We start from the raw sequence: 72,089 nt of genomic DNA on the forward strand, positions 1-72,089 counted from the left end.
TCGATATGCCAAAACCAGTAATGAGTCTTACAATAGAGACGTTACTGGTGCCCGCTCCAGCAAATCGATGAGCAATGGGATGACAGTGACAGTGACAATGATTATTATTATTACTTATTGAATAACCATGAGATAAAGTTACAAGCTTTCATGTTTGAGTTTCAGTCATAAAACGATCAAACACCCATCCCTCCTCCAGTGCACATTCTCCACCACCAATGTCCCCAGTATCCAACCCCCCACCTCCAACCCTCTCCCTGCCTCCATGGCAGACAATTTCCCCCATACTCTCTCTACTTTTGGGCATTATGGTTTCAATACAGATACTGAGAGGTCCCTTCTCTGCTTTCAGCACTCATCTCCCATCTCGAGTGATCCCTCCAACCATCATTGACTTAGTGATCCCTTCTCCATCCCAGCCGCCTTCTCCCCCAGCTCATGAGATAGGAAAAGCTTTTGTTTTCAGCAACGAAAAACGCCGCTGCTGTATGATTGAAATGAATGTTTCTGTAACCTACCCCCAGGTACAAGAACATGACTGAGCACTCGGGAGCTGCTCTGAGAGCCCCACCCGCTCAGAACACTCTGACCCTCTCTCTCCCCGTATCCACATCCTGATCTTCACAGTGGTCAAGTCCTTGTGTTTTAATAACCCAATTACCCTGGGTAGTTTCTCTAGACAATCTAATTTAGCTCATATTTCTCCCATGTCTCTCAGGTCTGTCGCTATTAGGATCGATATACACTCGGTTGATCTTCCCTAATTAGTGGTATTGATCCTGATGGCTCTTCCAAACAGTGTCTAATCCTTAATTATCCAGCTTTCCTGGTTCCTCCACCCGACACACATGAATTTTCAAAAGCTTCATTTTGATGTGTCCAAGAGCTAAGAAAGCAGTTCAGATGAGCTTGATACTATAAGAGAACAAAAACGTCTATGATCAACCTACATTGTTTAAAATATACAGGGTCCAGAGGGATAGCATGGCCATCATGGCGCTTGCCTTACATGTAGCTGACCTGGATTCAATACTTGGCACCCCACATTGTCCCTCAAGCCTTGTCAGGAGTGATCCCTGAGAGCAGAATCAGAAGTTAGCCCTGATCTCTGCTGGATGCAGCCCAAGGGAACCCTCCCCGCAATTCCATACAAATCACTGGTGTAATATAACATACAAATCCTTGGGACATAAAGAACATTTGGTAATATCAAAGCTCACTACTGCTCTTGTCAAAATTAACATAGTCCCCAATCCTGAGAGGCAATAGAATATTCAATTTACTAATATCTCACATAGCTTTCCTCTTTCAAAAAAATTTTTTTTGGTTACACCCGACTGTAAAAAACTAAAGATCGCCGAGGGGGCGAGTGCACTAGCGGGCTCTCCGGGCGGCTCTGTCTCACCGCCCGCGTCCGGTGCCCCAGAACCGCTGTGTGTACCGTCAGTCGAGGGCAGGCAACGGAAGGAAGAAGGAAGAAGGCCAAACTGGTTGCTCGATCCGTTTATTTCATTCTCTCCCTCCGCTTCTCTCCCGCTCTCCTGGGTCTCTCCCCGTGGATCTGCCCCGTGGATCTGGTCCCGTGGATCTGGCCCCCCAACCCACTCTCACAGCCTAGTTAAATCTCCACAGCATCAGGGGGTTGGGGCATACACGTAGGTGTGGTCGCCATCAATAGGGTAAGGTTCCTTTCCCTTAGGGGATGCTTCTCCTAGGACTTAATTCTCTTTCAGCAAGAGGATCCACCCAAGGGCAGAGTCCCATGAATGTGTTTCTCTTCTCCTCAGCCAGCAAACATATAAGAATTCATAATATTAATTATTTTGTATGGACACAATAAGAGATGCATTAAAGCTTATAGAATTGCTCTCCTGGGGCCATCTCAATCTCAGACTACAGTGCTCAGGCCAGATCAGTCTTTCCTATCCCTGGCAGGGTCCCAGTCTCATAATTACTATTGGATCATGACAGCATTTGTCTATGATCAAGCTCTTAACTTATAGTTAAGAATTAGGCACTTTGGCCAGGCCCATCTCGATGCCAGGGTAGCACATAACTCACCGCTTGCCCTGGATCCTTCCTGTCCCACGTCGGGGACCCTACTTTGGGGTGCTAGGAACTGAGGGCAACTGAGGCTTAAGTGGAGAAAGCAGAGGCCCGGGAGGGAATATTCGAGGCCAATTAATTCCCAAGTTATAAAAACATAATATTGTCTTCTTGTGTCTATACAAAACAGTCATAGCTTTAAAGTAAATTATTCAAAAGGCACAAGAAGAAGAGAAAGGCAATATTAACTTATATAATATAAATTCAGTATCCTAGAAAGGTCTGACCTTGCAAATTAGCAGTCAGATTAAGGGAAAGCCGCGGATTAACTGTTTTGGGGAAGAGAGCATGGAGAAGTGATTATAGCTAAACAAAGGGATGGGAGAGATTCGGGAACACCTTGATGGGTGAGACTGGGGTAAGCCTAAACTCTGGGTAAAACCGGGACAAGCTACTTGTGGCAAGGAGGGAAAGGACAAAGTAATGTCATCCTACACCCGACGATGCACAGAAATTACTCTTGCTGGTGCTCAGGGGACGATATGGGATGCTGGAAATCAAACCCGCTTGACCGCGCGCAAGGAAAATGCCCTACCGCTGTTCTATCACTCCAGCCCCAGCTTTCCGCTTTCTCCTTTCATATTTGAATGAAGTTTATGCTCTTTGAGATCTGTTTTCTACTCTGGCTGTTAACATGTTGAGGTCTCAGGGAATACTTAATAGTATCCAACAATATTAGGGCATATTTTTGCTTCCTGAGGGAAGACCTCACGGCTCTCACGCTCTCCTGTCATCCAGTTGTGCTGCTGTTCCCAGTTGATGATCCTCCACTTCACCGACCATTTAGTGTCTCGTTTAGCCACTTACTGAGTGTCAGAAATAGTGGGTTAACCACCAGCTCCACATACGACTGCCAAAATCATGTTCACCATTGACTGCCAGCCGAACTGAGATTTCACTCAAGTCTCTAATGTGGATGAGGAATCACAAGCAAATGTAGGGCTGGTGGGCGGTCAGCCAGGATTTGTTAAGTGTAGTTTGGTGGAGCATCACTAGAGGGTCTTGTGGGTAGATTCTGCCAGACTAAGCAAAATGCTCAGCATGGACTCTATGTACAGTGAGATGATTCCTTAGTGGCAGGAAGCATTTATGCATGTCTAAAGGTTGCTTTGTTGAAGTGATTTCTACCTTGGGGACTGGTGCTCCCAGAGGTGATTAAGAAATCTATGGCTATGGGCAGAGGCTTTATCCAAGCAGCAATTTTATACAAAGATCCCTTAAGATGTTGTCTCATGTTTTCTTTTTCTTTCCATTCATAAATTATTGATGGAATTTAATGTTAGAAATGAACTTTTTATGCATTATATTGAACATTGCAAATGTAATAGTAAACTATATATATAAATTAATACATTTAATTGAATTTAGTTAGTTATACAGGAGAGGCAGCAAATACTGAGAAAACCTGCAATTATCTAGTTTCTATGTGCACAGGAAGGAAGCTGTTTGTTGATAAATATAAAATTAGTAATTCTAATTAGTAGTGAATATACATAAAACAGATATGATGGAACATGAAATATATATTAAATTTTACAAGCATTTTCTCTACAAGGTGGCTTTATCAATGCATCCTATTCAAAGACTATTGCCTTTCCAAGGTAATCAAATATACTTTAAAATTGATCCTTTGATTACCTTTGATCCTACCAAAATCTAGAAACTTAGCTCAGTTCCAACCTTGCATATTTATACTCTTCCTTCCTCCGTGGCCCCAGGAAACCATGATCTTGGCTTGTGTGTCCTTGACATACTTGATTTGAGATAAAATTTATGTGTTAATATATTCACATACATAGGAATACATAGATAATATATTTATGGCCTCCCAAAGGATAGCATATTTTATATGTCCTTTTGGGAATTTTCTATTTTCATTTGCCTTGAGTCTCTAAGATCCAGTATTTTTCCTTCCATTGCTACACAACATTCCATGTTGTGAATACAGTGCAATCATTTCCTCTTTACTCACTGAGGGACATAAAATTTACTTATTTATTTATTGTTAAAATAAAATTGATCATGCTGATTTGGTACATTCAATATCCCAACACCAATCCCACCACCATTGAACATTTTTGATAATTACATATTTTTACTCACAGGAAGATGACATATAAACTCAAAAATTTTTATTTGAAGCCCCACAATTTAGCTACTGATAAGCTTTCATGCACCATCCCCACATCACACCCTTCACCAGAGTTTCCACTTGCTCCATTATCTCAGCATCCCGCCCTCCCCCTGCTCCCTTAAGATTTTATTTGTTGATCTGCATGCAAGCATCTCTTCTTTTTTTGAGAGAGGGGCCATACATGGTTATGTTCAGGCTTATGCCTGGCTCTGCACACAGGGATCACTCCTGACAGGCTCGGGGGTCTTTAGGGGGTGCGGGTATTCAACCTGGGTTGGCTGCATGCAAGTTCTCGCTGCACTATTGCTCTGACCCAAGCATATCCTCTGGGCATATGTTTAAGAGGTACTGATGGGCCATGGATACATATTGCATTTCACAAGCATTTTTCACTCCATTAATTTTTTAAAAATAGTTCTATTTAGAGGAATTTACTTAAAAGAAGTATGAGGGGAGAGAGCAAGAGAAGCCACAGGTGGGGCCGAGGACACTGTACAGGGATTTGGGCACCTACCTTGTGCACGGCTGGTCCAGGTTCAGTCCCTGTGAGTATGTTGCTGATCACACAGTCCCAGGAGTAAGTTCTGAGCACTGCAGGGTGTGGCTCAAAATGCCAAAAATGGGAAAGAAAAGAACCCCGGATTGTCCAGAGGGGCAAAAAGCAGGGGGACACATCTCAGGTCCCGATGTGGGCGGAAACCCTGTCCCACGGGGCTCGTTTTAACCAGCTGTGGAGCTAGGGAGCACCATGCTGAGTCAGGGTCTGGAGGCTTCAAGGGCGGGTGGGCTTGCCTGTGGTGAGCCCCCCAGCCTTCTCACCCGTGCCACACACACACACACACACACACACACACACACATGCACACGGAGATGAAGCCTCGGACAAGAAGCTCATTCACCATCTGCACTCCTGTGCCCACGGCAGCACTAGTCCCCACAGCCAGAATCTGGAAACAACCCGAGTGCCCGAGAACAGACAACTGGATAGAGAACCTGTGGCACATCTACACAATGGAATACTATGCAGCTATCAGGAAAAACGAACTCATGAAATTTGCCTATAAATGAATGGACACGGAGAGTGTCATGCTGAGTGAAATGAATGAGTCGGAAGGAGAGGGATGACTATAAGAATGACGGCATTCATTTGTGGTGTATAAAAAAAAGTAGTATGAGATTTATTGCGTGAATATTCCTTCAGTCGGGGGTGCTCAGATAAGAGACGCGAGAGAAATGGAATTGGCTGGAGAGGCTCCTTGCTCGCTCTGCAGAGAAGCATAGAGAAGCGCCCCGGGCCCCTTTTACTTACCATCCTACATGCACACATGTTACGCACTCAGCACACAGAAATCATTAACGGGGAAAAGCGGTTACAGGAGGGACATCAAGACATCAAGGAATATTTTGCCCGGTTGAGCCTGTCATCCCAATGGTCAGCAACCCAGGGATCCAGGTGCCATGGGTTACAGCCCCCGCCTGGGGCCTTAGGGGGTGTGAGGGAATGTCTGCATTCCTAGCCAGCTGGGTTAGGGTCTGTGAGGAAGGGAAGATGCTTCTAGGTGACACTGGGAGCTAAAAGGCAGCCAAAGGAAGAGGTGTTTAACCCTTTCCACACCAGTCGGGACACACGAGTCATAGCTCGCCCGTTTCACGGGTCCCTATGTCTGCCCGTGTGCGGGTCAGTCTCCACGGGCTCATCCTGACGGTCTGGTTGGCGCCACAATCCCCGTGACTTCAGCTCCGCCTGCAACTCTTCTGTGCGAGGGCAGGGGATGCGCGCGGGGACCGCCTGGGCCGCGGTGGGGCCGATTCCCGTCCCTCGCCCAGAGGCATCCAGGGTCCCTGGGAAACTGAGGCGCTGGGGCCAGCTGCCGTGTCCCGAGGACTCACGGGGCTTCAGGCACAGCCCGGTGGCTGGTGGAACGCGAGAGTCCGTGCCACGTGCGTGCCGGTGGCAAACGCTTCCCGTCCTGACCCACGCGGAGCGTTTCCCTGCGAGGCTGACGTGGGCGGGGCAGAGCGGTGACACTGTCTTTAGAATATTCCCGGGTATCTTGAGTGGGATAAACGGGTAGAACCTCCGCGGCTGCATCAGAGCAGCAGGGAGGGGAGGGGCAGAGCGGAAGCCCCGGACCCACGGGCACAACCGTGTTGCCTCCCCAATGAACTTTTTTTTAAACTTTTTTTATTGAATCACAGTGAGATAGACTTTCACTAAGCTGCTCATGATTAGGTTTCAGGCACACAGACACAGTGTTCCAGCACCCACCCCTCCGCCAGTGTAGCTTCCCGGCACCGGCGCCCCAGGTCCCTCCCTCCACCCCTGCTGCCTCTGGGACAGGCACTGTTCTCCTCTCTGTCTCTGTCTCTGTCTCTCTCCCCCTTTCTCCCTCTCTCTCTCCCTCTCCCCTTCCAAGTACTGTGTCTGCAGTATTGCTACTGAAAGGCCATCAGGAACATCCCTTACCTGCTTCTAACCCTCGGCCTTGCCCGGCGTGGTCACTCCCGGCTATTGCGTCACAGCGTCTTTCTCCATCTCACCCACCCCCGCCCCACACACACTTGTGGGTAGTTCCAACCACTGACCCGTCCTCCTAACCCCTGAGTTCCCTGGCCTTGGATACTAATCTCTGTCGGTGCCCACCAGAGTGCTAGGATAAGTCCTCGGGGCTGACCCGTAAACGGGCAGAACCTTGGACACCAGTTTCAGAGTGGGCAAGAGACGGCTTGTGTGTCTGCACGGTCTGGAAAGGGTTAACGTCTTTCTCTTTAACTGCCGTTCAGGCGGGCAGATCCAGGCGTGTGCGCGTTTCCCTCACCCCCTCCTCCTGCCGGATGGCCCAGGAGGTCTTTCCCCCCTAAATTGGCTTAGAAGGAAAATGAGCTCCAGGGCCCTTGCGGGCAGCTGCCCTGCGGAGCGGCGGTCAGGCGCGCCCTCTGCTGGGCACTCGGGGTAACGCGTGACTCTGCGGGATGGATGAATGGGGGAAAAAAAAAACACCAAAAAACAAACCCAAAACAGTCCACGGAGATGATCATCTACGAACCGTAAGAGGGAACTTGGATCCGGGCCCAAGAACCTCAGGCCCAAGGCAGTGACCGCCAGAGTGACCGGGCCACAGGCTCTGGGAGGGAGGGCGCTGCGTGCTTTTCCGACGGAAGATCTGAAAATGGGATCCTGCCACTCACAGAGCCAGCCCGGGGTCCAGGTGGGGGAAGATGTGTCGTGCAGAAGTGGGTGCAGGGTGTCCTGCAGGCAGACCGCCGTGGCCGGTGCAGAGATGCAGCCTGTGCAGAGATTTCGTGGCCGCGGGGGCCGTGGCAGCGCCGGCGGCGAGGTCAGTTCTCAACACCGCCACCTGGTGGCGCTGAGCGGACACGGCAGCAGTGGACCCCAGCCGCGCTCGCTCCTGTGATCTGGAATTTGGAAATTGTTTGGGGGCAGGGGAGACCCCGTGGAGACCCCGGGCACTGGGTTACTACCGCACCTGGGCGCGATGAATAAGGCGAAAATAATGACCACGTCCTCTGGGCCCGTGCGGTCTGGTCTACCAGCGGGATGACAATGACAGCCAGGATACAGCGAAGTGATTCTTCCGATATTTCAGAGGATCATAAACTGGGACCATGGTGTGGCTCCCCCTGAATCAAGAGATGCTCATTGAATAGATGAATCAAATTCTATTGCACCAGTTCAGTATTACTTCCCGTGCTTCTCTAGATAGAGTCTCCTCCTCCCCACGCAACTCATGACTCTGCTGAGCCTTTCTTTGCAAACAGCAGTCTCTTCACTGCACATTTTTTTTTTTTTTGCATCACACCCGGCGATGCACAGGGGTCACTCCTGGTTCATGCATTCAGAAATTACTCCTTGCAGTGCTCGGGGGACCATATGGGAAGCCGGGAATTGAACCCGGATCGGCTGCATGCAAGGCAAATGCCCTTCCCGCTGTGCTACCGCTCCAGCCCCCTTCACTGCACTCTTGACGTCTTTGTTTCTCAGCGTGCAGATCAGAGGGGTCAGGCTGGGAGAGATGATGGTGTAGAACAGTCAGGAACTTGCCCTCATCGGGGGCTGTGCTGTTACTCTGTGATTTCATGTACAAGGAAATGGCTCTTCATAAAAGAGAGTCACCACGGTGAGGTGGGAGCCGCAGGCGTAACTAACACACATTTAACATTATTTTTTTGGTTTTATCCTATTGCCTCTGTTGTCTGAAATTTATGCATTGTAGGATGTTCACTTGTATTTTTAGTGATATGATAGAAAAAACTTACCAGAAAACAAGACTATAGGAAATCATATATTTTGGATGAGGAATGAGGCCCCAACTTCACACTCTCCTGTGGTTCAGTTTCCCTTTGTGCTGTTGTGATGATTCTTGCTTCTTTGCTTTTTCAGAGAAGCTCTTCATAGGCAATGGTCCTCGTTAACTAATGGCGTAGTCACTAGTTCCTTCCACTCACACCACGGTCACAATTATATCTGGGGGCACTAGACTTAATAGAAGTCTTTATTAAAAACACAGGAACAAACTAAGTGGGAGACTGGCAAAAGATTGATAAATTTATATCAATGTTTTTTTGATGTGCTGCCTCTTTATTTTGAACATTGCCAGCGATCCAACCCACAGCCTCATATGTTCTTGGCAAGTGCTCTTATTCTAAGCTATACTCCTAGGCAAGGATGCTCTCTTAATGTGCTCTTAGAGACACATTTGCAGGTAGATTTCAGCCTCCCTAAGAGAGGAGACAACTATGGTCATTTGTACATAATGCAAGAATCGTTCTTTGCGACATGGAAATATTTATGTGCAATACTAAATATTGTACATGTGTGAAGTGATTAAGACCTTGGAGACTGGTGCTCACAAAGGAATTTCTTCATTAGGAAGTCCATGTCTGACAGCAGAGACTTGATTCTAAAAGCAGTTTTATGGAGTGTTCCCTTTTGTGCAAGGTTTTATTTTTGTAATTTCCTTGTACATCTAACATGGAAAATTTTGTCAAATGATTTTATGTTTTACTATGCAGCTTGAAGTTGAAAATATACATAATATGTGCACATTTAATTGAAATTCTTTTATTCAATAAATTCATTTTCAATAATTAGGATAAATAAGAAAATTATCTAGAATTTTTGTCCAAAGGAAAAAGCATATTTGATGAAATGTTATGGAATAATAATTACTTTTTGTTAAAGAAAATATCCAAACATACATTTCATGTTTTCCCCCACTTTACTAGGTTTGTCATGGGAAGAGTTGAGGTGTGTATCCCAGATTTTCCCCTGTTTTTTAGTGAACTTTGTTGAGATAATTAACATGTATTGTATAAATTTAACCTTTTTTGTATATGATCCCTTGATTTTTTTCAGATTTGTGCAGTTACCTAACCAACAATTCAATAAAGACAAGAATATTTTTCTTCCCCCCTAAAGGAATAACTACTTCAGGTTCACCCTAATATCTATGTTATACTAACAAAGATATTATTAGTTACTACTCAATAGATAATGTCTATGGATACTTTAGAGTGACTGATAAGTATTTTGGGCCTAAGCCATTTTGATTCATCAGACTGTATAAAGATATCATTTCTATATCAGCACGCTCATACACATGTAATTGCCTAAATACCATGCAGCTAAAGTTGTGTTGGTTTTGAACTTCACAAAGGGGATTTTACTGAATCCATGATTCTGGTCCGTTTCTTTTTTCACTTAACCTTTTACTGTTACGCTGATCCAATATATCTGTGTTCTATTATTTCTACTGCTATCTAAGATTTCACTGAGAAAATACAGTGATATTAGTCTATTGACAAGTTGATGGTAAATTTTAAAATTTACATCTTTGGACTTTTGGGAAGACTGAACTATGATGGGCAATGTTGTGTATGTCACTCAGGAGATTTTTGTGAGAGTGATTGCAGGGCTTTGGATTAGTAAACAGATCTTTGCTCCTGAAGACAGGTGCCATCTCCCTTGGTCTTCCACCTCCTCATTTTGATGGCTGTCAGCTGTGAGAGGCTCTGTCAGATGGTCAGGGTAGATGGATAGGGCGTATATTCAGAGAAATGCAGTTAGTTGATTTTGTTTTGTTCCATTATGTAGATTATAATGACATGAAACTCGGTGGTGAGCCTACCGCAGATGTACGTCAAAGATATAGCCCTTTCACAACACTGTTGTCTCTTCCTCCTTGACCCACCCAAACATGGTTCCATGTAGTTATCATTAGTCTATTAGCTTCTATGTTGCAGGACAACTTTTATGTTTCTACCTTGTGATGTTTCCAGAAAGGGTAGTTGTTTATTCTAGCAAGAGTGTGAAGACTCGGAATCCACTTTGCTTTTTGGGTCACACCTGTCGATGCACAGGGGTTACTCCTGGCTCTTCGCTCAAGAATTACTCCTGGCGGTGCTCAGGGGACCCTATGGGATGCTGGGAATTGAACCTGGGTTGGCCGCATACAAGGCAAACGCCCTACCTGGTGTGCTGTTGCTCCAGCCCAGACGAAATCCATTTTGAATTTTTTCTTTTAAATTTATTTTATTGAATCACCATGTGGAAAGTTTCAAAGTTATCAGGTCAGGCTTATGTCTCAGATATACAATACTCAAACACCCATCCCTTCACCCGTGCCCATATTCCACCACCAAAGATCCCAGTCTACCTCCCAACCCCAACCCCCGCCCCCCAACCCCGATCCCCGCCTGCATAATTGATAAATTTCACTTTATTTTCTCTTTACCTTTATTACATTCCATAATTCAACACAAAACTCACTATTGTTGAAGTTTTCGCCCAAGAAAGACAGCCCTACTGCCAATGAAGCATTTGATAATTAGTTTTCTATTGCTGAGACTGGAGAGATATGAAGTCCCACTGTTTCAAGTACATAGAATTTTTTTCCTCTTCTTCCTGAGCCACCAAGTTCATGCCTGCTTAATAAATAGTCCTCATATTATGGCTGACACCACGCCGCCCGACGAGAAAAAAGGATATTTCCCGTCCTCGGCCGGCATGGGGCTATGGCTTAGTTCACAGTCTAGAGACATGGCTGCAAGTAGTTTCTGGAACCAAAAGTAGAGTAGTTCCTCCGGATTCTGGTTGATCTGCAGCAATGTGATCTGGTTGATTCGCCGGGTCGAATCTCAGCGGAGCATGCTCTGGGATTAGCCCGAGACTGCCCAAGTGTCCGGCTGTTCCAAGTACATAATTTTTTTCCCCCCTCCCATTCCCGCGCCTCTAAGTTCTTGCCTGCTTAATAGACCTTATAATACAGTGGATGCCACACCGTGTTTCTCTCAGAAAAGGGAAAAGAACTGAGAAAGGAGGATATTTACTCAACTCGGCCGGCGTGGGGCTAAGGCTTAGTTCATAGTCTAGAGAAATGGCTGCTACTTTGATTACCTTCATTATTTCAACAAAAATCTCAGTATCATTGTTTGGAGTTTCCCCCCACAGTCAGACCTGCTAAAAAGGAACCGTTTCACATTGCTGACAATTAAGAGATATTAGGTCGCATGGCCACTGTTGCGGCTGTGCGGTTTTGGTTTTTTTGTATGAAGTCCAGGGAAAATTCTGCCAGTAATTGCATCCCTGCAAGCTTTTACTTCCCTTTTGTGGTGCTCATATGATGGAGAAGCCTGGAGAGAAAAACCCTGCCCGGCGGGCTGCGCATGGGCCGGGGGCTCCCATCACAGCCTGGAGGCCTCTCTGGGAGCTGCTCGTGTCCAAATTAGTTCAATTTCCTCCAGGGTCGAGCTCGTGAAGCCACAGAAAGGACTGTACCCGTGTGGCGCTGTGCTTAAATATCGGCAAAGGGTGGGACCGGCAAACCCGCTCCCTGGGATCTCCTGGGCGTCCCGCGGGTACCTGCATTCTGTGTTCTAAAAACCGGCTGTCGCCTTGCTGCGCCCAATAAGGAAGAGTTGAGAGAGAAAAAACCCTGCCCCGCTGGCAGAGCATGGGCCAGGGGCTCCCATCACGGCCTGGAGGCCTCTCCGGGAGCTGCTGATGTCCAGATTAGTTCAATTGCCTCTCGGGTCGAGCTCGTGAAGCCACAGAAAGCCCATTTTGAATTTCGATATAGTTTTCATAGTAGGAATGTCAAAATGAAGTCACTGAATTTCTGTTAGTACTGTAATAGGGTTTGTGAAAAAAATTAGAAAATAATAACCATAAAGAAAAATAAATGGGTCATTTTTGGGGCGAAGAAATGAACAGAAACTTTCCCAAGGAAGAGATATGAATGGCCAAAGGCACATGAAAAAGTGCTCTACAGCACTAATCATCAGGGAGATGCAGATCAAAACAACCATGAGATACCACCTCACACCACAGAGACTAGCACACATCCAAAAGAACAAAAGCAACCGCTGTTGGAGAGGATGTGGGGAGAAAGGGACCCTTCTACACTGCTGGTGGGAATGCCGACTGGTTCAGCCCTTTTGGAAAACAATATGGACTCTTCTCAAAAAATTAGATATTGAGCTCCCATTTGACCTGGCAATACCACTGCTGGGAATATATCCCAGAGAAGCAAAAAAGTATAGTCGAAATGACATCTGCACTTATATGTTCATCGCAGTACTGTTTACAATAGCCAGAATCTGGAAAAAACCCGAGTGCCCTAGAACAGATAACTGGTTGAAGAAACTTTGGTACATCTATACAATGGAATACTATGCAGCTGTTAGAAAAAAGGAGGTCATGAATTTTGCATATAAGTGGCTCGGCATGGAAAGTATCATGCTAAGTGAAATGAGTCAGAAAGAGAGAGACAGACAAAGAAAGATTGCACTCATCTGTGGAATATAGAATAACAGAATAGGAGACTAACACCCAAGAATAGAAGAATAGTAGAAATAAGTACCAGGAGGTTGACTCCATGGTTTGGAGGCTGGCCTCACATTCTGGGGAGAGGGCAACTCAGAGAAGGGGTCACCAAGTATAATGCGGTCGGAGGCCATGCGGGGGAAGGGTGATGTGGGCTGAATGTAGAGTAGAGACTGAACACAGTGGCCACTCAACACCTCTGTTGTGAACCACAACACCTACATAGAGAGAGAGAGAACAAAGTGAAACACCCTGCCACAGTGGCAGGGTGGGGTGAGGGGAGATGGGATTGGGGAGGGTAGGGGGGATGCTGGGTTTACCGGTGGTGGAGAATGGGCACTGGTGAAGGGATGGGTTCTCGAACTTTGTATGAGGGAAACATGAGCACAAAAATGTATAAATCTGTAACTGTACCCTCACAGTGATTCACTAATTAATAAATAAATTTAAGAAAAAAAATAAAAAAGCTTCAACTGAAAAAAAAGAAAAATGAATAGGTCATTTTTATACTCCAAGTTCACAAAATATTTCTCACCACTAAGAAACAATAGCAGGAAGAACAGAACGAGCATTAGATATTTCTTTGTAAATTGGTTCATGATGTCAGCTAGAAACATTTCTACTCTCTAAGATATTTAAGAGTTCTCAGTGTGGGTAAGGGACTGTATCTACATTAATCATTTCTAGAAGTTCCTGTTGTTTTTTTACAAATCTTTATGTAACAGGAGATAACTAAGAGAATAAAGAACTAGTGAGTTCTATTTTCTCACGACCAACAATATATTGCTTTAGAAAATCTTAGTTTCGATGCTAGAGCATTTCAAGCATTAACATATTTCTGAGACAGGGTTCTAATAAACCGTTAAAACTCGTAATACCATGATGTTTTCATGTTACTTCTGATGAGTTAGGAAAAAAGTGTCACTACACTGCATACAGCATGAGAGCCATTGTCCCTCCAACACAATGTCTGGGTCCTCTCTGCTTTTTCTTCGTCATCGTTATCTCCTTTCCAGTGCACTTTAGTTCCATTTTATTTTTTTTCAGTTTTGGGCCACACCTGATGTTGCTCAGGGGTTATTCCTGGCTCTGCACACAGGAATCCCTCTTGGCATGCTTGGAGACCCTATTGGATGCTGGGGAGCAAACCTGGATTGGCCACACACAGGACAAGTGCCTTAAATGCTGTGCTACTCCTCTGACCTCTTCAGTGGTTTATATACAATTCACAGTTACATGGCAGATGTTTGTACTCAGGCTTACTGGAGGAACACCATCATGGTGCTATCTTAATTTTTGCAATAGTCCAAAAAGTTAGTGGCCATTCTATTCTGACTATTAGAAAACGAGAAAGTGTTTTTCTTTCTTTTTGGGCCATAACCAGCGATACGCAGAGCTCACTCCTGTCTCTACACTCAGGAAGTACCACTGGCGGTGCACAGAGGACCATATGCGATATGGGATACTGGGAATCAAACCCTTGTTAGCCGTGTGCAAGGCAAACTCCCTACCCGCTCTGCTATTGCTCCAGCTCCGAGAAAGTTTGTTTTTATTCATCCCTTTTCCAGTTACAAACACATTCTTGTACGTACTTCAAGGATTATAGTGAAGATTCTATAATATGTTAGACACGAGAGAAAAACTATACTGTCTTTCTCAAGCCCACAGTTCCAGGACTTTTGTTATCTTAGATGTAAAATATCGTGACGATGCTCCATTATTTTTTGTCAAATAAACATTTCTTACATGTATAAATTACTTAATGATTATCTATAGATTTCTTGAACTTATTATAGTATATTTCTTGAACTTATTATGTCTCACCACGGACATTGTTGGAATATATTCGTAGAAAATGATTGAAACAGAAAAATCTACATTGTTGAAAAGCTCACTAATGCCTTTTTTTCCAAACATAAGTACAAAGGAGGACATAAAGTGATAGATAACCAAAACATTGATGTGGACACATTTTGTATGGACTGATAGGATGAATCAATTAGCTACGTGAGAGCATCTCAGATGAAGAGCTAAAATTTCAACTGAGTTTAGAAGACAAGGGATTTACGACAAAAAAATTAAATTAAAAGATTTGTTCTAAGTCATTTTCACAATGAAAGTTGATACTCTTTTCCAGAGCTCACTAATTCACATATCTACCTGAAAATAACCTATATTTTAAGTTTATAGAAGCTTCTTTCTCTCTCTCCTTTCTCTTCCTTCCTTCCTTCCTTCCTTCCTTCCTTCCTTCCTTCCTTCCTTCCTTCCTTCCTTCCTTCCTTCCTTCCTTCCTTCCTTCCTTCCTTCCTTCCTTCCTTCCTTTTTTCTTTCTTTCCATCAAGTTCATTCTTTCTTTTCTTCCTTTAGTCTCTCCCACTCCTTCCTTCCCTTCCTTCCCTCCCTCCCTTCCTCCCTTCCTCCCTCCCTCCCTCCCTCCCTCCCTTCCTTCCTTCCTTCCTTCCTTCCTTCCTTCCTTCCTTCCTTCCTTCCTTCCTTCCTTCCTTCCTTCCTTCCTTCCTTCCTTCCTTCCTTCCTTCCTTCCTTCCTTCCTTCCTTCCCTCCACACTCAGTGGTACTCAGGGCTTACTTCTGGGATAACTGTGCTCAGAGATCATTATTGGTGAGGCTCAGGGGAACATATGGGGTGCTGTGGAGCATATGAGCTGCAAGGCAAATGCCCTACCTGCTGTACTACCTCTATTCCCCATTATATATTTTCTTGAGACTAGGTCATTCATTTGAGGTCAGGCCATTCATTTACATTTTTGTTTCCTGATGAAGTTCCCTTAGAGTGCTGCTTTGACTGTCCCATAAGCTGGAGTTTCCAATTTTCCTCCCCCCCATCCTAAGCAGATTCAGCTCTGCAGGCAAGCTATCAAGATTATAACATGTTTGCATTATAATCCAGAAAGACTATTGCTGCTTCTCTTAGGTGCTGGAGTCTGCCTCTATGTACCTTGGTAAATCAACTGGACCTGAAGGATTACTTAAAAATAAAACTTCTAAAATAAAAAATCATGTGCCATAACAATATATTACATTCCAACTCTTTTGTTCCACCTGCCCACATACCAAATTCTGCAGGATGGATATATTGTTCCTAATGTCCTCCCTTCTGAAATCCGATATGCCATTTTGTTGGTAAAGTTGAATACAGCACCCGGTCCAGACAAGATCAGACCCAAACACCTGAAGAATCTGCCGCCAATACTAGTCAATACACTGGCTCGGCTCTTCACACGCTACTGTCTGTATGCAAGTTTCTGTTCCAGTGGAAAGCCAGCAGGACTGTTCTGTTGTACAAGAAGGGAGACATCCACGACATCAGCAACTATCGCCCAATCTGCCTATGGTCTGTTGCCTACAAGTTTCTCACTCAAGTCATCCTGAGTAGAATAGCCAGAACACAAGATGAAGGACAACCATGCAAGCACGCCAGGTTCTGAAAAGGATTCATTCGATCAACCATATCCATACAGTGACCAAGACCAAGCTCATGAAAGTTTTGAGAGAGTTCAAAATGCTGCTCTGTCTTACGTTCAATGATTTAAAGAAGGCCTTTGATTCTGTTGAGACTGAAGAGGTCATCAAAGCCCTAACCAAACAGGGCATTCAAACCCAACACATCAAGCTCCTTCTCGAGCTGTATTACGAATCCACCACCAGCATCTCACCATTCTACAAGGAAGTGATCATTGGTGTAAAGAGAGGGGTTTGGCAGGGTGACACCATTTCACCAAAAGTCTTCAGTGCCACCCTCGAGAATGTCACGCGACAACTGGAATGGGAAGGAATGAGAGTGAAGATAGACAGTTGGCAACTGCACTATATCCGCTTCGCTGATGACATTGTTCTAATAACACCAAACATTAGCCAAGTGGCGCAAATGCTGGTTGACTTCAACCGCAAGTGTGAAAAGGTTGGACTGCAGCTGAATCTCACCAAAAACAATGTTCACAAAAAATGAACTAGTCCCTGACATTCTATTTGCTCCCAATAGAACGAAGATTTCTGAATGCAGCAGCTATGGGTGTATCTGGGTCGAGAACTCAACACGAGGAACGGCTTGGTGCCAGAATTGCGCAGGAGGAAGAGAGCAGCATGGAACGCCTTCAAGAACGTCGAAGAAGTGGTTAAGAGGACGAAGAAACTCCAGCTCTGGGAACACATTTTGACGCCACCATTCTTCCTGCATTAACATACGCCTCAGAGACCCGGACCCTATGAAAACAGTACAAGAGCGCTATTTGGGTCTCCCAAAGAGGAATCGAAAGAGCTATTCTTGGAGTATCACATTTCACTCAAGTGAGAGAAGGAATCTGGAGTTCAGACCTCCATCGATGATCAAGAATCAGGGATGCTGTCTCATTTGCCAAGGTGTCAAAAATCAGATGGGCTGGACACGTAATGCGATTCAGAGACAACTGCTGGACTACAGCTGTTACTGACTGGATTTCACGAGATGTCAAAAGATCCTGTGGCTGCCCTCCAATGAGATGGTCAGACTTCTTCATTAAAACCCTTAATGAATGGTTTGAAGCTCTCTCTGTTCCTGGAGTGAGCAGATACCATTGGGCTACACTAGCATGTGACAGGGACAAATGGAGACGTTACTGGTGCCTGCTTGAGCAAATAGAAGATCAACGGGATGACAAGTGATACAAGTGAATCTTTTGTTCCATTTTCACCATCTTTCTCCCAGTGGTATATATTTTTAAATTTTTATATAGTTGTTCACAACACCTCAAGCAGGCACCAGTAACATCTCCATTGTGAGACTTGTCATTACTGTTTTTGGCATACCAGTGCCAAATCGATAAACAATGGGACGACAGTGCTACAGTGCTATAGTGTTACAGTTCACAACACCAATCCCAGCACCATTACACCTTCCCACCATCGTATTTTGAATGTTTCCGCCCCAATGCCCAAATCTGCCTTCAAAGCTGGACATAAATAATTCATTTTGTATAGCTTATTATGAATAATCTGCTAAAAATGATCCAAAAACGTTTCCTTAGAGGAAAGAATGGGAAGATTGTTGTATTTCATCCTTGAACTATTAAACCCTTGTTTAAGAAATTGCTAATGTGTTGTTAAAGGTTGAGCCTAGTCTGCTAATACATATATATTAGGATGTATAAATATATATATACATGTGTATATATACATTTATATGTATATACACACATTCCCCCCCGCTTGAATCCTGAGATTTGTTGTTTTCAACTTTACACCCTATCAAATGTGGTGTGCTACTCTGGGTACATCATCAGTGATGTAAATACTGCTCCAGGAATTCTAAAATTTAAAATATGGTGATACAGCTGAGTGAATTTAATTTTTTTTAACTGGATGGTGACTTTGAGGTCTGGAGACATGTATGTGGCATGTTGCTCTCATGTTGCTGTCTTCTGAGAAATTTATTTGTGAGTCTATGTATCATGGTTGTTAATGAACTTATATGGCTCCAGAGGCAGTTTGTGGACGTGACTGTGAGAAAATTTATAACATCATTTTGTATTCCCTCTTTTGTAGCTTCTAATACATTCTTACGTGTACTTTTAAGGATGCACTGTCACTGTCACTGTCATCCCATTGCTCATCGATTTGCTCGAGCGGGCACCAGTAATGTCTCTCATTGAGAGACTTATTATTACTGTTTTTGGCATATCCAATATCCAATATACATGGGTAGCTTGCCAGGCTCTGCCGCGTGGGCTCAATACTCTCGGTAACTTGCCGGGCTATCCAAGAGGGGCGGAGGAATCGAACTCAGGTCAGCCTCATGAAAGGTGAATGCCCAACCGCTGTGCTATCGCTCCAGCCCCCACAAAAGAAAAATATTGTCTTTATGCTTTTACTATCATTTTGTCCCTTCATTTTCTAACAGATTCTTATTTTTTTATCAATGATTGACTAATGGCGACTGTAAAAATTACCTACACACAGAATATATTCCAAGTAAGATATACCATATGAATTTTAAATTTAAAACCACAAATGCAATGATCAGACCGAATAAATCATAACCCTACTGGTCTCTCATACCCAACTTTAGTAAATTGATGTAGATGGTGACTTTGTTCTGCCCCAGACATGGTGCAGCATGGGCAATATAAATATGAAAGGTATTTATTTATAGAGAGGATTTTAAATTTCTAAAATGGGCCCTAGGTGGGGAAATTCCAGAGGTTTATTATCCATCACAAGAGTATCCATAATTCTAATATTTTTATCATTAAAGCAAAATAAAAATATTTGCCTAGTGTACTTGAGATTGTTAAAATTTCATTTTGTGAAATAAGAGCATCCAAAGTTTTCCAATAAAATGTCACTTTTAGTCACCATTATTCAGTAGGAAAAGGACTTATAAACCAGTACCATGCAGAAATGCTTCCAGACTGTGAACTAAGCTATGGCCCCATGCCACCCCGGGGGGGAAAGGGCATTGTCCCTTTCGCCTTTCCCCCTCAGTGGCAGCATGGTGACCACCATCTTTCAGAGCCTATTGGACAGAGGTATGAGTTTGCAGTGACGGGGTGCAGGGGAAATCTCGGGATGTGGGGGCGGAACTGGAGCTGCTCCCGCCCAGACAAGACCCTGAGCAGTCCATGAATGTCTCTTCCGCACCATGATCCTAGAGGCACACAGCCAATTTCGGAACCCAGTGGCTTCTGGCAGAAATCACTTTGGACTTAATTACTAAAATACCAGAAATCCAAAACTGCGCTGCCGCAATAGCAGCTGCAGGACATTATACGCTCTTTATTATCAGCAATAGAAAATGAAATATCAAATGATGCCTTTTTGGCATGTTTGATTGTTGGGGGAAACTTCTAAATAATAATAAATTGGATTTCTGTTGAAACATTGAATGTAATCAAAGTAAAGAGAGAGTAAAGTGAAAATCATCTGCCACACAGGTAGGGTGGGGGTAGGATGAGGGTATACTGAGGTTCTTGGTGGTGGAACATGTGCACTGGTGAAGGGATGGGTGGTTGTTTATTCTATGACTGAGACTTAAACTTGAAAGGTTTGTAACTGTTCTCATGGTGATTCAATAAAAAAAACAGTGCCTGAAAATTATATTGATATAGGAATGACCTTTTCTAATGACTTTGTTTAATTATAGGTGAAACTGTTTTTCCTACTTTCTTAAGATTGTACCCAAGTCTTTCTTGGACAGACCCTATAATGGCATTTCAAATTTGGTAAAGTCATAAATGCTTACAAAACCATTGAGAAATTAGATATCAACCAACTTGAACTTATCTATCATAAATGAATAGCGAGGCAATTTCCTTTCAGAAATTGAAGAAAAAGAAACCCTCCCAATCAGTTTCTATGAGGTTCATATCTTTCTAATATCAAAAGCAAATGAAGACACCACAAAAAAAGAAAACTATAGGCCAATATCCCTGATGAACACGGATGCAAAGATTCTCAACAAAATATTAGCAAACAGAATATTAGCAACAACTCAATAAAAAGATCATATACCACGACCAAGTGGGATTCATCCCAGTGATGCAAGGATGGTTTAACATTTGGAAATTAATCAGCACAATCCATCATATCAACGAAAGAAAAGATAAGAACCATATGATCATATCAATAGATGCAGAGAAAGCATTTGACAAGATCCAGCACCCATTTATGATGAAAACTCTTGCCAAAATGGGTATAGAAGGGACTTTCCTCATATAGTCAAAGCCATCTACTACAAGCCTAGGGCAAGCATCATCCTCAAGGGGAAAAACTAAGTGCCTTCCCTCTAAGATCAGGGATGAGACAAGGATGCCCACTCTCTTCACTTCTGTTCAATATAGTACTGGAAGTACTTGCAATAGCGCTTAGGCAAGAAAAAGATATTAAGGGCATTCAAGTAGGAAAGGAAGAAATGAAGCTCTCACTATTTTCAGATGACATGATACTATACTCAGAGAACCCTAACATCTCTACCAAGAAACTCTTAGAAACAATAGACCTGTAAAGTAAAGTTGCAGGCTATACAATCAATACCCAAAAGTCCATGGCTTTCCTATACACAAGTAACGAGAGAGAAGAAAGTGACATGAAGAAAGCAATCCCGTTCACAATCGTGCCTCAGAAAATCAAGTACCTGGAATCAGGTTAACTAAGGAGGTAAAGGACTTGTAAAAGGAAAACTATAAAACACTACTTTATGACATAATAGAGGACACAAGGAAATGGAAAGATATCCCTTGCTCATGGATTGGGAGAATTAACACTGTCAAAATGGCAATACTCCCCAAAGCATTGTGCAAATTCAATGCAATCCCGATAAGGATACCCATGACATGCTTCAAAGAAATGGAGCAAACACTCCTGAAATTCATATGGAACAATAAGCACCCACGAATAGCTAAAGCAACTCTTAGGAAAAAAAATATGGGAGGACTCACCCTCCCCAACTTCAAACTCTACTACAAAGAGGCAATAGTTAAAACAGCATGGTACTGGAACAAAGGCAGAGCCACAGACCAATGGAACAGGGTTGAATATCCTGACACACACCCTCAAATATATGATCATCTAATCTTTGATAAGGGAGCAAAAAATGTGAATTGAAGCAAGGAAAGCCTCTTCAACAAATAGTGCTGGCAAAACTGGACAGCAACATGCAAAAAAATGGACTTCTATTTCTACTTAACACTATGTACAAAAGTCAGGTCAAAGTGGATTAAAGATCTCAATGTCAAACCAGAATCCATAAGGTACATGGAAGACAAGGTTGGCAAAACCCTCCACGACATTGAAGATAAAAGTATTTTCAAAGATGACACACCACTGGCCAAGAAAGTGAAAAGAGAGATAAACAAATGGGACTACATTAAACTAAGAAGCTTCTGCACCTCAAAAGAAACAGCGATCAAAATACAAAGACAGTGTACAGAATGGGAAAGGATATTCACGCAATACCCATTTGATAAGGAATTGATATCAAGAATATACAAGGCATTTGGTTGAACTCTTCAAGAAGAAAACTCCCAATTCGATCAAAAAATGGGGGATGGGAATGAACAGAAATTTTCTCAAAAAAGAAATCCAAATGGCTAAAAGACACATGAGAAAATGCTCTACAGCACTAATCATCAGAGGGATGAAGATTAAAACAACTATGAGATACCACCTTATACACAGAGACTGGCACACATCCAAAAGAACAAAAGCAACCGGTGTTGGCATGGATGTGGGGAGAAAGGGATTCTTGTTCACTGCTGGTGGGAATGCCGACTGGTTCGGCATTTTGGAAAACAATATGGACGATTCTCAAAAAATTAGAAATTGAGCTCCCATTTGACCCTGCAATACAACTGCTGGGAATATATCCTGGAGAGGCAAAAAGGTATAGTAGAAATGACATCTGCATTTGTATGTTCATTGCAGCCCTGTTTACAATAGTCAAAATCTGGAAACAACCCAAGTGCCCTAAAAGACATGACTGGTTAAAGAAACTTTGTACATCTACACAATGGAATACTATGCAGCTGTTAGAAAAGATGAGGTCATGAAATTTGCATAGAAGTGGATCAACATGGAAAGTATCATGTTAAGTGAAATGATTCAGAAAGAGAGAGACAGAGGCTTGAGTTATAGCACAGAGGGTAGGGCGTTTGCCTTGCACGCGGCTGACCCGGATTCGATTCCCAGCATCCCATATGGTCCCTTGACCACCGCCAGGAGTAATTCCTGAGTGCAGAGCCAGGAGTGACCCCTGTGTATCGCCGGGTGTGACCCAAAAAGCAAAAAAAAAAAAGAAAGAGAGAGAAGACAGACATAGAAAGATTGCACTCATCTATGGAATATAAAACAACAGAGTGGGAGACTAACTCCTAAGGGTTGTAGAGATAAGGATCAGGAGTTCTGCTCCATAGCTTGGAAACTGGCCTCACATGCTGGGGCAAAAGGCAGCTCAGATAGAGAAGGGAACACCAAGTAGAGGATGTTGGGAGGACCCATTCGAGTTGGAAGATGTGAACTAAAAGTAGACTATAGAATGAACATGAAGGCCACACAATGCCTATATTGCAAACTACAACACCCAAAAGGAGAGAGAACAAAAGGGAATGCCCTGCCGCAGAGGCAGGGTAGGGTGATGGGGGATGGGGTGGGGGTAAGAGGGATACGGGGATCATTGGTGGAGGTGAATGGGCACTGGTAGAGGGATGGGTAAACAATCACTGTATGAGTGAAATGCAAACACAAAAGTTCATAAGTTTGTAACTGTACATCACAGTGATTCTTTAATAAAAAATTATAAAAAGACAATTTTCTTTCATAAATAGTATGTCTCTATTCTATGTAATAGTGGTCCTCAAAGTTCAATCAGTCATCTTGAGTGCTTATCAAGTTCCCTATTTATTCAGGAAATCTCAGTTGGTATTCAGAAAGTTACATTTCCCCTCTCCCCCTTTTTATTTTTTTGGGGGCCTTCACCCAGGAGTGCTCAAGTCTTGCTTCTTACTCTCTGCTCGGGGATCACTCCTGGAGGAATGGTGCTCTCACAGCAAGTACCTTTCTGGCTGTCCTGTTTCTCTGGCCCTACCTCCATTACAGTTCTTATAACTTGCCAGGAAATGTTGATGCTACTGTACAGAAATATGTATAAATGTAATGGGGCTCTATAAGAATGACAGTTAAGCTAGTTTAACATAGGAATTCCAAACTCCAGGGCTAGGTTATCACTGAACACTATATCTGTTTGATCTTTTCTAGTGTGGAGACATTGCTCTGCGGGAGTGGTCCATGTACCTCTAGTTATTTCATTCTCTTCCGAAGTTCTTTCAAAGGTAGGTGCACTTCCCATTTGCTATCTTATAACAAGCAAGTGAGGAGGGGGAAGCTTTTCTGGTTGAACAGATGACCTGGAAATTGCACACATCACTTTCCTGGCCATGTGTTGGTAGAAGTTAGCCCTCACGTATGTGTGTTACTCAGTTAAATTAGAGGTGATGGTGGAAGGGAGTAGTAAGAGGTGAATGGAAGGGAGTGGCAACCGTGTGACATAAAGTCATTGTCCAGTCATTGTCCATCCAACATTAGAACACATGTCACTTAAAATCTATTCTCAATACTTTATTCACATATGTATGACTGGCTCACCACTGTGCTCATTACAATTCATCTCAAAGTAATTATTAATAACCGTGAAGCTTTCCCCACAAATAAGTTGCATTTCATTCATGCATTTGAATCGCCTCTTACCAAGTCTTCCTACAATACATATATTTAGAAAAATTATTGGTACATGGCAAAATCCCAGACAAAAATCTTTGAAAAATTGAACAATATCACTTTCTGTTGTTCAAGACCATTTTTTTTCTGTAGCTCACTACATGGATTTTTCATGTTTCTCATAACTTTGCTGACCAGATTTTGACACACAGGAGTTTCTTTTTTTTTTTTTAATTTTTATTAAATCACCATGTGGAAAGTTACAAAGTTCTCAGGTTTATATGTCAGTTATACAATATTCAAACACCCATCCCTTCACCAGTGCCCATATTCCACCACCAGAAACCCCAGTATACCCCCCGCCCCCACCCCCTACCCCCTACTGTATAACTAATGAATTTCACTTCATTTTTTCTTTACCTTGATTACATTCCATAATTCAACACAAAACTCACTATAGTTGACATAACTCTCTCTCTCTCTTTTTTTTTTCTTTTTCCTTTTCCCTTTTTTTTTTTCTTTTTCCCTCTCATCCCCCTTCCTGCGCCTCAAAGTATGGTGTACGCCACGCCACATCGGCCAGCGTGGGGCTTTTGCTTAGTTCACAGTCCAGAGGTGGCTGCTACATTAAAAACCTTCAATATTTTCAACAAAAACTTACTGTTATTATTTGGAGTTTCGCCCCCAAGTCAGACCTGTTCAAATGGAACCGATTCACATTGCTGACAATTATAAATGTTAAGTTGCGTGGTTTTGGATTTCTGTATAAAGTCCAGGGAAAATTCTGCCAGAAATTACATAGCCCAGCTCACAGTCCCAGTGCATTGCTGTAAGAAGTCTCTGAGTTCAAAGTCTTTAGGCGAGAGGGTCCAATTCGCGCTCAGCGGCTCCGGATTTATCTGGGCCGAGGGCGTGCCGGTTACGCCCCCTTACCCATGAATTCCTGGGAGCCCCCAAAGTAAAATCCGAATACCTGTGGGTCTGGAGTCACAGAAGATGGCGCCTGCCACATGGTGCCACCAGCCCGCCGCTTTCCATGCAGGAAGACAGGGTGGGGAGGAAAAAAAAATCCACCCCCAGCAGCACCGAGTTGTAGCCCAGTTTGGTGTCCCAGTGCATCGCTCTCGAGTGCTGCGCTGGATGCCCGAATGTGTTACATCTTTGGAATCAAAGTCTTTAGGCGCAGAGGGTCCCACAGGATTTTCTTGACTGCATTCTTTACATCTTTGTTTCTTAAGGAGTAGATGAGTGGGTTAAGGCTGGGTATAAGTATCACGTACACCAGAGCAATGAACTTTCCCTCATTTTTGGAGAAGCTGTTCTGTGGCCTCATGTACATAGACATGATAGCCCCATAAAAGAGGGTCACCACGGTGAGGTGGGAGCCACAGGTGCTGAGGAGCTTCTGCCATCTTGTTGCTGACTTGATCCTCATGACAGCCCGAGTGATTGCTCCATAGGAGATGAGAATTACTGTTAGAGGAACTAGAAGAAGTACCACTGAGAGAGAAAGGAAAAGTACCTCAAGTACCATTGAATAGGCGCAAGCAGTCTTGATGAGATCTAGGATCTCACAGAAAAAGTTATCCACCGTTTGGTGCCCACATCTAGGCAACATCAATATCAAAGTGAAAATAAGAGTGGTACAGCCAATACTAGTTAACCAGGCAGCCAGCACCATACTGTGGCAGAGCTGGGGGTGCATTATCACCGTGTAGTGCAGAGGCTGGCACACAGCAGCATAGCGGTCATAGGCCATCACAGCCAAGAGCAGACACTCTGTGGCACCCAGGTCTCCGGCGATGGCAACTTGGAACATACAACTAAGACGAGAAATGGATTTTTCTGGACCCCACATATGTACCAGCATCTGAGGGATAACACTGTTGGTGTAACAGAGATCCAAGAAGGACAGATTGGAGAGGAAGAAGTACATGGGTGTGTGGAGCTTGGGGTCCAGATTTGACACCAGGATGATCATCGTGTTTCCCACCAGAATCACAACATAGAAGATGAGGACAATCACCGAGATGATACGTTCCAGTTGGGGCCATTCAGAGAACCCCAGAAGGATGAAGTCCATGTTGAAACTTCCATTGTTCATTTCCATTGCTCCTTATGAGAGACTAAGTGAAGTTAAATTTACCATCAGTCCTAGATTGAAGCACAGATATTCAAAAATTGCTCCTACGCACCACCTGCTATCCCTTCTCTGATTCTTTCAACAGGAAATTTAACAAAATGCATTACTGGTGTTCAAGCCCCAAGGCCCTTCACATGTCTTTATAGCCAGAAAGGTGGTGAAAGTAAAATGTTAAATCTATTCATATTTAATTGTTTACTATTGAAAAAGGCTAATATGTTATTTCAACTTAATTTCAATATATTTGGAAAATCATTCATCCACAAACTTTTCAGTTTTTATAAAGACGTGCACAGTTAGGTATAAATACATGCTTTAAAATACGAATATTTGATTATGTCGGGGTCACCTCTCACACTGGCACATTTTTCTTAGAGTCACATTTTTGATCACACCTACATCTCTGGCCAGGAGGGATGTAATCTGAGACTTTGCTCTTTCTTATAACTATGTCAGACATAACTTACAAACCTTTCCACTATCAAAGGAGTAAGATAAAAGTAAAAAGTGAAGGTGATAACCACCATAAAATCTCAAGAAGCCAAGTCACTATACATATTCCCTGCCAAATTTCTACATGTTAACCCCTAATCATAATTATAATCACATTCATAATAGTAAGTACCAGGAGTACCAGACTTCACAGCATTCCTTTTATTCCCTGTTGTCCTCTGGTGTTGCTGCATCGACTTCTGTGTTACCTACTGTAATGCTCTTTTTGTATATATTTTTGATGCTGTGGAGAAACAATCTTTCTTAACATTTACCTTTATGTGTATGTACAGAAGCTGTATATATATTTTTCTTTGTTTGTGAGATAGGACCTCTCAGGTGCTGCCCAGGCACCATACTCAATATTCTCCTCCAGTGGGCAACGTTGGAGTGCTGGGCTTGTGGGGGAGGTGCTGCTTGAGGCCCTGCATTGCCAGGAACATCCCATGGCTATCAAGATCTGGTGATGCTTTATGGTCAGAGGACATGTGTCATCATGGTTGGGTGTATGAAAGCACAAGTCTTAACCCCCATAGTGTTATGAATCACCCCCATATGTTTATGTGATAAATTCTGGCTCCTGATATTCCATCGTATCCAAAGCCTTATTGATTTGTTTTTTACAGTTAAAAACTGAACTAAAGTGCTCTGCTGAGATGTGACCCAGGTGGCCACGCTTTTGTGCGGCCACTTTGCTGCTGATTGACCAAGATCTGGAGGCCAGCTATACTACTTTTTGTCCTAGCAAGTGCTTGCAGCCATGTCTCTAGACTGTGAACTAAGCCATTGCCCCATGCTGCCCCAAGATGCCATTTCTAACATAAATATCCCTGGACTTAATTACTAAAATACAGAAATTCTAAACCGCGCGGCTGCGGTAGCATATCTCCTCACTCTCAGCATGTCTCCTCACTCTCAGCATATCTCCTCACTCTCAGCATGTCTCCTCACTCTCAGCATATCTCCTCACTCTCAGCATATCTCCTCACTCTCAGCATATCTCCTCACTCTCAGCATGTCTCCTCACTCTCAGCATGTCTCCTCACGCTCAGCATATCTCTTCACGCTCAGCATATCTCCTCACTCTCAGCATATCTCCTCACTCTCAGCATATCTCCTCACTCTCAGCATATCTCTTCACTCTCAGCATATCTCCTCACTCTCAGCATGTCTCCTCACTCTCAGCATGTCTCCTCACTCTCAGCATGTCTCCTCACTCTCAGCATGTCTCCTCACTCTCAGCATATCTCCTCACTCTCAGCATATCTCCTCACTCTCAGCATATCTCCTCACTCTCAGCATATCTCCTCACTCTCAGCATATCTCTTCACTCTCAGCATATCTCCTCACTCTCAGCATATCTCCTCACTCTCAGCATATCTCCTCACTCTCAGCATATCTCCTCACTCTCAGCATGTCTCCTCACTCTCAGCATATCTCCTCACTCTCAGCATATCTCCTCACTCTCAGCATATCTCCTCACTCTCAGCATATCTCTTCACGCTCAGCAATGGAAAATTAATGATCAAATGCTTCCTTCTCAGTAGGGTCTTTTTTTTCGGGGGGGGGGGAAACTCCAACAACAATAGTGAGTTTTGTGTCGAAATATGGAATGTAATCAAGGTAAAGAGAATATGAAGTAAAATTTATCAGTTATGCAGGCAGGGGTGGGGAGTGGGGGGTTGGGAGGTATACTGGGGTTTTTGGTGGTGGAATATGGGCACCGGTGAAGGGGTGGGTGTTTGCGCATTGTATAACTGAGACATAAGCCTGAGAACTTTGTAACTTTCCACATGGTGATTCAATAAAAAAAAATTAAAACAACAACAACAAAAAAAACTGAACTAATTCCAAAACTATTCAGTGTCACATAGCAACCCTGTGTGTGACTGCTGGATATCACTGGATATTGAGCAAAATTAACAAGACAGGTAATCCAAAGAAAATATTTCATTCCATTGTCAGTATTGTTTATTTCCCATGGAATTTATTAGTTATGGGTGTTGATTATCCGGCTCCTTTGTGTTCTATAGTTAAATCCAATCAAATCTTTTCACTCTAGGGGAATACAAGTGTGAGATAAGACACCAATCTCACTATTTCTGAATACTGTACCCAAAATGAGATAACTAAAATGCTTGATGACTGAGTTAATTACTATATTTTTATGCATATTGTTGTGACTGCATACTTCGGGTACTTTAAATTTATAATATTTGTTTCTTTTGCATTAGATAGCACAGAGGGTAGGACATTTATCTTGCACGTGGCCGACCTGGGTTCTATTCCTCCGTCCCTCTCGGAGAGCCCGGCAAGCTACCGAGAGTATCCTGCCCTCATGGCAGAGCCTGGCGAGCTACACATGGCGTATTCGATATGCCAAAAACAGTAAGAACAAGTCTCACAATGGAGATATTACTGGTGCCTGCTTGAGCAAATAGATGAACAACGGGACGACAGTGCTACAGTGCTACACAGATTCAACTTAAGATTCTGGACTCAGTTGTTTTGGGTTAAATCCTAGTTTAAAAGTGGGAAGCAATATGTCTCTGGGACTTTAGTGAACATATTTTCAGGCCAATTTCTTTGTTTATTAAGTGAAGATATTAGTTCCTGAGCATCGCTGGGTGTGACCCAAAAAGCAAAAAAAAAATTCAAAAATTACTAAACGTATTTGGCACTTTAAACTGTGCTTAGTGATGGGTACTAAAACATATAGAATTTTAGGATTAAATTGGAATCAGATGTCACGAATCCAGTTTCTGCCCTTGTTTGGCCTCACAAAATCTCCAACATTTTAATTTTGTTTCTTCAGTAACTGGGGTTCCAGTTACATACAAAGAAATCTATTTTCCTTAATCAATGCCCCATACTGACTTTGTATGTTGAGTTTAAAGATACTTTTTTTGGCACCCAGATCTGACTATTTCATTGTTTGGAAAATAGCACACAATAGTCACTCCCATGTTACCTGAATTAAAAAATTGTTTTGTTATCAAACAGGAACACATAAAAATATGTAAGCCATAAAATGAAGGTGGTTATTTGTGTAACTTGAACTGAAGCCAAAAGTAGAATACTGCCGATCACTTTAGTAGCTTCTGTTGATCCTTCATCCCAATCACAGTCATTCCTGTGGTCCAAATCGTCTCAGTGCTGATGATGTTTATAGTAATTGCCTTTTAGAGTTTAATATGTCTTTTAACTCACTATTAATATTGCACTGTAGCACTGTCTTCCCGCTGTTCATTGATTTTCTCGAGCAGGCACCAGTAACGTCTCCATTGTGAGACTTGTTGTTACTGTTTTTGGCATATCGAATACGCCACAGGTAGCTTGTGAGCTCTGCCATTCGGGCGGGATACTCTTGGTAGCTTGCCGGGCTCTCAAGAGGGATGGAGGAATCGAACCTAGGTCGGTCAAGTGCAAAGCAAATGCCCTACCCGCTGTGCTATAGCTCCAGTCCCTTAAAGGCACATAAAAATTTAAAAATGTTTAAACCAAACTGAATCAATCTCTTTAAGTCAGAATTTCAGTGGGGAATGGGGTGAAACAAAATTTTGTTTTTTGCTCAGGGCTTACTCTTTATTCTGTGCTCAGGGATCACTCCCGCTGGGTGTAGGGGTTCATCATATGAGGTACTGGGGATGAACCAGGGTCGGCCCTGTGCAAAGGACCCCTCCAAACAAGATATTTTATGGATTGATCTTGGTTTTGGGGGCAGTGCCAGGGATGGAACAGAGGGAGGGGCTCACAGCTGCAAGGCCGGTGCTCTACTGCTAAATTTCATCCCCAGCCCTGAATTTTATTTTTTAAATTATTGCCATAAGTTTATTTTTCATGAGTAACTGTCAAACATACTAGCATCTTAAGTTCTGGGTTTAGGTGGTTCAATTTAAGTAAACAATTTAAGTATAATATTGACTATCAGTATTAGGAATGTTTATTAGATATTTGCTTAGATGCTCAGCATGTATGATCATTAGTATCCTGCTTTCCTGATTGCTAACGAATTAGACATCCGTGGAACTTCAGTGTCTCAGATTGGTGAGCTAAAAACACTGGTACTTCTGATGCACTAATTACAGAGTTCGGGGTGAAGATACGTCAGCAAGGCTGAACAGTATAAACATGACTGAGCCCTTTTCCTCTCTGGCACATAAACCCCCAGAGATTAGAATTGTTATTAAAGGGGCTGGAGCGACAGGACAATGGCCAGTGCATTTGTCATGTACGAAGATGACTGGGATTCCATCTCGGGCCTGCCACATGGTCCACTCAACACTGTCAGGAGTAATTCTTAAATGCAGGGTCAGGAGTAACCCCTGAGCATTGCAGAGTGTCACCCCAAAAGCCAAAAAAAGAAAAGAAGTGCTGTTAAATCAGGATGTATTCTTTATGTATGTAGTTTAATGTTGTAAGCTCAAATAGAGGATAATCATTTTTATGTGTATCCATACATATTTTGCATTTAATATTACGGTCAGAAGTTCTCTCCCCCCCCTTTCTCTCTTTATATTTTGTTGGTGAGAATTGAAGTAATTCTTATACAAGCCAACCAAATGCTGGACCTGGACCATATCCTCAACCTTTTGGATCTCAACATTTGAAAAATTTTCATTTTAATGTAAAGGTGAATATGTTTTTAAAAACAGAAAAAGCATATGTCAAAGAAACTGTTGTTTAAATATTGGTGAGCTGCTCTTCAAAATGAAATACAGTTTTCAATTTTTATGGTACAGATATTATTTCTAATAAAAGCATAGTTTATGCAGATTGCATTTTCAGTGACATTTCAGACAAATTGGATCAAATATAATGTATCATAAGTTGAATGTCTATGGTGAAAGTAAGAGAAAACTGGGAGCAAAATGTCACAGTGGTCTGACATTTTTGATGTTTCATACATCGCAAGGGAAGAAGTACATATTACTGTAGGCACCGTGAGTCAGTGGAGAAGATGCTTAAAAATAGTTCAGGCCCCGGACTCGAGGGCACAGCTTGGGGACTCTGAGAGCAGCATCAGTCGGAAAACATTTTGTGAACTTGAACAAGAGCACTGAGCTCTCTCAGATCACTTTTTCTCCTACTATCACCTGATCTTAGGGTGGTTATGAGGAAGATTAAAATGATAGGTGGAATATATTGTGTGCCTCTTGGTACATAGAGATTATTCAGCAACTGAAAACGCTACTAATTCCTCATGGTGACATTTAATTTAATTTTCAACCCTGAGACACTTACAGGTAACTAACACACATTTAACCCTTTCTTTTGGTGTTATCCTGTAACCTATGTTATCTGAAATTTGTGCATTGTAGGAGGTTACACTTGTAATTTTCATGATATGATAGAAAAAACTTACCAGTAAACAAAACTATAGGAAATCATCTTGTTTGGATGAGGGAAGAAGTCCCAACTGTCACGTTCTCCTGTGGTTCAGTGTCTCGTGGTCCTGTTGCTATGACTCTTGCTTCTCTGCTTTTTCGGATAAGCTCTTCAAAGGCAATGGTCCTCTCTAACTCTTGGTGTGGGCAGTAGTTCCTTCCACTCACACCACGGTCACATTCACATCTGGTTGCAAAGGGGCACTAGAATTTAATAGAATTCTCTATTAAAGACACGGGAACAAACTAAATGGGAGACTGGCAAAAGATCTGATAAATTTAGGTAAATGTATTTGTGATGTCCTGCCTATTTATTTTTAGCATTGCCAGTGATCAAACCTGCAGTCTCACACGTGCCTGGCAAGTGCTCTTCTGCTGAGCTATATATTCCTAGGCCAGGATGCTCTCTGTTTTTTTTTTTAGGATGCTCTCTTAATGTGCTCTTAGAGACACATTTGCAGGTAGATTTCTCTAACTAAGAGAGGAGACTACTATGTTCATTTGTACATAGTGCAAGACTCATTCTTTGTAATATGGACATATTAATGTACAATACTAAATACTGTACATGTTGAAAGTGATTAAGACCTTAGAGACTGGTGCTCACAAAGGAATTTCTTCATTAAGAAATACATGTCTAACAGTAGAGACTTAATTCTTAAGGCGATTCTATGGAATGTTCCCTTAGGTGCAATGTTTCATTTTCAAATTTTCTGCATATCTTCCATGGAAATTTTCTCAAATGATTTTATGTTTTATTATGCTGTTTGAAGTTGAAAACATATATAATATGAGCACATTTAATTGGAATATTGTTTAATTAATAAATTCATTATTGAGAATTTGGATAAATAAGAAAATTATCTAGATTTTGTGTCCGGGGATGGAGCAATAGTACAGTGGGTAGGGTGTTTGCCTTGCATGTGCCGACCCGGGTTCGATCCCAGCATCCCATATGATCTCCCGAGCACTGCCAGGCGCAATTCCTGAGTTCAAAGCCAGGAGGTAACCCATGTGCATTGCGGGGTGTGACCCAAAAAGCAAAAAAAAAAAAAAAAAAAAAAGAAAAAATATGTTGTTCCCACAGGAAAGACAATATTTGATAAAACGTTATGGAATAATAATAACTTTAGGTTCACCAATAGTATCTTTGTTATACTATATATCTACTCAATAGATAATGTTTATGGATACTTTAGAGCTTCTGATATGCATTTTATTTTTCACTTGTATCACTTGTCTTCCGTTGGTCTTCCATTTGCTTGAGCAGGCACTAGTAACGTCTCCATTTGTCCCTGTCTCATGTTGGTGTAGCCCAATGATATCTGCTCGCTCCAGGAACAGGAAGAGCCTCAAACCGTTCATGAAGGGTATTGACGAAGAAGTCTGACCATCTCGTTGGTGGGCTGCTACGTGGTATTTTGATGCCCCATGGAATCCAGTTGGTAACAGCTCTAGTCCAGCAGTCGACTCTGAATTGCATTGCATGTCTGGCCCATCTGATTTTTGATGTCTTGGCAAATGAGACAGCGTCCATGATTCTTGACCATCATCAGTGAAGCGGAGGTGGTGTAGTTGCCAACCATCTATCTTCACTCCCATTCTTTCCCATTCCAGTCGTCGTATGACGTTCTCGAGGGTGGCACTGAAGAGTTTCTGTGAAATGGTATCACCCTGCCAAACCCCTCTCTTAACGTCAATGATCACTTCCTTGTAGAATGGTGAGATCCTGGTGGTGAATCCATAATACAGCTCCAGAGGATCTTGATGTATTGAGTTTGAATGTCCTGTTTAGCTAGGGCTTCGATGATCACTTCAGTCTCAACAGAATCAAAGGCCTTCTTTAAGTCAATGAATGTTAGACAGAGCGGCATCTTATACTCTTGCAAAACTTCAATGAGTTTGGTCACTGTGTGGATATGGTCAATTGTGCTGAATCCTTTTCAGAACCTGGCTTGCTCGCATGGTTGTCCTTCGTCTAGTGTTCTGCCTATTCTATTCAGGATGACTCAAGTGAACAACTTGTAGACAACAGATAGCAGATTCAGCGATAGTTGCCGATGTTCTGTATGTCTCCCTTCTTGTACAATAGAACGGTCCTGCTAGTTTTCCACTGGGACAGAACCCTGCATTCAGACAGGTAGCGTGTGAAGAGTCAAGCCAGTGTATTGATGAGTACTGGAGGCAGATTCTTCAGGTGTTCGGGTCTGACCTTGTGTAGACTGGGTGCTGTATGCGTCTTTACCGATGAAATGGTGTGTCAGATTTTAGAAGGGAGGACGCTGGGAACGACATATCCATCTTGTGGAATTTGGTTTGTGGGCAGGTGGACATGGCTGTCAAAGAGATCTGAGTAGAAGTCGTGATAATCCTCTGCATTGTCTTTCTGGAAGATGTGATAGATCCATCAGGACATCGGAGGGCAGTCATCTTGGTCTTGTAGTTGGTGAAGGACAGGCGAGTGTTGTGAATACTTTCCCATCTTCTGCCACATCGGCCAACACTGCTGCTCTTCTCTCTTTGTGGTCTTCCTTTATCGCTTCTCTTTTGCGAGCTTGGATGTCAGCTTGTGGTTGCCTGAGGCTCGGGCCAAACCACATTGACTAATGAGCTCGAGAGTATCCAAAGACAGGAGTCTGTTTATAATTTTCTCACTCTCGGCATTCTTGTGCAGTCATGGAGGTGTTGAACTAGTTTATCGTATTCCTTGTCGATGTTGTCAAGGATGGCATCTTCCCACGTTGCCGCAATAGTGCCAAAGAGCTCCCAGTTGCCAGTTGGTGGTCATTCTGGGAGTTCCTTTCTAAAACTTAAACTTTGCAGATCTTTCTCCCTGTTCTGTGAATGAACATTTTACTTTTATTTTTTTTATTAATGAATCACCATGAGGGTACAACTACAATTTACATATATTCATGCTTGTGTTTCAATCATACAATGCTCGTGTACCCATCCCTATACCAGTACCTATTCTCCTTCACCGATGACGCCAGCATCCCTCACAGCCACATCTCCTCCCCACAATCACCTGCCTCTGTGGCAGAGCATTCTGTTTTGTTCTCTCTCTTCTTTTGGGTGTCGTGGTTTGCAATGGAGCATTGGGTGGCTGTCATGTTCAATCTATAGTTTGCTTTCAGTACGCCTCTCCCATCCTGAGCGGGTCCTTCAACCACACTTAAGTTGGTGTTCCCTTCTCTATCTCAGCTGCCTTTTCCCCTAGCATGTGAGGCTAGCTTCCAAGCAATAGAACCAACCTCCTGGTACTTATTTCTACTATTATTGGGTGTTAGTCTCCCAATCTGTTGTTTTATATTCTGCAGATAAGTGCAATTCTTCTATGTCTGTCTCTCTCTTTCTGACTCATTTCACTTAGCATGATACTTTCCATGTTGATCTACTTATATGCAAAGTTCATGACTCCATCTTTTCTAACAGCTGCCGTTGTATAGTAGTATTCCATTGTGGAGATGTACCAAAGTGTCTTTAACCAGTCATCTGTTCTCGGGCACCCAGGTTTTTTTCCATATTGTGGCTATCGTAAACAGTGCTGTGATGAACATACATGTGCAGATGTCATTTCAACTATATCTTTTTGCCTCTCTGGGATATATTCCCAGAAGTGGTATTGCTGGGTCAAATTGGAGCTCGATTTCTAAATTTTTGAGGAACGACCATATTGTTTTCCAGAAGGGTTGAACTAGTCGGCATTCCCACCAGCAGTGTTGGAGGGTCCCTTTCTCCCCACATCCACACCAACAGCGGTTGCTTCTGTTCTTTTGGATGTGTGCCAGTCTCTGTGGTGTTAGGTGGTATCTCATAGTTGTTTTGATCTGCATTTCCCGGATGATTAGTGATAAAGAGCATTTTTTCATGTACCTTTTGGCCATTCATATTTCTTCCTTGAGAAAGATTCTGTTTGTTTCTTTGCCCCATTTTCTGATGGGGTTGGATGCTTTGTTTTTGTAGAGTTCAACCAGTGCCTTATATATCCTTGATATCAACCCCTTATCGGTTGGGTATTAGGTGAATATCCTTTTCCATTCTATAAATTGTCTTTGTATTCTGGTGACTGTATCTTTTGTGCTGCAGAAGCTTCTTAGTTTAATATAGTACCATTTGTTTGTCTCTGTTTCCCCTGGGTTGATGAGTTGTGTGTCATCTTTGAAGATACCTTTAGCTTCAATATTGTGGAGGGTTTTGCCAACCTTGTCTTCAATGTACCTTATGGATTGTGGTCTGATGTTGAGGTCTTTAATCCATTTTGATCTGACTTTTGTGCATGGTGTTAGGTCAAGGTCTAAGCTTATTCTTTTGCATGTGGTTGTCTGTAAAAAAATCACAAGGGTGGCGTGTGAGGGAGGGGGAGATGCAATGATGTGTCGGGTGGTTCCCTTGTCCTCGGGCACTTGGGGCAGCTCTCTCTCGCATGCACCGCTCGAGTTCGTGTTCTCGAGCTACTGTGTAAGGACCAGATCGGGACGGCTCCTCCTCGTGCTCTGCTTCTGTGTGTGCTGCTGTGCTCTCTTCTGTCTGTCTCTCTGTTTCTGTCTCTGTAGTCTCTCCTCTGGTCTCTTCCGGCCTCTCTCTGTCTCTGCTTCTGTGTCTTCTTCTGTTTGTGTTGTCTCCTTTGCTTCTGTGTCTTCCCGTGTGTCTTCTGTGTCTTCTCTTGTGTCGTCTTCTTCTGTCTTCTTCTGTCTCCCTGTTTTCTTCTTCTGTCTCAGTTTATACAGCAAATTACATAGGGTGGTGACACAAAGGTGGGTTGAACATTAACAAATCAACAAAGGGTAAGACCATGTCTTGAGGAGATTAACAAAATCTCATCTAAGGAATTTGATGAGATTACTAGGAGATCCGCTCAAGGGTGGGGTCCAAACAAGGGTGTGTCAGGGTGTGTTCCTTTCTTCCTTCCTCAGCTAGTAATCCGTTTAAATAGTTACAGTGAATTTACTTCTAATATTTCTAGCAATGTCATTCTGTATGAGCACAGTAAGAGATATATCAGACTTAACGTTTGGTTCTTCCTGAGGACATCTCACTATATATTCCAGACCACAGTCCTCAGGCCAGGTTAGTCTTCCTAACCGCAGCAGGGTCCTAGTCTCGTTGTTACTTTTGGATCAAAATATAGAGTATTTGCTTCATTCCCCAAATAACTCTATGTTCTTTTGCAATCAGTTTGCTTCCTCCATTTAGGTAAAATTTAAGGGAAATCACAAAGAGAATTACCTGTAGATCTGGATAGTCAGAAAAAGTTACCAGGGTACGGCTTCCTAAAGATATGAAGTTGGCTTGCTCTTCAAGCCCAAGTTCTCCCTTGAACATGTATCTCCCTTGCTTGTCTCTGTGTCTTTTTGCCTCTGGAGAAGGCTTTATACTTTCTCTTAAACATGTGCTCCTCTCTCGCTCCTCACATTTTACTACATAAATTTCAATGAAATCTACCCTGTCTTACAAACTCACAAAAAGGACATGGTATTATTGGAGGTGAAAAGCAAGTATTGGGAGGAAGTGGAAAGAAGACACCCTTATACACTATCGGTAAGAATATGAATTGTTATAGTCATTATGGGAAATGGTATAGAAATCCCTAAAAAAAAGGAGAAGAAATTGAACTCAATCTAGTCATTCCTTTCTGAGAGTGTTCTAAAGAAATACAAAGCAGTAATTAAAGAGTACCACGTAAATAGTTATGTTACCGATCACATGCTTTATGTGTATGAGGCCCTAAGTTTGAATGATATCTGGTGCTGCACAAAAAGAAAAACCAAAACACAAAGTTGAATACTTTTACTCCATGTTCACCACAAGGTTATTTACATTAGCAAAGTTTGGAAACAGAACAGATAATCATTAGAAGATGAATAGAAAAAGAGAATGTGGTTTGCATAATTAATGGAATACTAGTCAGCTCTAGATAAGATTTAACCTTGCCATTTGTAACAGCATGGAAGGACCTAGAGTTTTGTGCTTTTGAGAAACAAGTTAGATGGAGAAAGACAGATGCAATAATTTTGCCCATATGTGCTACATTAAAAACGGAACAAAACAAATGAACAAATAAAATCATTACATTTTTATGGTATGAGACCAGAAAGGATGTGGAGAGGAGATACATGAATAAGATACAAAGGGAAAATTGATTGGTGGAGTGAGAATTGGAGTTTTAGTGATGGACTTAATGCAGCGGCACACCTGTACTTTTGTAGTGTCACAATGCAGTGTGACATCAATAAAGAGCTATTACTCAGGTAAATGTTTTGTCTTGGTTTCATGTCTTGGAAGGTGAGTGTGGACTCTTATAATTATCAAAAGTTAAGTAGTTTTCAGTATTCATCATCTCTCCGGTATGTTGGAAGAGAGAAAAGTGAGAAAATCATTGCATTGAAAATAATTTGCTACAACTATAACACTTTATGTTATCCATATTTCCCAAAAATTCAAATTATTGTACGAAAATTAATCCTTGCTAGCAAGCACCATTAGATTGACAGGCTAAAAATGACCCTACAAACAACAGCATGAAGAAGAGTCAAGTCTGGTACTATTACCAGGTTGTCCGAAATTTCCCAGATGACTGGTTAAAATCTTCCCAATGACATATAAACATTTAAAATGATAAATGTATAGCTACTCAGTCACATTAGTATTCAGCTGTATCACTGTCATCCCATTGCCCATCAATTTGCTTGAGGGGCACCAGTAACATGTCCATTGTGAGACTTGTTACTGTTTTTGGCATATTGAATACGCCACGGGTAGCTTGCCAGTCTCTGCCTAGCTAAATATGTACTGAGTAAAAATTCCAAATTATGAATGAGTCTTAGATAAGACTTGCTAAGTGAAAGAAGTCAGCCACAAGATTATATTGTATGATCCTTCATATAAGTGTCCAGAGGCCGGAGAGGGGTTAAGACACATGCCTTGCATGTGGCTCCCCCCAGTTTGATTCCTGGCACCATGCATCTCAGGGGGCAGCCCTGGGGAATCCCAACGCCACTGGGTTGGCCTGGACAGTCCTCAGCACTGCCTAGCAACACTGCATCCTTAGGTCCTTGCACTGAACAGTACACTACATTGGTCAAAATTCACATGCAGGGTCCTGACTTCAAACAGTCCAGGACAGAGGCTGGAATGAAAGTACAGTGGGGAGAGCATTTGGCTTGCACACAGCCCATCCGGGTTTGGTCCCTGGCACCCTATATCACCACCTGAGCACTGCCAGGATTAACCCCTGAGCATCACTGGGTTGGATCCCTCCTCAACAATTCTTTTTTCAAATGTCCTGGATAGGTAAATCTGCATGATGGAAAACGGATTACAGTGTTCTATGTTTGGGAATTTGGGGCAAAGGAAAATATAACAGCTAATGGGTACAGAGCTTCTTTTCTGGAAGGATAATGAAACTGGAATTTGTGGCATGGTTTACAACTCTACTCCGGGACAATTCAAAGGAGCAGAGCGCGGCTTTGCTGCCAGAGCTGAGTCTGCTCCCAGGACTGCAGTGCCCCTGAGCCTGGCAGGTTTGGCCCCAAAGCTAAAACCCCAGGGGGCCAGAGTGGTGGTACAGCCGGTAGGGCATTTACTTTGCACATAGTCAACCCACGGTTCAATTCCTAGCACCCCATATGTCCATTGAACACTGCCAGGAGTGAACCCCGAGTGCAGAGCCAGGAGTATGCAAACCAAACCAAAATAATTGGCCTCCCTATAAAATATGCAAAATCTTATCACTTTAAATGAACTGCATCTGAATTATATCGTGACAAGGCTGTTTTATTAACTCTAGACCTGCCCTATCTCCTACAGCTCTCTCAAAAATGACCCAAACAAAGAATCGAAGTTACTGAAATTAAACTCCTTTCTCCAATTAAACGCTTTGTCCCTTCTGACACATCTAATGAGTTACAAATTTCTAAATAGTTCTCTCTCTGGGGCAAAGAGATAGTACCGAGATGAAGGCACTTGTCTTGCACGTGACCAACTCTGGTTCGATTCCCTGCATTGCAGAGGGACCCCCAGCACCACTAGGTATGACCCCCTAATTAAAAAAAAATCACTTCTCTCTCAAATCCATTTCTTTTCAGCCTGTTACTGCCAATTTCACTCATTCCAATTACCTTCTACCTGCCACCCTCCATTTAATTTACCCTTCTACTCACCCTCTATACTTTTGCTAGGAAAGATCTTTGGCGCTCCTAAAAGGTCTGAAAGATAATCTCCACCACATCCCTTCTCATTCAAAACTCTGCTGGCTTCCGGATACCTGGTAGGTGAAAGACACAAACTCCAGAATTCCTTCAAGAAATTAACCCTTAAAGCTCTCGCGGTCTTATTTAGTTATAGGCACGAAGAGACTGGCCACACTGCGTTCCCACTCTCGTTTTCACAAGCATCACCTCCTCTGCCTGGAGCATCCTGGGCCTGACTTTCATTCCTATTGCTTCTCAGGACTTGGCTCACACCCTGTACTTTCCCAGCGTAGGAGAGCACAAGCTCTTCTCCATCTGCAAGACTCCCTTTTCCATGCTTGCATGCACACTGTGCATTGCCTCTCCATACGTAAGTATGGGCCACCTACTTGAGCACCTGTGGCCTCGAGACTGAAGCCACATACACCATCTCCATGTGAGGGAACGGGCTCAGGGAGACCGCTGTGCAGTGAGGGACAGAGCAGGATTTTAGGGCTGAATTCATGATGTCCCTGCAGTGCAAACTCTCCCCAAGCGACTTTTCCCTGTGCCCTGCCGTCCCCTCCACAAAGGTGAGTTCAATCAACTTCCCTGTCCTCCTGTATCCCCAGTGCCCACGGTGTTTGCTGGTCACAGGAGAGAGTACAGATGTGTGCTAAAAAGTGGGGAAAGAGTATTAGTATTCAAATGTCTATTTAAATATTTTGTATACTTATAGTAAAATTTAACAGGAATGATAAAATGCAAAGTTCATGACAGTGATCATTTGTGGATTTGGTGTTGGGTCAAGAGCAGTAGTTAAGGGAAGAACAGACTTTATGTGCTAAAATTTACAGAAAAATAAAAGGACAGAGTCATTTTTTTTTTTTTTTTTTGCTTTTCGGGTCACAGCTGGCTATGCACAGGGTTTACTCCTGGCTCTGTACTCAGGAATTACTCCTGGAGGTGCTGGGGGACCATATGGGATGCTGGGAATTGAACCCAGGTTGGCCGTGTGCAAGACAAATGCCCTCCCCTCTGTGCTATCACTCCAGCCCTAGGACAGAGTGATTTTTTTGGCAATTCTGTGTTGTGGGAACACAGATGTTTTATTTTGAGTATTTTAAATAGAAAAAATAAAATATTACAATGGTATAAAAAGGATCATTAAAATAGCAGTTAAAGTTAAAATTTACTCTGGTTATAGTAGCTAGTGAATCTTGCATGAATTATAGACAGGTTATTTTGTTTATATTTTCTGTTTTTGTGGTGTTGGGATCAAACGCAGGCATGTGCTATCCATGGTGTCACACAATCAGCAGAATAATTAAGCTTTTAGTAGTGTAGATAAGGTTTAGGTATTTTCTTATTGAGCTCTCAAACTGTTAATACCACTGAAATAAAGACTACGTTTTGGTACATCTATAAATAGAAAGGATATCACCTGTAGTGTTCTTAAAACTTCAATTTTAAAAGTGGAATCTCTTTTTTTTAATTTTAATTTTTTTATTGAATCACCATGAGAAAAGTTACAAAGCTTTGAGGCTTAAGTCTCAGTCACACAATGATCAAATCCCCATCCCCTCATCAGTGCACATGTTCCACCACCAAAAACCCCAGTATACCTCCCATCCCACCCCCCCACACTTGTGTGGCTAATGATCTTCACTTTATTCTCTTTATACTTTGAATATATTCAATATTGCAACAGCAAACTCACTATTATTATTTGGAATTTCCCCCCAGCAATCAAACCTGCTGAATAGGCATCATTTGATAATTTGTTTTCCATTGTTGAGAATGAAGAATATATGAGCTCGTGCAGCCACAACAACGACTGCGTGGTTTTGGATTTCTGATATTTTAGTAATTAAATCCAAAGTGATTTCTGCCACAAGTCATGTCACTGCAAGCTCTTACCTCTGGTTAGTGGGCTGTATAAGATGGCGGTCACCATGTGGCCACCGCCTCCACCGCTGCAGGAAGGAAAGGCCAAGAGAGAAAAACCTTTCCCCTCCGGGGGCGGCATGGGGTCATAGCTCAGTCTAGATGCATTTCTGTAAGAAGCTGCTGGGTGGCCAAAAGCAGTTAGTAGGCTTCCTGGATCATAGTCTTTTAGGAGCAGAGGAGCCATTTCGTGTACGGCCGCTCTGGATCTCGACTGGGTGGAGAGCCAGAATCTCTTCTTTTTTTTTTTTTTTTTTTTTTTTTTTTTTTTTTTTTTTATTTATTTTTTTTTAATTGAATCACCAAGTGGAGGGTTACAAAGTTCTCAGGATTATGTCAGTTATACAATATTCAAATACCCCTTCCTTCACCAGTGCCCATCTTACATTCCCAACCCCCCCAGTCTATCTGCCGCCCCCTCCCACCTCCCTAGTCCCCACCCTTATACGTGATAGGTTTCACTTCATTTGCGCTTATCTCGATTACATTCCATGTTTCAACACACAACTCACTACCGTTGCTGGGGTTTCCCCCCAAAAAGAAAAAGACAGTCCTATTGCCAATGAGGCAATTGATAATTCTCCATTACTAAGCATATAGAGATATTAAGTCCTGCTGTTTGTTACATAACTTTTCTTTTTCCCCCTTGCCCCGCGCCACCGAGTTCACGCCTGTTTAGTAATCGCCACGCTGTCTGACAAAGGGAAAAAAAAACCGAAGAGGATGGTTATTTCCCGTCATCAGCCGGCGTGGGGCTCTGGCTTAGTTGATAGTCTAGTAGAGTGTCTGGAAGCAGTTTCTGGAACCAAAGCTCTTGCGCTGATATCGGCTCCGGCTCGAGATACCACCAGCGTCCCGCTGGTCCATGTACCTAATTTTTCCCCTTATTTCCCATTCCCACGCCACCAGGTCTGTTTGCTTAATGGACATCACACTATGTTTGACACCACGCCACGTTTCTTACCGAGAAAGAAGGATATTTCTTCTCAGCCAGCGTGGGGATATAGCTTAGTTCAGTCTAGAGAGATGGCTACCATTTTGATTGCCTTCAATATTTCAACAAAATACTTACTATTCTTGTTAGGAACACCCACAAAAGTCCGACCCATTAAGAAGGAACCATTACATACTGCTGATACTAAGATGACATTAAGTCGCGCGGCCGCGGCAGCGGCCGCGCGGTTTTGGGTTTCTGTCTAAAGTCCAGGGAGAAAGTTGAAGGAGAGAGAGAGAGAGATTTCCGCACGGGGGACCTGGCGGAAACTCTCAAGTCACATACTGCAGGTTGCTGGTGGGCTGCCGGTGTCCCAAGCAGCTCCGTCCTCTTCGTCAGTCATTCTGGGGGTGCGGGCGCGGAGAAATGGGAAAGCCCACGTGGCTGCACTCTCTTTAAGTGTCCGATGTGGGCGGAGACCGGTACTTCCCCGCCCTCGATCCCCCGCCAGCCGCGCCGCGCACTTGGGTGCGTCTCTCCATTTTGTGCTCAGAAGTGGGATAGATGCTGTGCTGTGCCCAGAGGTTGAGGGGAAGAGAGATAGATTAAAGAAAAAAAAAAAAAAAGAGAAACGCCAGGCCCCCGCTCGGGGGACCTGGCGGAAACTCTCAAGTCACATACTGCAGGTTGCTGGTGGGCTGCCGGTGTCCCAAGCAGCTCCGTCCTCTTCGTCAGTCATTCTGGGGGTGCGGGCGCGGAGAAATGGGAAAGCCCACGTGGCTGCACTCTCTTTAAGTGTCCGATGTGGGCGGAGACCGGTACTTCCCCGCCCTCGATCCCCCGCCAGCCGCGCCGCGCACTTGGGTGCGTCTCTCCATTTTGTGCTCAGAAGTGGGATAGATGCTGTGCTGTGCCCAGAGGTTGAGGGGAAGAGAGATAGATTAAAGAAAAAAAAAAAAAAGAGAGACGCCAGGCCCCCGCTCGGGGGACCTGGCGGAAACTCTCAAGTCACATACTGCAGGTTGCTGGTGGGCTGCCGGTGTCCCAAGCAGCTCCGTCTTCTTCGTCAGTCATTCTGGGGGTGCGGGCGCGGAGAAATGGGAAAGCCCACGTGGCTGCACTCTCTTTAAGTGTCCGATGTGGGCGGAGACCGGTACTTCCCCGCCCTCGATCCCCCGCCAGCCGCGCCGCGCACTTGGGTGCGTCTCTCCATTTTGTGCTCAGAAGTGGGATAGATGCTGTGCTGTGCCCAGAGGTTGAGGGGAAGAGAGATAGATTAAAGAAAAAAAAAAAAAAAGAGAAACGCCAGGCCCCCGCTCGGGGGACCTGGCGGAAACTCTCAAGTCACATACTGCAGGTTGCTGGTGGGCTGCCGGTGTCCCAAGCAGCTCCGTCCTCTTCGTCAGTCATTCTGGGGGTGCGGGCGCGGAGAAATGGGCCAGAATCTCTTCTTATAAGATGATATAATCACTATACTCAAATTTTCTTTGGTACAGATGAAATAGATTAAGTGGAAAAATAGTCATTAGAATGTTTATTAATTTTTTTCTGTTATTTTTATTGAATCACCGTGAGATACAGTTACAAAGGTGTCATGTTTGAATTTCAGTCATACAATGATCAAACACCCATCTCTCCACCAGGGCACATTTTCCACCACCAATATCCCCAGTATTCCCCCCCCTTTCCATACCCCCCTGCCACTATGGTAGACAGTTTCCCCATACTCTCTCTCTACTTTTGGGCATTATGGTTTGCAATTCAGATATTGAGAGGCTATCATGTTTGGTCCTTTATCTACTGTCAGCACACATCTCCTATCCTGAGTGATTCCTCAAAGCATCAATGACTTGGTGATCCCTTCTCTATTCCTGCTGCCTTCTCTCCCAGCTCATGAGGCAGGCGTCTAAGTATGGAGCATTATTCCTGTCCTTTGTGTCTACTATCCTTGGGTATCAGTCTCATGTTATTTTATATTCCACAAATGAGTGCAATTATTCTATGTCTTATTTCACTTAGCATAATACTCTCCATGATCATCCACTTACAAGCAATTTTCATGACGTCATCTTTCCTAACAGCTGCATAGTATTCCATTGCGTAGATATACCAATTTTTCTTTAACCAGTCTTCAGTTCTTGGGCACTCAGATTGTTTCCAGATTTTGGCTATTGTGAACAGTGCTGAATATTCATTAATTTATAAACAAAAATTATTTAGATTAACTATACTGCTAATAGCAAAGTTTTAGGGCCCACCACCTATGTCTCTCACCAAGTCCACTCACTCACGGGCCCTGCTCCACCAAGTCCCAAACAAATCTCCTAGGAGATGTGCACCAAGCAGCTAGCTCTTAGGGAATTTCTGGCCCCCGCTGCTGAAAACCCCAGAGCCTCCATGGGAGCTGGCAGGCCCCATATCCACCGAAGGAAGGCTCTGGCAATAGCACCCACCCCCACCACTACAGCCACGCCAAGGGGTCAAGTCCACCGCCTACGAATATTCTCTGCAGAGACACCAATCTCCAAATAATCTCAGGTACCAGCTCCTAGGGCTGAGAACTCTGTTTTTCCCCCCAGAGTCGGGGTACTTAGCCTTACCTCCACACCCCATGCTTCAGGAAGTCCCAGTAGTGCCACCCACCATCCACGTCTGCCACCTTGTTGACTCTTTGACCCAGACCATCATTGTGGAAGTGTCTGGTCCTGGTCAACACCTCCTGAAGCAACAAGAAACTTAATAAATTCTTAGACAAGGACTTACCAATCCTGCAATCAGATATAACGATGTTCACATAAATTTAATTTCTAGATATATTGATATTAATATTGCAACTTTGTTATCTCATCAGTTTTAATCCTAGAACTGTATCATGGTTGCTGTTTTTCTACTTTAAATAAGAATAAAATAAAATACACAGTACTTCACATAAAAAAGAACTAATTTAACATCCCCCCAAAAAAGTTTCAGGCATATAATATTCCAACAACATACCCACTGCCAAAGTCTCATCATTCCTTCACCAATGTCCCACTGTCCCCTGCTACTCACTCCTAGTCCACTCTTGGTAAACTCAGTTCTGTTGGCCAACTCTCAGGGTCTGATGCCATTGGCCACTTGTTATTCCCTTGTTATGTTTATTTAGGTCATTTTTAAATTTGCCCTTCTACTTCTGACTGGAAAACAGTAAGGAGACTTCAAATAATTTAAAACAAGATTCTCTATGACCCAAAAATTCTACTTCTTGGCATCTATCCCAAGGACCCCAAAACACTATATTGAAAAGGTTCTGTGTTCTGTGTTCATGGCAGTACTATTTGTAAGCCAACTAAAATGCCTAAGAACAGATAATTGAATAACAAAACTGTGTTGTGCATATTTACACAATGAAGTATACTAATTATTATAAGGAAATGTGAAATTTACCTCTATGTGCATGCAAACTAGAGGATATCATGTTTAGTGAAGTCATTGGTGAATTCAAAAAATCAATTAATACCCTTTGGACCCTGCTGCGGAGCGAGCATGATGGAAGAGCCCAAGGAAGCGCTCTTGGACTCCAAACAGCCCACTGAACTAATTCCGGCATGGGACCAGAGACCCCACGGTGCGCTGAAACAGTGGGAGCCGGGCATCCCCCAATTCTTTTAACCTCTCTTTCTCTCCACACCTCCCCCCTGAGCACAGCGCAGGATCCGCGGTTTTCCTGAGCGCAAAATGGAGACGGCGATCAAGCTGAAACGGGAGGCGCGCGCGCTTGCGGGAGGCCCCAGGGGGCGGGGGCGGCGACCCCCGCCCACAGCAGATAGATACTTAAACCCACCTCCCCCACGTGCGCTTCCCTTTGGACCCTGCTGCGGAGCGAGCATGATGGAAGAGCCCAAGGAAGCGCTCTTGGACTCCAAACAGCCCACTGAACTAATTCCGGCATGGGACCAGAGACCCCACGGTGCGCTGAAACAGTGGGAGCCGGGCATCCCCCAATTCTTTTAACCTCTCTTTCTCTCCACACCTCCCCCCTGAGCACAGCGCAGGATCCGCGGTTTTCCTGAGCGCAAAATGGAGACGCCGAGCCTCTCACTAGGCTTCTCCATCTTATGAGCACCATAAAAGGGTAAAAGTTTGTAGTGATGTTATTTCTGGTTGTACTTTCCCTGGACTTTATACAGAAACCCAAAACCGCGCGGCCGCTGTCGCGGCCGCGCAACCTAATGTCATCTTAGCATCAGCAATATGTAATATGTCCCTTTTTAATAGGTCGGACTTTTGTGGGAGATCCTAACAAGAATAGTAAGTCTGTTGCTGAAATATTGAAGGCAATCAAAGTGGTAGCCATCTCTCTAGACTGAACTAAGCTATATCCCCACGCCGGCTGAGAAGAAATATCCTTCTTTCTCGGGAAGAAACGCGGCGTGGTGTCAAACATAGTGTGACGTCCATTAAGCAAACAGACCTGGTGGCGTGGGAATGGGATATAAGGGGAAAAATTATGAACTCTACTAGTCTATCAACTAAGCCAGAGCCCCACGCCTGCCGACGACGGGAAATAACCATCCTTTTCGGTTTTTTTTTCCCTTGTCAGGCAGCGTGGCGATTACCAAACAGGCGTGAACTCGGTGGCGCGGGGCAAGGGGGAAAAAGAAAAGTTATGTAACAAACAGCGGGACTTAATATCTCTATATTCTTAGCAGTGGAGAACTATCAAATGCCTCCTTGGCAATAGGACTGCTTTCCTTTTTTGGGGGAAACCCCAACAACGGTAGTGAGTTGTGTGTTGAAACATGGAATGTAATCGAGATAAGGCATAAACGAAGTGGAACTTATCATGTACAAGGGTGGGGACTGGGGAGGTGGGAGGGGGTGGCAGGTATACTGGGGGGGTTGGTGATGGGAGATGGGCACGGGTGAAGGGAAGGGTGTTTGAGAATTGTATAACCGACATAATCCTGAGAACTATGTAACCCTCCACATGGTGATTCAATAAAATTATTTAAAAAAAATCAATTAATAACATTAATTTTTTTATAATTTGGCAAATGTCTGAACAAAATATCAAAATAAATTATTGATAAAAGTGCATTGGAAATTCAAACTCATTTTCTGAGTTTTGATAGCTATCTTTTGAATAATAGTTTGCATGGCCTTCAAAGACTATTTTTATAATTTCTAGGAGGCAAATTTTGGATTTAAGTATTAGAGATGTCAGGAAAATAATACAAATTAATAAGGCAAGATACATGATTTAACCACTTTAAAAATACTTGAACCCATATTGGTATTATGCCATAGTGGTATTATGCATACTAGCCAAAATATGAATCAACCTAAAATGTCTAGGGATAGATGGCTGGATAAGGAAGCTATGATCTGATTATAACCCAATGAATACAAGTACGCAATTAAAAATGTAAAAAACTGTGCCTTTTGGGACAAAATAGTAGAATTTGTGATAGCAATAGTAATCAAGAAATGGAAAAGGACATATTTTATAATAAGAAATAATTAGTGTGCAGGTCGTTACAAAATGCCAGTGGACCAGAAGCTTATATTCGGTAGACTGGGAGCACCTGTAAAGGCAACTAGAGGCCGCCCCAAAAGCCTCTGTCCCTCTTGGAGAGCCTGGCAGCTACCGAGAGTATCCCGCCCACACAGCAGAGCCTGACAAGCTACCCATGGTATACTCAATATGCCAAAAACAGCAACAACAACAGTCCTCATTCTCCTGACTCTGAAAGAGCCCCTAATACGCCATCGGGCTACACTAGTACGCGACAGGGACAAATGGAGATGTTACCGGCACCTACTTGAGCAAATTGATGAACAACAGAATGACAGTAACACAGTGAGGCAGTGAATTATATTAAGAAATGAGTGAAATAAAGTGAAAAAATCACTCGATGGTTTAACTCTTATAAAACAAGAATGGAATATCAAAAAGAAGAATGGAGAAATGGATTGGGGGATCATTTTGACTGTGAGAAGAAATTACAACTTTGGAGCTGAGTGTGATAGGTTTATATACATATAGAAGTGTGAAGGTATATTCTTGTGAAGTTCTTTAGTATTATAAATCAATGATAAATTCCATTGGGTTGAAAAGCAAATTTAAATCAACTTTAAAAATCTGGTCTTGGGAAAGATGTATATACTAAAATTTGGCCCTTAGAATAATGAGGAATTAGGAAAGAAACTGCAGTTAATTCCAGGCAACTCACTGCCTCCTTCAAAACATAGTCTAAAGTGTTTTCATCCATAATGAGTGCCTATAGATACATTGTTTTCTTAGTATAAAAGTGGAGTATGATAAAGGAAGTTATTTCTCAAAAACTGATCTAACTAAGCCAACTCATTGAAGGACATTAATTGCCACTGTGGGATTTGCCCTCCCAAAAGGCCCAGTCAGAGAAAGAAAGTGGCATTATTCTTTTGTTTTCTTTAGCTTCTCATACTCTAGAAAAAAGGGTTCATCCCCTGATACACGAATGTTTTAATGATTCCTTCGTCCCCTGTTAAAACCCAGTCTTGACGGTAGGCTCAGAACTCTTGTAGCAACAATGATCACTGGGATATTGAGACTCCATCTCCTAATTTGATATGGGAGCACAGAATATAAGATGTAGGTGGCCATTCACACTGGCCATTTCAAGGAGATGAAAACCAGAGCTCAGATGGGTTCTCACTTAAAGAGGATTTTGATCAGGAAGACAAGTACAGGATTGTGGACTGGCACGAAAAGAGAAGAGAAAGAATTGTTTGAGTGCTACTTAGACAGTAGGTAAGAGTATAAAAGTGCTAATATAAAATGTTGACCAGTGAGGTGGGGGGGGACGTGACTCAGATTATCAACACCTTTCTCCTCCAAAATGTCTTATTTCAAAAACAGAAAGGGGCTTTTAAAATTGCGCTCATGACAATGAAAGCCTTGCAAAGACTTTGAACTGACCGTCTTTCAGAAGAAGAAAACGAAAGTATAAAATTCTTCAAGATTACATTGAGATTAAAAAACTTTTAAAATTAAAAATTAAATCATTATCATTTAGGTCACATGTCTGCAAAAGTGTTAATGCTTCTAGTTCTGATGGACACTGTCATCTTACCTCACCGTCACCAAAGTGGCCAAGGGAGGTTTTTTTTTTGGAACTTGGATGGTATAGGGTCTCATACCTGGAGACACTCTCTCCCACAGCACTATATTCCCAACCTGAGAACGTTTTTCTTCTTATAAGTCCTTTAGAAATGCTAAAGGATGAGTCATACAACAGATAAAGACATCTGCTACTTTAGTTAATGTGGTTTGTTGTTTGGGCATGTATACAAGGAAGGAAAAAATATATCTGCATTTGATGAAGCGACAATCACATCATATTTTTCATAACTTTCTTCTATCTAGGGAAATAAAAAAATCTTTTGTGAGTTGTAATCCTTCAGTGGAAGTGACCTTTGATGGAAATGATCTTTAAGATGTACCGTTTGACCCTGCATGTTTCAGATTCTTCCACTGGGAACGCTTTACCATCCCCAGAGCTTCGGCCTCACCTTTGGAGAGGTTTGGGCCTCACCCATGGAAAGGATTTCTTACAAATAGGGTCCTTTATGGATGCATGTAGTTTATTAGATGTCTTCTTCCCTAAAATAATGATCTTCATAGACCTTGATTTGATACTTTTTTATTTTTTAACTTTTTAATTTTAATTTTTATGAAGTTGTTCACAATAGTTCATTACAAATAATGTTCAAACACCAATTCCACCACCATGCACCTTCCCACCCCCTTAAGAGGAAAGTGTGTTCAGATTGTTGCATTTCACCTGGGAACCATATAAGCCTTTATATACGAGATCACAAGCATATATATTAAAACCGAACAAATATGCACTACTTTTGGTACATCAGTAGGCTAGAGTGTGAGTTTTATTCCGGGAGCTTTATTTCATATTCTCTGGGTCTTGACCGTTGATGAGATTATATGGTGCCAGGGGCAATTTGTGGGTGTGACTGCCAAGCTCCTGGAAAACTGGGGATCTGGGAAGAGGAGGCCCAGTTCTGTTCTGAGCTGGCTTGGAGATCTCAGTCACAAGTCCCACATACCTGGGTTTTTCTGCAGGTTTCCCCGTAGGTGAGGCTCATCCGCGTGTGTGGAGATTGAACATGGCTGCGGTTGGGTTCTGGAGGTTTTGGGCTGCCAGAGTGCTACTTGGGATGGGGAGGGAAACTCAATCCGCCAAGCTCCGAATGCCCCAGTGAAGACAGCCTGGCGCAGGGTCAGAATGTTCTGTGTTGCTCTCTTCCGGGAGCTTTGCTTTAATATTATTTTAAAGCCAAAGTACTGCATGATTTCTGAGTTTTAGTAAGAAGTCTAGAGAAGTATAATAATTAGTGAGTTATGATCAATTTTAAGGTCTGAATCAGTTCTATAATGTTGGGTCAACCAATTTTTAATTCTAATATGTTCTCCCAAAGTCTCCCTTTCAGAGAATGAATTATTAAGAGGCCCAGGATGAGGGAAGCAAATATGATGTGATAAAGGTAAATGAAGCCAGGCACTCAAAAATAAGAAGGGATATTTAAATGGGGGGATTATTATGCCTTGTTAAACAAGTACATCACAGCTGTAGTACTCATTTTTCTTGTGATATTAAAAACCCACTGCAAGTAGGAATCACTGAAGAATTACAATTCTGAATGACATATAACATACACTTTTAAGTTGTTAATGACTGAAAACAATATTCACTTAGCCTGACTCACTAAATATTACACTGCCCTCTAATAAGTACTCAGAAGTCTTCTATGTTAGAGAATAAAAGCAAATGTACAAAATATAAATTATTCTCAGAATATCAATAATAATTGATATCTTTAATTATTTAATATGGGTTTTATAAAATTTTAATAAGTCATTTATATATAAATAATCTAATTTTAAATTCTTTAACATTAATTTGGTCTTTAAATAAGATTTCAAAGTGTTTATAAAAAGAAAAGTATAATGAGCCTAAATTGGGCAATCTGGTAGAAAGAAATGTTTCTATTTGTTCCTATTTATCTCATCTCACTACTTATTTCTCAATGAAAAGATAAACACAAGTAGAAATATGAAACAAGACAAATACAGACAGACCTACATATCAATAATTCCTGTTCTGTACAAAGTTGAAAATCTGAGATCTGTTAAAAAAAGACCAAAGAGATGCTGGCAGAATACTTAGAATTAAATTAAGGAATATAACTGAATTTGAGAAGAAGAATTTTTAAGGATAAGAAGATATGAATTCGCTGATCATAGATCATTTTCATATATAGTCCAGGGGTAAGGTGCTTGCCTTGCACGCAGTTGATCTGGATTCAAATCCCCTGTACCACCTATGGTCCCCCAAGTCCTGCCAAGAATGATCCCTGATCACGGGCCGGAGTAATTCTGAACACCAATGGGTGTGGCTCCAGAATATAAAAACAATTCATTGGCCAACGAAGGAAGGAAGAGAGCAAGGAGGAAAATGGAGCATAACTGACTATGGGGCTCCAGGTTGCATGTTTTCATTTATTAGTATTGGTATTTGTTTTTATTTGTTCATCATTACCATCATGAACCTGAGCATATGAACCATAATTGGAACCTGAAGATGGTTCTGGATTATTTCGGTTTTTCTAACATCACCAATTCTTCTATGACATTTATTAGGATTCTACCTACCGAAATAGCTTTCTCTTTACCATTTAAAGTATATTCTAATTTGGTTTTGGATTTGGACTCACACCAGCAGTGCGTGGGGGACATTCCCAACTCTGTGTCCTGGGGTACCTCCCAGAACTATCAGGGAGACCACAAGTAAGTAGAACTCCAACGCTGGCATCATCTGTGCAAAGCATGTTCTCCAGCCCATTGAGTACAGGCTGGTCCTCCTCATAAATTTTTAAAAATCTATATTTGTTTACATGTTGCTAAGAATATGGGGATTTTTATTTCTTTCCATTTTTAATAATATCATTTCTCTTTTTTTGGGTGTATGTGGTGAACTTCAACAAATGTTCAGGGGGTCTATGGGACCACTCCTGATGATAACAGGCCTGACTGTGAGGTCTGATGCTCAGTACTCCAACCCAACACTGCAGTGCTGCTCAGTCCCAGAGTTGCTGGGGGCCACAGGGCCACCCGGGAGGTACTGAGGGCACCTGCTGTGCTTGTGATTAGACTTGGGAGCCCAGGTCCTGCAGGCGTGTGCTCAGGCCCTTGGCATTATCTCGCTGGGCCCATGGTTCCTAGCAATGCCTAAGCTGTTTTCCACACGAGCAGCCCATGTCTCTTTTCCCGTGTCCCCATGTCACTCATTTCCTTACCTGATTTGAGCAAATGTGCTTTTTCCCTCAGGCAATAAGAAATGAAGGACAATGGAACACATCAATGCGAGTTCTGAAGGCTACTTTGTTCTCTTGGGTTTTTCCAAGTGGCCTCATCTGGAAGTGGTTCTCTTCGTGGTCATCTTGTTGTTCTACTTGATGACACTGATCGGGAACGTGTTCATCATTACCTTGTCCTACCTGGACTCCCACCTCCACACCCCCATGTACTTCTTCCTCTCAAACCTCTCTTTCCTGGATCTCTGCTACACCACCAGCTCTGTTCCTCAGCTGCTGGTTAACCTCTCAGGCTCAGAGAAGACCATCTCTCACGCGGGTTGCATGACTCAAGTTTACTTTTTCCTTGCCCTGGGATCCACCGAGTGTATGCTGCTGGTGGTGATGTCCTTCGACCGCTACGCAGCTGTATGCAGACCCCTGCACTACAATGTGATCATGAACCCTCGTTTTTGCCAGTTGTTGGCTACGGCTTCTTGGCTAAGTGGCCTGATCAACTCCGCACTTCATTCTTCCTTCACCTTCCTGCTTCCCCTGTGTGGGCGTCGTCAGGTGGACCACTTCTTCTGTGAAATCCCAGCACTGCTGCGGCTGTCGTGTGCTGACACTCGTGCGAATGAGCTGACTCTCAAAGTCATGACCTCAGTTTTTGTGGTGGTCCCTCTCCTTCTCATCCTCAGCTCCTACGGTGCCATTGCGCGGGCCGTAATGAGAATGCAGTCCACCAGTGGCCTTCAGAAAGTCTTTGGGACATGTGGGTCCCATATTGTAGTCGTGTCCCTCTTCTTCATCCCAGCCATGTGTATCTATTTCCAGCCATCCTCAGAAAAGACACGGGATCAAGATAAGTTCATTGCCCTCTTTTACACGGTCATCACACCCAGCCTCAACCCTCTCATCTACAGCCTCAGGAACAAAGATGTAAGGGGGGCAGTGAAGAGACTGATGGGCAGGGAGTAATCCTATATATGGTGACACGACCAGCATAGTAGATGTCATTCCATCAATGTTTCATCCATTTTACCATTTTCAATCACTCATTCATTCATTCTGTCAGAAGTGAATGAGAAGTGTTACAAGGCCTCTGAGTTTTGGTAACATACAAGTGAACACTATCTGCCTAAATATCTGCCACTCTTTGATAGCAAAATTATACATGTAAAAGCAAAATTGAACATCAATATTCAATGTTTTTATTGTCACATATCTAATAAAACAAAGTGTCTCTTAATTCAATGAGGCATGGAATTTATTGCAAATGTGATAAAAGACTGGCTATTTGGAAAAAAGTTATTTTTAGTATGAAACTAAAGCAATGTGATTTTTGGACAAAATCATCACAAAATTTATCTTCTGTCTTTGGTTTATTTAAATACATAATAAAGATTTTTTGGCTTTGCCTTTATTTTTTCTAATGTTTATTTTTTATATATTAGATTTCTTTTATTTTTATTTAAAAAATTTTAAATTAATCACGATGAGGTATAGTTACAGACTTACAAACTTTCGTGCTACGTTTCAGTCATAGAAGGATTGAGTACCCATCTCTCCACTAGTGCCGCTTCTCCACATCAATATTCTCAGTATATCTCAACTACCCCCACCCCCATAGTAAAGATTTTTAAGTCCATGTTGTCTATTTAAATTTTACTAAGGTAGCATTGGTTTACAAGATTGTAGATGGTTATATGATTCAGGAGTACGGTGTTCCTACACCCAACCATGGCCATCAGCCAAGTGCATCTCCATAATTCATTGATTCTCTCCTTTTCATCCTCACACCTGCGATTATAACTTCAGTTCTGAGGTCAGAGTGATTGTTACAGTTGACCATTGCCTGTTGCCTTGTTTATCATCTGGTATTTGTATTTCTTCTTTGGGTTTATTTCACTGAGTACAACTCCATCCAGTTATATCAATGTTGTGGCAAAAGAAAAGGTCTTGTCTTTTCTCCCATTCATATTTTGGTGGGTGACCATATCTTCAGTGCTCAGGGGCTACTTACTATTGGTGTGGTACCGGGGGTCAATATGGAGCTAGGCTGGACTCAGTCTCCCCTATGCACATATGTACTCTAGCTACTCTAGCTTTCGGATTTATCTCCAGGGCTCTGATTTCATCTTTTCTTATTGTTGAACAGCATTTCCTTGTGCTATAGCACAACTTCTTTATTCACTCGTCTGTTGTTGGGAACTTGGGTTGTTTTTGACCTTGTCTGCTGTAAGCACTACTAAATTGAACTTAAGTTCATATAACTTTTTAATTATGCATTTCTGTTCTTGGATGGGTGCCTATGGGTGCAATTGTTGGATCATATGGTCATTTTGCTTTTGGAAACCAGAGTGCTGTCTGCTGCTGCCAGTGGTGGAATAGAGCAACTCTTCCCTTCACAGAGACACCACCGTGCTCCCAGGAGGCCACTGAAAACGGGTGTGGGATAACATTGGTTTGTCCCTTCAGCCTTGCCACAGGGAGCTTAGGTTTATTGGTTACTCCCATCACAGTGCTCCATTCCTCTGTGTTTATTTGTAAACTCATTCTTTGTGCTCTGCTTCCCCAACTGGTCAATCACCTTTATCTCCTAATCAGGCTCTGTTAACTTGTAAACATTGCTTTTCTCTTCTTATGTCCTTTGCATGGTTAATTCAGAGCAATATCCTTTTTGTATAGACACAGGAAGACAGTTAATGCTATGCGTTTGGAACTTGGGAGTTAATTGACTTTGAATAATATTCAATTCTGGGCATCTGTTCTCTCAATTGACGCCTCAGTTGCCCTTAGTTCCTAGCACCTCAAAAGCAATGTCCTGATGAGGGACTGGATGGACCCATGGCAAGCTGTGAGCTACCCTGGCATCGAAATGGGCCAGGCCAAAGTGCCATAATACTTAACTCTAAGTTAAGAGCATGGTCATGGACAAATTCTGTCATGATCCAAAAAGTAACAACTAGATTAGGATCCGGCTAGGGTTAGGAAAGATGAATCTGGCCTGATCACTGTAGTCTGAAATCTATAGCGAGATGGCCCCAGGAGAGCCACCCTACAAGCTTAATGTATCTCTTACTGTGTCCATACAAAATAACTGATCTTAAGAAGTAGAATTAAGCAGTTAATTAAGATGCTAATTAAGTTGTTGGATGAAGGAAAGGAGAAAAACCTCTAAGTGTCAAGTTGTCCCTGAGCCTGATACCCTGGCTGCAGGTGACCAGGAAGGGCTTTGATATGTTGATGGTGCTACTAGACCTAGGTGTGTGGTGGCTATCCCTGATGCTGGGGGTTGGTGAGAGACTAGATAGAGACTAAGGCACGAGTGGAGTGTGGAGAGACTAGCAAGGGGAACAGGAGGAGATGGGAATGAGGGGCAGTGTGAGACTTAGAATGGGGAGCTTAGTGAGACTGGAACAGGTTCTCGGGGAGAAGGAATAAACAGCAACTGATCACCAACCAGCCCGGCCCTCGTTTCCTCCTTCATCTGCCCTTGGCATCAGCCATCCTGGTTGGGGGAGTGGCACGAGACCACTGAATGTGGGCGGTGAGAGAGAGCCAGGATTCCTGGTCACTTGATGAATACACAATAGGGGAGTTCCTGGGAGAGTGGGCAATGCCCCTGCCAGGGTTCCAAAGTTCCTGGCAGGCCGCATCACCTCTGTCTAAGAATTAAAACCTGATATCTGAATCTTGTGGGGGAGTTTCAGAACATATTAAAATATTTCTGTCTAGAAAGGGATATGACTGTAGTTGATGCTGGAGATTAATTTCTAGATAGATCAGAATCAGAAGAGGAGATTGACAGATCTTGCACCATCTCTTTCAAAGTCTGGGTGACCCCCTGCCATCCCCTACTGGGATAGTTGTTAAACTGCAGGTGACTTCCACTTGATCTGCGGAGCCCAGGAGAGAGTTCCTCCCTACCTGTTGTTCAGGGGGCTGTGGATCTCAGGTTTTGCCTTAGCAGAGGTAAGAAATTAAGTTGACCTTATTCTTAGTTTAAATTCTCTTAGTCATGAGAAAGAATTCATAGAGGAGACAAAGTGGAGTTAAGTTAAAGGATCTAGAATCTTCCCAGATTCTAGAATGGCTGCTATATTAATCATTACCTCTGCTGGAGGCAATATCCTAAGGGTCTTGAGGAGCTCTCTCTCTCTCTCTCTCTCTCTCTCTCTTGCTATTCAAGCATTGTATAAGGTCAGGATACAATAAGAGATTTCAGGGAACTCTCTGAATGACACCCATTCCTAATGGACCACAGCCTCAAATTAACTCATCAAACCTTCACTTTGCAGAGAAGAGATAAAGGATGACATCAAAGAGAGGACAGCAGTGTTGGCTGATGCTGCAGAATCCAGGAAAAGTATTAACAATGCCCGCTTGTCCTTTGCCAACTATAAGACCAAGATGACTGCCCGCCAACGTCCTGATGGATCTATCACATCTTCCAAGAGGGCAATGGAAAAGGTTATCCACGACTTCTACTCAGATCTCTTAAATAGCCATGTCCACCTGCCCACATACTAAATTCCTCAGGAAGGATATGTCATTCCCAGCGCTCTCCCTTCCGAAACCCAACATGACATTTCGTAGGTGAAGAAGCATACAGCACCCGATCCAGACAAGGTTAGATCCGAACACCTGAAGAATCTGCTGCCAGGACTCATCAATACACTCCCTCGGCTCTTCACACGCTACCTGTCTGAATTCAAGTTTCCATTCTATTGGAAAACCACCTGGACCATTCTGTTGTATAAGAAGGGAGACAACCATGGCATTGGCAACTATTGCCAGATCTGCCTGTTGCCCATCATCAAGTTGTTCACTTGAGTCATCCTGAATAAAATTGGCAGAACACTCGAAAAAGGACAACTATGCAAGCAAGCAGGTTTTTTTCAGGATTCATCACGATCAACCATATCCACACGGTGACCAAGCTCATTGAGTTTTCACGAGACTTCAAGATGCCACTCTGTCTAATGTTCATTGATTTAAAGAAGGCCTTTGATTCTGTTGAGACTGAAGTGGCCATCAAACAAGGCATTCAGACTCAGTACATCAAGACCCTCCTCGAGCTGTATTACAGATTCACCACCAGGATCTCACCATTGTACAAGAAAGTGATTATCGACGTAAAGAGAGGGTTTTGGCAGGGTGATACAATTTCAACAAAACTCTTTAGTACCACCCTTGAGAATGTCATGCAATGACTGGAATGGGAAGGAATGGGAGTGAAGATAGACCTGAGTGCTCGAGAACAGATGACTGGTTAAAGAAACTTTGGTACATCTGCACAATGGAATACTATGCAGCTGTTAGACAAGATGAAATCATAAAATTTGCATATAAGTGGATGGAGAGTATTATGTTAAGTGAAATGAGTCAGAAGGAGAGGGACAGACATAGAATGACTGCACTCATTTGTAGAATATAAAGTAACATAATGGGGAGACTAACACCAAATGATAGTAGAGACAAGGGCCAGGAGGATTCCTATACAGCTTGGAAACCGGCCTCACACGTGGGGGCAAAAAGGCAACTGAGATAGAGAAGGGACCACCAAGTAAAGGATGCTTGGAGGGTTTGCTTGGGATGGGACGTGTGTGCTGAAAGTAGACTGTAGACCAAACATGATGGCCACTTAATACCTGTGTTGCAAACCATCACTGTTACTGTCACTGTCATCTCGTTGCTCATTGATTTGCTCAAGTGGGCACCAGCAATGTCTCCATTGTGAGACTTGTTGTTACTGTTTTTGGCATATCAAATACGCCACGGGTAGCTTGCCAAGCTCTGCTGTGGGGGCAAGATATTCTCGGTAGCTTGCTGGGCTCTCTGAGAGGGACAGAGAAATCGAACACAGGTCAGCCGTGTGTAGGGAGAATGCCCTACTCGCTGCTCTATCGCTCCAGCCCATTGAAAACCATAACACCCAAAATGAGAGAGAGAGAGAGAGTAAAAGGGAATGTGCCTGTCACAGAGGCAGGGAGGGGAGGGAGTGGGGTGGTGGTGGGGATACTAGGAACATTGATGGTGGAGAATGGGCACCGGTGGAGTGGGTGTAAAGTAGAAGGCAACAATCTTGATTAAGAAAATATTAACACGCGAGGCTTAACCTGTAGCAATGTGTTAGTAATATCTTATACAAGGGCTTCATTGATCCAAGGTGAGATACAATAATCTTCACATACTTTCTTTTAAAGAAATATTTTTGATCATTTTTGGCAGATTATTCACAATAAGCAATACAAAATAAATTATTTAAGGCCTGCTATTGGGGCATGCTTGGGTGGTGGCTGGGAAAATTGGAAATAGGGGTATTGGGAAGGTATAATGGTGCTGATATTGGTGTTGGATATTCAATGTAATAAATCATCTTGACAACTTTGTAAAATTAAAGTTCAAAACTAAAAAATAGCAAGAGAAGTTGAATAAACACTTCTCCAAAGGCAATGTGCTGGCTACCAGGTACAGGGAATAAATGCTTATTATTATTGGTATTATGGTAATATGAACCAAAATGACAATCAGATATCACCTTACACCAGTGAGGAGTATATAAAAAAAGCCAGAAATAACAAATTCTGGTGGCTGTGGAGGACAAAGAATCTACACTCACTCTTGGTAGGAATGTAAAAATGATTTATCATTGGAATACAAACAGCATGGAGACTTCTCAAAAAAAAACATATGATCCAGTACTCTTGCTCCTATCTATTTTTTAAAAAATAATATTAAAAGTAAAGGCATGAATGAAAACAATTTCTGTGTCATTAATTATTAACAAGAGGGAAAAGCATAACCTTAGAGATCTCATTATAAAGTTGAACATTCTTGCTGCTATTATGATTCTCCTTCTCCATATCTCTTGTGATTCTGGCACATTGAATTATTTTTTGATTCTCCCAAAGGAGCTATTAAAAAGTTTTCAATTGACTTTTGTTATAGTTTATAGCACCAGATTACCTTTAGGATATTTTTCTCTCAGAGGAGAAATACAAGAAAAGTATTGATTATTGTTCAAGAATCAAGGTAAATTCATTAAACTCAACCTCAGGTTGAGTTTACCTTTTCAAATATCCTTCAGCCATTAAAGAGATATTGATATCACCAGGGATTGGCAACTGTTCTGAGCAACCATTAATAATTTCCTTCTCAAATATATGATCTTGTTCAGTGGCAAAAGTGTTCATGAGAGGAAAGATCACTGAATTATATTGTGTTACATTGCAGGAATCTTTCTTATTAGGCTTTTTTCTTATTTGGAAAGATTTGGGTCTCTGAACTGGCAAAGCTCTAGAAACTCACTGAAAAATAATGAATACCCACTATGATTCAAAGTTGTTTCTGCCTCTGATTTTATAATATTATGTTGTCACATAACTACTAATAACCATGAGATCACCCAAGTGATTTTTTAAGAACTCTGATAAATTATGGCTATAGATCTCTGTATGCCTGAAGTCCCTAGGAGCATGACTTAATTGTACTATCTACTCACCTTAAGATGTACTTATTTGTGCATGTTTTTTTGGGGAGAAGAGGGGTACATCCCAGAGGGGCTCAGGAGGTTTGGATTCCACCAAAGGTCACAATTGGGTCAACAGTTTAACGCTAGGGCGGGAGGATGTGGTGAACAGTGCTGGGACCCTCAGCTTGGGGACACTCAAAGCTGAATCTCGATTCCTGGGAGAAGTTTGACTCCAGGGATTCAATCTGGTTGGTTCATCCTTTGGTACTACCTCCTGGTCCCCATAGTTGCATCTCAATATGATTCCATGCTTCCTCCTGGCAACTAATTTCCCAGGGTATCATTCTTTGACTATCAGGTAGTCTAGTTGCACAGTTGCATTTCTTATCACCAGTGGTTCTGCACATTTTATTAGATACTTCAAAATATTTACTGCACTGTGAATAATTAAAAGAAAACACCGCCTAATGAATACAACAGAGAGTGTTAAAAAAGCTAATATTTTCCATATCTAATTATTCTATTATGTGCCAGTGAAGGAAATGTTCTTGCAGTTTTTCCACAATATATGTTTTGATGGTGTTTGAGTATATTGCACTTAGGGAGAATCCAAAATTACTGTCTTGCAGTAATAGTTATAGTAATAGTTATTAGTAATAGTTATAGTAATAGTTATAGTTATTCAACAAAAAACTTTCAACTTTATTAACTATACTAGCTTTCCAACCTTATTAACTATAGACTATCACTGAGTTCAAACTTTAGCTATGCAATATAGAATATAATTTCAGAAGTTTGAACCAATTTATTTCATTGATTTTTTGAGTTTATTTTTCACCACACTCATTGATGCTCAGGGCTTACCACTGGATGTGCACCCAGGATCATGCCTAGTGAGGCTTGGAGGTGTCATTTGTGGTGCTGGGAAAATTATTATATGAGGGATCCTATGTAGAACCCTGGGCTGGAGGAATACCACAGCAGATATAGCATTTGCCTTGTATGCAGCTGATCTGGGTTCAATTCCTCCACCCCTCGTGGAGAGCCTGGCAAGCTACTAAGAGTATCTTGTAAGAGTATCATGGCAGAGCCTGGCAAGCTATCCGTGGCATATTCAATATGCCAAAAAACAGTACAACAAATCTCACAATGGAGACATTACTGGTGCCTGCTCGAGCAAATTGATGAGCAATGGGATGACAGTGATAGAGTGATATATGTATGTATATATTATATCCTGTGCTTTGAATATCACACACAATGCAACAACAGAAAAATCACTTTTATTATCAAGCATAAGTATAAACTTTTCAATATAAAATAATGTAAAAATTTAAGCTAAGATGGCAAGTGATAGGTTATTGGAGAGTTTGTTTTGAATATCAAACAAAATGTCCAATGTGAAATATAGTAGGAAAATAGATCGATAAAGTCTAAAAGTCCATATCAATCACCAGAATATTACATGAGAGAAACTTGTTCAATATCATGTCATTAAATATCTTGTATTGTAATTGGTTCTTTTTCTTTCTTTATTAAAATTTTCTTCACTATTTCCTTCACTTATCTCTAAAGCTTTAAATCTTTACTAACTGAAATACTGTGATTTACAATACCGTAAATGATAGTTTCATGTATACACAATTCTAGCATCACACCCAGCACCAGAGTCCCTGCCTCCCTCCCTCAATATCTCAAAGGCCCCTCCTTTCAACTACCTCCCGCCCCCTGCAGACTTAGTTCTGGGGGTCAATACTCTCATTCTGGTGTCTTTGGTTCATTGTTGCTACCCTGTTGTGTGTCTTTAAGTCTCATGTAGCACTGTAGCACTGTAGGGCTGTCTTCCAGTTGTTCATCGATTTGCTCGAGCAGGCACCAGTAATGTCTCCATTGTGAGACTTGTCACTGGTTTTGGCATATTGAATGGGTAGCTTGCCAGGCTCTGCCATGCGGGAGGGATACTCTCAGTAGCTTGCCAGGCTCTCCGAGAGGGACAGAGGAATCAAACCCGGGTCGGCCACATGCAAGGCAAGCACCCTACCCCTGTGCTAAGCCCCTTCTGACTCATTCAGCACCGTATCCTCTAATTTCCATCTGTGTCACAGCACATTGCAGAATTCATCTTTTTGTGAATAGTGGCACGGCATTTCATTGTGTCTATACCACAGCTTCTTGATCCATTCATCTGAAGTTGGGCATTTTGGCTGTTTCCATCCCTTTGCTATTGTACTAGGCTGTGATGAGCATAGGGATGCGAAGATCCTTTCAAAAGAATGTTTCTGTGTTTCGGGGGCATATGCCAAGGAGTGGTATTGTTAGGGAGTTTGGAGCTCTCTTCTGAGAGCTCTCCACGATGCTTTCCATAGATGTCGAACCAGAGGCATTCCCACTCACGCAGAATAAAGGTTCCCTCCTCACCACAACCTTGTCTACACTGGCTGTTTCCAGATCTTTTCTGCATATTCCATTCTCACTGGCTTGAAATGAGATCTTAGTGTTATTTCCATTTTCATTTCCCAAATCATAAGTGATGATAAGCTCCACTGGCACAGGTAGTGAATCAACAACTTTACAGTTGTTCTTTTAAAATGTAATTATTTTAGTGTATGTTACACTAAATTTCAAAGGCACATTAACCTTAAAGGAAACGTAGTAATACCTTTTATACATCATATCAACACACAGATTCACAACTCATTTTCCTATTATAGTCCACACTGATTTAATGAATTTGGATAAAGATTGCATTGAACTTGTGTATTGTTTTAGGTGAAATGACCATTAAGTTTTTTTGGGGGGGATCGTGGGGGGATGACTGAAGAGATAGTTGAGTAGGTTAGGCGCTTGCCTTGCACATGGCTAACCCAGATTTTATCCCTGGCACCCCATATTGTTTATGGAGTGATCCCTGAGTGCAGAGCCAAGAATAAACCCTGAGCACTGTTGGCCTCAAAACTAAAAGAATTTTTTTTCTTTTGTGCTCAGGGATCCCAGGAGTCACTCTTGGTGTTACTTTGTTAATTAATCAGACGGTTCAGTGCTAGGACCCAGAAATGCAGTACTACCTCGGTCTTACAGTGCCAGGGACCAGCAGGCCTACCCGAGTGGTACTAGGATGGGTAGCGGGATGCTGGCGGCTCTTGGTGGACCATGTACTGCCGGGGATCAAACTGGGGTCCTGCACATGTTAAATACCCTAATCTCTGTACTCTTCCCTTGGTCCATGGTACCATTTAAACAGTGTTAAGTATTCTAACCCATGAACACAGAGTATAGTTCTACTTCTTGTTTTCTTCTATTTCTTTAAGAATTGAAAGAAGAGTTTCATTGACCTGATGTTGGTTTTTGATACTGTATGGTTTAGGGGTACAATTTTACATCTCTTCAGAATATATCTTGCCACGATTTGATTTATTTCTTAAACAAAATCTTTTAGCTTTCACAGTATTTGTCCTGTATCCCCTATGCAGATTCAGTCCCAGGCATTTTATTTATTTTTGGATGTGCTTGAGTAACCATATGGTGCTGAACACTGAACATGGACTCCAACATACAAAGCAGACACTCAAACTGATATTATGCATTTTGGATGCAATTGTAAATGGTATGCACTGTAGCACTGTCATCCCATTGGTCATTGATTTGCTCCAGCGGGCACCAATAACGTCTTCATTGTGAGACTTGAAGCCAAAGGTATCTTCAAAGCTGACACGCCACTGGCCAAGCAAGTGAAAACAGAGATAAATGAATGGGACTATCTCAAACTAAGAAGCTTCTGCACCTCAAGAGAAACAGTGACCAAAGTACAAAGACAATCTACAGAATGGGAAAGGATATTTATGCAGTACCCATCCGAGCTTGCCAGGCTCTGCCATGCAGGTGGGATACTCTCAGTAGCTTGTAGGGCTCTCCGAGAGAGACAGAGGAATCGAACCCGGGTCGGCCACATGCAAGATAAATGCCCTACCCACTGTGCTTTCACTCCAGTCTGTAAATGGTATAATTTTCTTAATTTCCACTCCCTCTAATTCATAGATTGTATACTAAAATGCAACAGATTTATATAATATTTATTTTGTAGACTGCCATTTTATTTAACTTACTACCTTAGTTTTTTTTTTGTGGAATATATAGGGTTTTTCCCAGCTTATTATCATGTCATCTGCAAATAGTGGCCATTTAACTTATTTCACATATCTATCTTTAAACATCTTTCTTAAGTCTAGGACTTCTCAAATAATACTGAACAATAGTAGTAAAATGACATCCTTGTCTTATTCCAGGTCTTAAAGAAAAAGTTTTCACACAGACTCAACAAAATGGAAAACATGAGATCTAAACGGCCACCACTGAGACTTTGTAATGCGCCTGGCAAGTTGACAGGTGGGGCTGGAGTGAGGGTTGGGTTGGGGAGGGAATATGGGAGCACTGGTGGAGGGAAGATGACACTGGTGATGGGACTGGTGCTGAAATACTATATACCTAAAACTTAGCTGTCAATAACTTTGTAAATCACAATTCCTTAATAAAACATCAAAAAAAAATTAAAAAATGTCTTTAGTTTTTTACAGTTGAATATGTGGGCTTGTTTTATATGCCCTTTATTATATTGGGAGTATGTTTCTGTACTATCTCTCTGGCCCCAAATCATCAATTTTTAGAAAATTTCTCACAGAATATATTCACCAATAACACTTAGGGAAATAATAAATAATAAAATGAGAGCTACAGGGTGGGAGATGTGTGTTGAAAGTCGATAAAGGGCCAAATGTGATGGCCTCTCAATATCTATATTGCAAATCAAAAGTAGAGAGAGAAAATAAGAAGGAAATTGTCTGCCATAGAGGCAGGGGTGCGGCTGGATGGGGGTGGCGGGAGGGATACCGGGACATTGGTGGTGGAAAGTGTGCACTTGGTGGAGGGATGGGTGTTTGATCATTTTATGACTGAAACTCAGACATGAAAGCTTTGTAACTGTATCTCCTGGTGATTCAATATAAATAAATAAATAAGTAAATAAATAAATAAATAAAATGAGAGCCAACTGCTCTTCCTAGTTGTCACCAACAGAGAGAAAGTGGCAGATCCATGGTGGTGGGATGAGGGTGTCCCTGGGAGTTCTCAAGAATAGACTAATCAAACCACAGTGCGATTCAAAGAAGCGATTCTGTCACTAGCCATAAGGAAGCCAAGAAGCAGGAAGTCTAGACGGTTCTGTGGACACAGAAACTGAGGCTGATGAGACTTTAATGCCCCCCCCCCCCCAGAAGCAGCCTCGGGAAGGCTGGACCACCTCTGGAGAAGCGAAACGTTAGCAGGAACAAGGGGGCTGTGACAAGAACCTGGAGGTAAACTTCTCAAAGTTCAAAGCTCTTGCCTTGCCCTGACAAGGTCCTAGCAATGAATTCTGCTTCATTTTTTTGGTGGTGTGGTGGGGGAGGGGCGGGGGATATGGAATGGGGCACACTCAGGGCTTACTCCTGGCTCTGTGCTCAGGGCAAGCACCCTACCTTCTCTACTATCTCTCTGGACCCCTAGAAATGGTAGGGGTCCTGACTATTACCAGGGTAAGTGCCCTAGCCTCGTGCCATCTCGCTGGACCCACAACAAAGGTAAGTAGGATCTTTATCTACACGGAAAGATTCTTACCTAGCAACGGAGCCTGACCTTCTCAGAAGCTCCACCTGGGGGAAGAGTGAAAGAAATTGTGTAAAATCAACTTCGCAAAGGTGAGCTACCTATTTCCCCATTCTGGGGCGTCCCTTGCATCTTAACTTGGGGTATAATTCCTTTCTTTAACTTCATGGGGTGAAGTTTTCCTCTCTAGAAAAGTCTGTCTGTGTTCTCTCTTGACCACATAACGCTCTATCCTTCATTCCGCATAATCGATACTTTTTCTCCATTATTCATCTACTGAAAACATTTGTTTTTTAGTGAAGGAAAATGGCAGGTCTGTAAAGAACCTTGGTAGAAGTGAGGACTCATCTTCCTTTCCCTGCAAAGAGCACTTTCTCCCTCCAGTCTACGTTTCACGGCGTCCCAAGAAATGGAATCCAGGACACCACACACACAGAAATATTCTTTAAAACTGAGTCACTGACATTGGTGCAGGGAAATAGGCAGTCTGGTTGGTGGATGTGGTATTTGAACAATGTATGCATGAAATTATCATTAACAAAATTGTAAATTACAGTATCTCAATAAAAATGGGAGAAGAAAAAGAAAAACAAAATCGAAAAACCAAAACCGAATCACTGCCTTACAGTTCATAAAACTTTTAAACTCTTTAAAGTATTTTAAGCCCAAACTCCAAATGGCCCCGGCCGCCGGAAGTCCCGCCCTTGACCCACCCTCGGCGCCATCTTCCCACCTTCAACAGAGAAGAGGCCAGGCAGTCTGATGAGCAACGTGGCCGGAGCAATGCTCCGGACCGGAATCCGGGCCAACAACACCAGGGATCCAGATGGAGGAGGTACAGCTGGTACACCTTCTCCAGACGGAGCCCTGGCGACACTGAGCAGCAACTAACACGGCTCCGGGTTGCGGGACTGGAACACATCCGACCTTTTCTAAAAAGTGAAAGCATGCAATCTTTTAATGGAAAACCAATTATCAAATGCTTCCTTAGTAGGGCTGTCTTTCTTGGGGGGAAACTCCAACAACAATAGTGAGTTTTGTTTTGCAATATGGAACGTAATCAAGGTAAAGAGAAAATGAAATGAAATTCATCAGTTATACAGTTGGGGGTGGCGGGCAGGGCGGGGGTATACTGGGGATTTTGGTGGTGGAATATGGGCACTGGTGAAGAGATGGTGTTTGAATATGGTATAACTGAGACATAAACCTGAAAACTTTGTAACTTTCCACATGGTGATATAATAAAAATTTTAAAAAAAATAAAGTATTTTAGAACAGATTTAAACAGCTGTGGAAAACCAGAACCTGATAATTATGGCGTTTATTTATTTAAAAAATTTATATGTATTTTTTAAATTGAACCTCAGTGAGATAGACATATACAGTTACAAAGTTGTTCATGATTGGGCTTCAGTCATATAATTTCAACACCTGTCCCTTCACCAACATGTCCTCAGTTTCCCTCTTGACCCCCCACCCCCATGGCAGGCACTTTCTCCCTCCCTCTCTCTCTCTCTCTCTCTCTCTCTCTTTCTCTCTCTCTCTCTTTCTCTCTCTCCACTTCCTCTCTCATTGGGCATTGTTGTTTGCAAAATAGATATTGAAAGGTTGTCATGTATATTTACCTACTTTCAACACACAGCTCTTTGGTTCTACTGTTCACTCAGGAGAACAGTTAGGATATAGAAGGGACCAGTATGACAATAATAATTGAAAATGATCACTCTGGACAAGAACTGAGTGCTAATTATGGTTTTTAAATGCATAACTGTTAATAACGTAAAGAATAAATGTAAAATATTGAAAACATTCCTCTTAGCTTGGGCATAAAAATAAATTTTTTATTAGTATTTTAAATTTATTTAGTTGAAATGATAAAATTTTAAATGATTTGGGTAATTATATAGCTTCTTGGGCATTTGAAAAATATAATTTGAATATAACCTTAGTTTAATTGTTAATGTCAATAGTTTTATCTTGTGAACATAAAAGTCAAAATTTAGTTACCTTCTTTTTATATATGTAACATTTTCCTTCTCAAATGTGGCTGCTTTTAAAAATCACTACATTCCAATTATTCCCTGTATAACTGGAGTTATTTATGTGTAATTAAATGATTAGTTGAGATTAATCTCCATTAAAGGTATTTAGTTTTTTATTAATTATAATTACACCTAAAAGCAAGAACATGTTAAAGCAGGCTCCAGAATTAACTACAAGAAGGATTGTGAAAATATTTTGTAAAAAGCTATTATGAAGGTTATATTTTAAAGCTATCAAAAATGTTTAGTATGTTATTAGAACCGCCCTCTAGAGCAAATCGAAGATCAACAGGATGACAAGTGATACAAGTGATGTTATTAGAACTGATAAAAGTTCAATATGAAACAACAGAACTACAAATTGCATAGTCATATAAAATTGAAATTTATAAAGGACATATTAATTTTAAATGTGTTTGCTTTTGTCAAAATTCATGTTCAGGTTTAATGAACACACTTTTGTTTATCTCTATGTCTTAGAGATAAACAGAGATGACCAGGAGGAGAACCAGCTCCAGCTGGGGCTGGTCAGAAAAGCCTAGTAAGATAAATTCTGCTGGCTGGCTAAAATTTTCCCCTTTCATGGCTTCTTAATAATGAGTCACCTTTCTCCGTAATTCCTACTTTATTCTTGTGGAAATAAAATCAGAGACCATAACCAATGGAAAAAGTACTGATTATAGTAAGAGATAAGGACGATGATACTGGAATAATATATATGCCACATATATCTGCATGTGATGGACAAGTATGAAATAATGCAAAGTTAAAATGTAACAGGTATACCTGATGTGAAAATAAATACACGTGTGGTCATGAAAACACCAAATACATTGAAGGGGAAATATGTAGACCAAGAAAAAATTTCAATTAATATCCTGAACATATGAGATAAATACAAAACTGTATTAAGATATAATACATAGGCCATCAATGAGCGTAAATACAAAATCAAAGAAATGGAAAATATGGTTTCCATATAATGGAAACTATAATAGGTAAATTGTAAGATTCATAACAAAGATTCAGAGACATATAAAATTGGAGAGAGAGAAAATTAGATATACTAGAGTTTTTTAAAACAATAACATACAATTTCATATGTTATGTTCATTTCTTTTTTTGAACAAGTGCATACTAGAGAAAAAAAATGTTGCCAAGCTTTTTCATAGTTAAGTAAAACTTCTTTGACATTCTTTTTTTTTAATTTTTGGGTCACACCCAGCGTTTGACAGGGTTTACTCCTGGCTCATGCCCTCAGGAATCCTGGCAGTGCTCAGGGGACCATATGGGATGCTGGGAATCAAACCTGATTTGGTTATATGCAAGGCAAACACCTTACCCAATGTGTTATCATTCCAGCTCCTTCTTTGACATTATTATTTGATTCATTGCCCTAACGTTTTTGTAAATATTGCACTCTAGAAAAAGAAAATTTAATTTGTAGCTCATATAAGCAAACTATTTCCCTTAGAAGCATCTATGTCCACATGATTTTACTTTGGAGTACATTAATTCAGTCCTATAATGTAGTCCATTGGCTTTTTGTAAATTAGACCTTGTCATTTAGACTATGTAATAGCTTAGACTTTTAACTTGCAGATTAAGAGATGGAGGCATGAATATTGGTACTTCTGAATATTCAGGGTTCACAGTTTGGTCACTATGACTTCAGTAGTAGATTGGCGACCTATGGGATTAAATGTCTATATAACAATCTTAAAAACAGACATTTACGTTTAAGACCTGTTATTTTCTTTTACATATTCTACTAGAAAACATTTTCCCTTATGAACCCTGGACAGATATTTGTGAGGCACTTTTCAAAGTCTGACTTCACAGTGTAAGTAGCTTGTTTTCTCTTGCATCCATATAATGTATTACAAAATTTACTAAAGTTTAACTAGTAGGTATTTTTAGTAGATGGTAATCTTATTCTCATATTATCTTTAAAAGGAAGAAAGCAATACTAATAGTTAACCTTGTCTAAATTTCTATGACAAGGTTTCATTATGTTAAAATAAAAGTTCTGAATACTATGATATCCCAGAATTGACATGGGCCTTAGCTTGTTAACTTGGCTCTATTACACAGTAAAGAGAGGGTGAAAAGTGCAGTAAAAGATTTAATGTTGCCTGGAAAAAAGATAATGAGTGATCCCCTTTTTCTTGATAAGATGACATTGTCACAATTATTTTGCTTGTGCATTTATATTCCAAGAATAACCCATGTTTTATATAACACTGAAGCGTTCTCTACCCCTTGTACATACCTGTTAATCAAGATGAGGACAAAGGATTTACGCCTGCAAAGAGAAGGAATTAGGAATGCAGTTAGTGATGAAAAACTGCTTCTTAATGTCTTCTACTTTTAAATACATTCCCTGTATTTCCCCCAACTTTCCAAATATGAGGAAGGCACATATTCTAGAAAGAATGACAAACCAGTTGGTGAGTGCTGTTGTTGGTTCATTCACAACTGTAGACAGTGGAGGAACCACATGTGGGCGACTCTTAACCTCGCTCTCTCTGGTGAAATCCTGATGCCACCTCTCTTCAGCCAGGTGGTGTGTGGCTTGTTGGCACAGCAGTGCTTGTCTCTGGAGTTCTCCTTCTCCAATGCCTTCCTGTTATTATATTAGAGAAGGATGCAGGTCCCTGGAGAGTGGAAAGGCCACAGAGGTGTGTAGCATAAAAAATATGCTCACATACAATAATGCTAAACTTATTAAAAATAGGCAATGGTTTTCTATAGTTGTCTCTAAAATATATGGCCTATGTCCAAATTATGTGGTCCCTGAATATGAGGGGAGCTGGCAAAAAAAAAAGAAAGAAACAATCTACTGAGGCTGTTTATATTTTTCAAAATACAAAATTTTACATGCCTAGAATTATACATACGTATAATTTGGGACAAAAATGTTTGTAGTGGAGTTTCCTTTCCCTAATGTTTCTGGTGAAGGACAAAGAATAAATGATGTATAATAGACTCTTATAATTGTCCTGTTCTTTTAATTACAGAGCCAGAAGCAGAGACAACTGCTTGCTAGTTGTGTAGTTAGAGGTGTATCTGTTTACAAATCCTTCAGAGTACCTTGCCACACTGTTATTTATTTCAGGGGAATGATTGTGTGAAAGCTGCTCCCCCATCATCGGGATCAAAGTTCGGAGACACTGGGAAAAGACTAGAACGAAACCAGAAACCAGAGTGTTTCTGCTTCCTCATCTGCAGTGG

At 42.0% G+C, this 72,089-nt stretch overlaps 2 protein-coding genes across 2 annotated transcripts; one reads left to right on the forward strand and one right to left on the reverse strand.

The window, feature by feature from the left end:
- Positions 1-7,425: 7,425 nt before the first annotated feature.
- On the reverse strand, positions 7,426-26,397 carry LOC129402283 (putative olfactory receptor 2W6). Its single transcript, XM_055128229.1, has 2 exons — positions 25,484-26,397; positions 7,426-7,657 (listed from the first exon to the last, which is right to left on the reverse strand). The coding sequence occupies exons 1-2, from the start codon at positions 26,395-26,397 to the stop codon at positions 7,426-7,428; spliced, it is 1,146 nt and encodes a 381-aa protein (XP_054984204.1).
- A 27,353-nt stretch (positions 26,398-53,750) lies between these two features.
- Positions 53,751-54,677, forward strand: LOC129402484 (olfactory receptor 2J3-like). The gene has a single exon (XM_055129218.1). The coding sequence runs from the start codon at positions 53,751-53,753 to the stop codon at positions 54,675-54,677; it is 927 nt and encodes a 308-aa protein (XP_054985193.1).
- The last annotated feature ends 17,412 nt before the right edge of the window (positions 54,678-72,089 follow it).

Source organism: Sorex araneus, chromosome 2 (assembly GCF_027595985.1).
Source record: "Sorex araneus isolate mSorAra2 chromosome 2, mSorAra2.pri, whole genome shotgun sequence".
Taxonomy (NCBI): Eukaryota; Metazoa; Chordata; class Mammalia; order Eulipotyphla; family Soricidae; genus Sorex; species Sorex araneus.

What these genes read in the sequence shown, in the direction of transcription:
- LOC129402484 (XM_055129218.1), top strand. Translation starts at nt 53,751, where the DNA reads ATGGAACACATCAATGCGAGTTCTGAAGGCTACTTTGTTCTCTTGGGT.
- LOC129402283 (XM_055128229.1), bottom strand. Translation starts at nt 26,397, where the DNA reads ATGGAAATGAACAATGGAAGTTTCAACATGGACTTCATCCTTCTGGGG. An exon ending in AATGCAGTCAAGAAAATCCT is followed by an intron (nt 7,658 to 25,483) that starts GTGGGACCCTCT and finishes TCCAAATTCCAG; the next exon opens with ATCACAGGAGCGAGCGCGGC.